The sequence below is a fragment of the Macrobrachium nipponense genome, chromosome 26, assembly GCF_015104395.2.
Source record: "Macrobrachium nipponense isolate FS-2020 chromosome 26, ASM1510439v2, whole genome shotgun sequence".
NCBI classification, from domain to species: Eukaryota; Metazoa; Arthropoda; class Malacostraca; order Decapoda; family Palaemonidae; genus Macrobrachium; species Macrobrachium nipponense.
Window position 1 is genome coordinate 60,018,349 of NC_087215.1, and position 72,089 is coordinate 60,090,437.

Consider the following 72,089-nt stretch of genomic DNA (forward strand, 5'->3'; position numbering starts at 1 on the left):
TTTCTTACCATGTGCTGTTTTCAGTTTCTCTCTCTCTCTCTCTCTCTCTCTCTCTCTCTCTCTCTCTCTCTCTCTCGTTGCCTTGTGCAGGTCTTTTTTTTATGGAGAGACTACCCTCCTTTTTTGATGTTGCATTTGCTGACACTTATTCTTTACACTGCTTTTGTTTGGCCTCATCAGTTTTTTTTTTTTTTTTTTTTTTTTTTCCCTCAAGCTCTTATCAGTTTGTTTTGATGGACATGCCAAGCCAGATATGTTTCAGCTTTTCCTTAGTTATGAACTTTCTTTGCACCATATAAACCTGATTTTTAACAATTGGAATCTTTTGCTCTGTCATAATGCCAGTTCTGCTTCTCCTTTCTGATTTCTTCACAAAACTTTCCTTTGCCATTACATCGTAAGAACTTCACCTTAATTCTACTCAGTGATCTGGTTAAACTATTCTTTCATCATTGTAAAGAGGCTATTGACTTTATAAAACTTTCAATTGGTTTGTGCTGCCCATGTTGTACCCAGTGCATTGCTCAGTAGATAGAATGTACAGCATACTATTGGGCCAATGACTGCCCTGTTACTTGTCTTTTAGCTTGAACAAAATCTTTCATGCAAGCCACTAGAAGAGTATAGAAATGTAAAGAGTTTGTGTATAAATTTCAGCTATTTGATGAAGACCTTTGTGTGTGTGTGTGTGTGTGTGTGTGTGAGTGTGTAAACATGGCAATTTCTCATTTCAGGGTGTAGTATCAAATAAAGGACAACAAACAGATGTCCTAATTCACCGCATTCCAGATGATACACTCGATGGGACCAGAAAGACAAAAATGCTCCGTGAATTTGATGCACACGTTCGAATTGCCTCGCATCCACACGTCATTTCGTTGATTGGTCTAATGGAGGAGCTTAATGTTATATCAGTGGCCTTTGAATATGAAAAGTCCATGCTTAAGACCCTTCTAGTTGAGAGTAGGGCAGTTCAACATTACCCTGTTTATGCTGAGAAGAACCGAAGATTCTCAACTCTACCTGAAAATCAGGTAAGGCAACCTTTTATTTTCCATTCTGTGCTGTTGTTTGTGTAGCCTCAGCATGTACAAGAGGTTGACATATCATGGGACATGTTTTTTCTGGAACTGACTAGGTTATTAAGAACTTCTACAGGTAGAGTATATGCTGGGTGAAGTTGGGGGATAGTATATGTATTTCTTTGAGCCAAGTTGCCTAGTGACTTGAGTTTTGAGACAGCTGAGAGACAAGTAATGATACATATTGGCAGGGGCTAGTTCCATTGCAACAAGGAGAATTTTTTCAGCTTTAAGAAAATGGAATAGAAAAGCAGAAACTATTTCACTGTCAAATTTATTTGATTGAGTCACTCAGGATTAATTATCACAAATATTACAAAATCACGCTAATGCAGTATACTTCACACGATGATGACATGCTTTGTATAGTGTAGGTGAATACGTTGGCTGTATTAGAAAATGTCAGTAATATGAACAGTTCAATAAGATATTGATGGTTGTATGAGAAGTAACCTGATACTTAAGGTGTTCGAGGGAAGGGAAGTGGACCAACATGTCAATGGTTACTGCCTCCTTTGTATAGGATGCTTTCAGTCCTGTGTGCAGCCTTTGGCAATTTCAAAAACCAAATATGGTGATGTTCTTAATGCAATATACTTATCCTTAGCCTAAATTATTATCAGATGTAACATTTTAAGTATAGTTATTTTGCTAAATGACTGTTACTCTTTTCCAGGCCCTTGATATGTTAGTTGGGATTGCCCGAGGTATGAGTCACCTGTCCTCTCTAGGTGTCGTTCATGGTCAGTTGTGTGCCAGAAACATTGTGCTTGTTGATGGTGCCCGGCCAAAACTGACAGGCTTTGGTCTCCTTCATTACCACAACGATCTCTATGTACCTGATTACAGAAGATGGCATTCGGTTGAAACTCTTCGAACTAAGGTCTCGGCACCAAAGAGTGACGTCTGGTCATTTGGATGTTTGATGTGGGAAGTTGTCACTCTTGGAGGAACCCCGTATGCGGACGTACGGACAGACGAGGTGCCTGGAAGAGTCTTACGGGGGCTAAGACTGCCCCAACCTCAGTATGTTGCAGATGAGCTTTATCAGGTAATGTTAGACTGCTGGCAAATGGACCTTGATGAACGTCCTTCATTCCCCGAGTTGGAGAACACCTTAAGTAACCTAGCCAGTGATGATGTTACTCCTCACCTTCTTTTCTCACTCTACCAGTCATTCCAGTATGAGCAGTATGCTCCCCATTATGAATTTGTAGATTGATAATGTAGGGTCTTCAGTTTTGTGATCATACCAAGTTGTGATCTTGTGCTCAATTGAGAGCTATGTTATTTCTTGAATTGGTGGATGTACAAATATATTTCCAATTAATAGAGCTCAAATTAGTAGGTAGAGAAAGTGAGAGATTTCTTTGGTATATTATGAAGGTCCAGTGGCTGAAAAAGATTTTTCTGTATGAATCCCATGATTCATGATTAGTACTTAGTAGCTCTAAGGATTATTTTGGGATATCTTGCAAGTGCAGCATGTCTGATGTTTAGCCTACATTAATGCAGACCTTTTGTCCTCTCATACTCCTGTATCATATCTTTTTTTATTTTTAGAAATGTTGAGAGATTTTTATTCCACATTATGGGAAAATGTGCACCTAGTTATCCGCAAAATTTCGGCGAATCAGAGTTAGGTACTCTAGTTTACAGTATGTAAGTATTCATAGGCGAGTCAGAATAACTCGTGCAATTTTAACATGCCAATTCATGTTTACATTGTGCCAATAAACAAGTATTAAGGAGCACAAGTTTTACCTTGCACAATTATATTTTGAGCTTATCAGTTATCACTGATAGAAATTGAGTTTTATATAATGACAAAATTGCTTCAGAATGATAAATTTTATTGTGATAATAATGCTTCCAGGTTGTGAAAACTTATCTTTTTACCAATCTTGTCTATGATTTTATATTTATGAGACTTAAGGTCATAGGTGCATTTTATTGATTAATAACAGGTGGCTTTTATTATGTTGTGTAGTCTTTCTTACCTGCAAGAATTGTAGTTTCTTAGCTTATGAAAAGTTACTGAAATAACTGCACTGTGCAATATTTGTTCTGCAAGTTTGGAGCTTAGTAGAAAAGTGGGTAATGAATCTGTAATCTTTCTGAGCTTGGAATGCTGCCTCTCATAATATTATGAGATCAATATCAGTGTTAGCAATGTTACTTTTCTGTGAATAATTGTGTAAATTGTGCATCTGTGTAAGGAAGTAATCTCAAGCAGTCATTAAAAGTAATTTCATTGTCGAGTTGAATTTAAACATGTTAAATACTGAAGTTTGCTGTGTTGTTCCTAAGCAAATGTGAATCTTCATATTTTTTACATTTACATTAGACTGCTGATTTACTGGCGAGTTGACAATTCATTATTTAGCTGCAGAGTAAGTCAAAGTATGATAGTTCAAGCTGAAACCAGACGTGGATGAGACCTATTTACTCATTGGTAACGAGCCATGATTTTGTTGATTTTTTTTTTTTATCCAATGGTAGATTGTTTTTCATATTTGTGGTTTGAAAGTATCATTGAGTGCCTTTTGGTATAATTTTGTTTATAGTTATGTCCATATGTGATAACTGCCCTCTTTAGGAACATTGCTGATTGACATTGTCTTTGAATGCATGTTGAGCAAAAGATAGAGGTAGTGAGTGCATGCTTTCGATAGAGGAACTGTTATATACATTCATTATTAAGTCCCCTTTTAGCTCTCCTGTTAAACCCAGTTGCCTGTGTTGTATTCAAGTCATGCTTGACTCCAGTGCCACAGATTTTCACTTGGTGGTTGTGTGATATTACCAATAAAATCATTAAACTTCCTACAACTTGAAAATTTTATGCCATTTTCTCAATGGTAACAATCTTCATGCTCTAGTATCAAGAATGAACAGGACTACATCTATTCCTTCCCTAATGTGCCATTCAGTTACCTGTGGAGTAAGTGTTTTTATATGGACATGAAAAAAATTTTCATATACAGTGCTGTCTTTCAAGAATTGTTACCATATAAAGCTTACATGAAGTTCCACCTGTTCCCTGCAGATTGGTAGTCATCTAAGAAAATGACTTTTTGAGGAAGTCTGTGCATTGATACTACCTGTGACACACTCTTGTTACCCATTTACCATATATGAGAACTATGGACAGTGTTTACTAACACCACAGCAGTTTAAGTTACTGCCTATGTGAAGTAGGCATTTTTTTTAGAAACGTCATAATTATTTTAAATTTTGTACATCAGTATGTATTATTTAAAAGTGTATGATCTTTTCAAACAACAGTTATGTATAGATTTTAAAACTTTACTATTGATCATATTTTTAAGACTTTTTAGTGTAGACTTTACATTTTATTACTATTCATTCCATAATCATTCTTGTGGTTTCCAGATGTCTAGAAATAATTTTTGGGGTGGTTTGGTTTAAGATTCTGTTTGGCAAGTTGTGTAGTTGCCAGTGAATTCTGGTTTGTTTGAAGATTTGCGTATTAGATAGTGTAGGGAAGTGGTTGAAAATAACTTGCAGTTTATTAAGTAAGGTTGAATTTACCTGTATTTGTTAAACTATACAGTCATCCAGTGTTTACTTAGAATACTGTATAAGTAGTTCTGATGTTATAAACTGTTTATCATTCCTGATTTTCTTGATCATAACCACTTATAAGGTCTTAGCACAGAAAATTCCCAAAGGGCACTTCTCCGATGGTAGTGAAAAAAATTTTTTTTAACTTGTGCATGGCTTAAACATTGTACCTGATGCTGGACACATCTATCAGGTGTAGCAACAAAGGGAGTAGCATAAGCTTTGGTGATGTTTATGAATCTCGAACTCAGTAGTTCACTTTCTGCTTCAGATATAAGAGAATACCAAAGAAATACAAGTTTGATTGACACAGCATATAAAAGTGCTGCTCGCCTGCAGTCACACTTCTCATTAGGCAAAGCTCTTGATTAGTGAAATACTGTATTTAATTTCTATTAAGCTTTCCGCTGTAGTGGCAAGATTCAGTGATATAAATCCTGATGTTTACCCATTGGTGGGAAAAGTATTTTGTCAGATTGTGTTTAGTAAAGTAGTGTACGTAGTTTGCATTCAATCAAAGATGATGATGGAAGCAGAAGTGTATTTCTTCATGCTTTCATAGTGCCTGGCGCTGATAGTAATGCAGTATTACAGTAGTACATATATTATACTGTAGTTAAATTATTTGGAATTTCCATACTTTATTGGTTTTTTAAGTTTCATGGGTTTTGGTGTGGCCATGAAGAAATGGGTGGGAATTGCTTTATAAGAGAATTTGTGATTTTTTTTAGGTACCTAATTTGTGTTGGAAATAAATGTACCGGTACATTGTCTAGTGTTTTGCATGATCTCTGAAACAGTATAGTGCCTGTTCAGTATTTAGTGTATATGTTATGAAAATATATAGGAAATTGAAAGCAGTAAATTGTTTTGTGCATAATGTGTACCCCACTTAGAAATAATTTAGGATAAATACTGTGTTTGTATACTAATTGTTTTTTGGTACATGTTAATTAAACAGCCATCTGGAAAAGCACTCTGATGTAAGTTAAGCTGGCCTGAAGAGTTTGCTCTTAATTTGAAGAATCTGACATAAATTATTTCAGATTTGATTCAAGATTTAATGTAATTAGTTGAATGCCGGACAGTCAAATAAGATATTTTAATTTGCTAGTACATTCTACAATCTGCTAATGGGGCCATGTAGTTTATTCCTGAAATACCTTTGGGTCACTGAGTGTGATGAATTCTAAGACAGGATAATTGACTTAAATAAGATTTTCCTTTTGAAATTAACACCATGCTGAGTTGAATATGATTCTCATTTTATATCTTAGTTGATAATAATGATCGATATGGTTGATTATTAATTACACTTGTGTAATCAGATTCAGTCGTTTTCAGACATAAGACTAGTGTGTAGGATTTTTAGTAAACGAGGTGTAAAGTTACAGGAACTACAGCAAGAAAAAGATTACAGAGTTGAAATTGGACAATTTGGTGGGCAGAAACCAAAGGGACTGGAGTGAAAGTAGAAGACAGATAAAAGTGTCATTGTAGCCAAAGTAGTATATGGATTCTATTGGGTTTTCTATGATATGCCTGTCTTATGTCACATGTCATTGTCTCAAGTTAATCACGTATGTCTGCAGTTCTGAGAAGTATGTATGTTGATACAGTTAACTACTGTTGTCATCTTTCATATTTGATGCAAGTTGTAAGCTGTTGATTACTGACAGTAACATTCAGCTAGATGGTGTTAAAATTTTTTCTTGAGCAGTAGTACTGTACCAGTGTCCATGTTGCTATATTATACTATATGGAAATTGAATGGAACTAGTCATATGCTGTAACTTTTTTGAGTGACTATCATTGGCACAACATTGTTTTAAGTTTTTCTGTGAGTGTTTTTAAGATGAGAGTTTTGCAAAGAGTTTCTGTTGTGGGTTTTGTATAATCATGTTCAACTTCAGGTCACAAAGTGAGAGTAGAAAGAATTTTTTGTGTTCAGAGATTTTATTTAATGTTTTTCAAATAGAATGCATTTGTCTTCTACAGTAAATGTTAGTAAACTATTGACTCCACATTACGTAATGGAAGATTTCATGTGTGAGGCCATGAATATAGTCTGAATTTGTCAGCTACACATTAGTATTTGTAATGGATTTTGTATTAATATAAAAAAATTGTGATGTACTGTACTTAACCAGGTCAAAACCTATTGTCCAGTAGCATAAATAGGGTACTTAATGTCCTAAAGCCCAGAGGATAGAAAATAGTCATAATGAGTTATTTTTAAGCCTGTATAGAATTGTAGATAATTTTTATAACAGTATATATATCATAAATCATTGTACTTCAGTAAACTGTAATGACATTCCATGATATAGTTGTAATGTTATTAAAACGTACCTTGAAATAATGCTGTCAAGACATTTCATGATATACCGGTAGTTGTATTGTTGTCAAACATTCCAAGGTATAGGTCATTCTAAGAGAATGGTTTTGTCAAGGGAATACTAATTTTTATGCATGACACTTACCTGGCAGGTATATATATAGCTGTATTTCTGAAGTCCGACAGAATTTAAAAAACTTCCGACACACGCAGTGGTCGGCCAGGTGTTAGTACCCATTCCCGCCGCTGGGAGGCGGGTATCAGGAACCATTCCCATTTTCTATTCATAAATTTTCTGTCGCCGGTACTGAAAACACCTGTTTTCAGTACCTCCGGCTTAGGATTTTGGAAACTTCATTTGCCGCTAAGTATCTTAATTGTCTTTTAATTTATTTACTTGGATTTGTGGCTAGGCATACGCTATCTTAAATTGATTTGAATTTGATTCATTTTTGCATAAGATATCTGAATCTAGTTAGGCTAGTTTCAGAGGTGTTGTCTGCAAAGATAGGGTGTGGCTACCGAAAGCTTCGGTAGTTCCGCACTTGGGGGGCGCAATTAATCAGTAAACATGTCTATTTCCGTAAGGAAAAAGTATGATTCGTATGTACGCAATTAATCAGTAAACGTGTCTAATTCCGTAAGGAAAAAGTTTGTTTAGTATGTACGCTATTAATCAATTACGAAAGTCAGGGTAGTGATACTGCTAACCTTCCGGTAGACTTTTTTTTTTTTTTTTTTTTTTTTTTTTTTTTTTTTTTTTTTTTTTTTTTTTTTTTTTTTTTTTTTTTTTTTTTTTTTTGCCTAACGCTGTAGTATGGCCTACGGGTTATGACTATGTCTGCGAGAGGTGATCGCTCTCCTTCATTGTTGTGAAGAGTTCTACTTCTGTTTTTGTTACGCCTAACCCTGTAATGTTGCCTTCGGGCCCTAAAACAGTGTCTGTAGAGGTTATTGCCCTTTCTCTTATACTATTTCGATTCGTAACTTAGAATCGAAAGTGTTTGCTTTAGAGAGCAATAGTGAAGTGGCTAAGTGCAGTGACAGTGCCCCTTGTGTAGTGGAGGGTGCGTCAGATCGGCCTTATAACGCCTCTAGGTCTAGACCTCTGTCGAACTCCCAGAACCAAGGGAGAGGGCATGTCGAAAGCCGAAGGAGGGTTACAGGGAACCCCACCGATCTGGCGTGCCCTTCGGCAGTTTCTGATGAAAAATACCCAGACTGCCAGTGCGTGCACATGCACGAATCCTGAAGGATTGCTTCTCGTCCTCCGAGGCGTCCTCCCCGCACAAGGGTTGGAGCTCTCGGAAGGACTCGCGCCCTCTAAGAAGCTTTATAGAAGAGGACGCTTCACGTCCCTTCTCCCTCGTTATGTGTTTCAGTGAGAAGTAAGAAGGCGAAAGTTGCCTGATCACGTGTACTTCTTTCCACCAAGAAATAGGAAAAAGAAGGCAGTTTCTCTCGCTTGTTTTGACGCCTGTCAGGAGCGTGACGCTTTTCTGCACGCTTATTTGGACGTCGGCTTGAACAGGACGCTCGGATGGACGCACTCACCAGTGGACGCCGAGCGTCCTCGCCAGTGGCCGCCGAGCGCGCACCAGGACGCCGAGCGTCCTCGCCAGTGGACGCCGAGCGTCCTCGTCAGTGGACGCCGAGCGTCCTCGCCAGTGGACGCCGAGCGCGCACCAGAACGTTTCTGTTGAACTCTTCAAGCTCTTGTTTAAGATTTGAGCTCAAGAAAGTGAACAGAACTTCGTCTTCGAAAACCCAACAAGACCTCGGGTTTCGTGAATTCAAGAGGTCTCTGTCAATATTATATTGCTTTTCGCAAAGGTGGGATGGAGTTAAGGAAAGCTCAAGGGAAGATCTCGTTTTCTCTACCTCAGTCAAGACTTTGAGATAAGACAGTTACGGGTTATGTAAAGGCTCGACGTCCTGAACGTCAGGATTTTCGGCAACGTTCAGTAGGATTCTTGCAAAGGCACTCATCAAAAGGACGCTCTTCAGGAAAGCGCAAGAAGACTTCCTTTGCCATACTGCCAATAAATTTTAAAGCTTTTAGACCATCTGAAAAGGGGTTTTCAGATGATAGATTTTGTTAGTTTCTAGTCGAGACTTCCATGCCGATTGAGCATCGTCGTTCTACCTACCGTAAGCCCAGTCTTTTAACAGGATTCTTGTCCCTTCCTTGTTTGAGACGGGAATCGAAAATAAAAGGCTCGACTTCCTGGATTACGTTTGTCAATTCGTGGACTTTCCACCATTGACAATATACTATCGTTTTGTCAAGTAAGTGGGTCTCCCCTCATTGACAAAAAATAAATCTCTCTGTACCGTTAATGGGTTAGTTCTCATTGACAAACATCTCATTAACTTGATATTGCGTAAGCGAATAAGGACAAGGTTCGGAAGAGCTCTCCCTTCCTCATTCGCAGACTCGTACAAGAAATAGACTTGTAGACTACGTCAATGAACGCTTATGTCCAGTATCTTAAGAAGCTTGAGATGTCTGCTTCGATTCTCTAAGTTTTGTTCATGAAACTTGCCTGTCAGATATGTATGTAGCTGTATTTCCGAATTCAGCTATATATGTCTGCCAGGTAAGTATGAACAAACTTTATTGTGATATAATAAAATTTTTTGCCTTGCGTTATTTTACTACTGGTTGGTTCAAGTCATACACGCTTGCTGTAGTTACCTCTTCGGATGGCAACCGAGAGGTCTATTGTCTACTATTTTAAGGACATTTAATCGTCACTCCCTGCAGCCTTCCAGGAGTTTCCGATTTATCTTTTACCGTTGTATGGTAGTGTTCTGACGACACAAACGCATCTATATATTTAGCGTTTTCTGTTTCGCTTAAATATACCAGCTTGAGAGTCTCTTTTTGTTCAAAAATAACGGACCTATTTCTTCGTAGAATAGGGTAGCTGGCAACCCAGACATAAAGTTAAGAGACGACGTTCGTAAGCTGCTGGCTGCTGCTGTGTCTGACTGTCCAAGTTCCAACCGAGCCACCAGTAACAGATCGTGCGCTGTCATGCGCTGTAGGTTACGTCTCTCTCTCCTGCGGGATTGACTGACTAACCGTATCTCTGTGCTGGCGGTTACGTCTCTCCTGCGGGATTGACTGACTAACTGTATCTCTGTCCTACAATCACGGACTTTAGCCTAAGATTGAGGGGATTTCTTACGTGAATGAATAAACGTTGCATTAGTTTTGCCTTACTATGTTCAAACAGAGTTATCTCTTAATCCTTTCGGTGCTCGTTACCGCACGGTATAGAACTACGGAGTCTACCGCAACATTGCACTTTTATATGCTCTCCTGCTTAGGCAAAGCGCAGCCTTATAGGGAAGAAAGTAAGCATAACTCAGGGGAGGGAATGGATGAGCTTGCTGGGGACCATTTCCTTCCTGAAGAAGTTTGTTTCCCCGAATAGACTGCAATTCAGACCACAGTTTTTCCTACCGGGAAACTGAAATATTATTCAAGATCTAGGAATTATTCTGAAAACATCTCTCAGTGCGTCATGATAAAAAGAAGGTGCCGGACATCTGGATAGTGTTTCAGATGTCCTGGATCTTAATCTGAAAGAAGTAAATGCAATTCGGTAGTCCCTCCAGTCCTCGAAACGAGTTTTTGGAACAGTGGTCCACATCAACTCTGATATTCCACAGCTCTCTCATATCTTAAGAAGTATCTTCTCTCGGTCCCTGCTCGAGTTTACGAGAAAGAGCCTATTATAACAACAGGCGTAGAATGTAACGATCATCTAGAGGTTCGTTACAGGATTGCAAAAGTCCGTACGAATCGTCTCGATCGACGGCAGCAACGATAGATTACTAACATGCTAGGTATTTTAATTAAGTGGTGTTCTTTTTATGTTGTCTGAGAGGGTTATTTCCTCTTCAGTATGTGAAGTGTAATGTGTTACGTTAGCTTTGTGTGTGGTTCAGGTGGTCTAACTTATCCTAGCATGAATGCCCCTGGTAAGAGAGGGCTAGGGTTTCCTGTCAAACAAATTGGTCCCGTCCAGTTGTCAGACCCTTGTTATTAGCTTTCTCAACAAACAGGTCACATCCTAGTTGAGAGCTACTAAGGTTTAGCAGGCTAAGAGGCAGGACCTACGAAGTCAGCTACCTTAGCAGGTAAGGAAACTTAATAAAATAATTTTAAAAATTAGTTAATTTTTGAATTATGACGATGTTGCTGTCTGTGACCCACCTCCAAATGTGTCAATCAGCTATATATATACCTGCCAGGTAAGTGTTCATGCATAAAAATGATATTGTTATGATACAATAAGTTTTATGCATACTTACCTGGCAGGTTATATATAATTAAATTCCCACCCTCCTCCCCTCAGGAGACAGGGTTCAGAGAAAATCTGAGGAAAACGGGGAATAGTTCCAAGTACCAGCGCCACGGGAACGTGGGGGAGATCACCTGAACTACCAGTGGTCTAGCGGTTGCCGAGAGTTTGAAAATTCTGCCAGTGCGAACAGACAACAGAGAATGTTGTTTGACAGATTTGCATCTGTCAAACAACAAAGACCTTCACGATCATTGAGGTCTGTGGAATCTCGATTCTAGCTCACCATCTACTTTTTGCCTCGCCTGTTTTCTCGGAGGGAGTCAGACACTCCATGCGAGATCAGGTGACATATAGTAGCCCTGAGTTTCTTATTGACGAAGTCGATTGCGGGCGACGTTGGGTTGCGTTGATACACCCCCAAGGTTTGCTTAGATTGAATCGCCCAGGCAGTCCAGACACTCATCCTTCAGCTAAGAATAGTGGCCTTTTGGTCTTCAGGGTACAGCCTTGCTGTCCTTGATTCGTCTGACTGGTCAACTGGTCGTTCACCTGACTTTAGTACAGACTGTGCATTTCCGGATCGAAGCTTTCAATATGGAACTTAGACGTAGTCTGAAGTTCGTGATGTCAAAGCATTCGAACCTCTCCTGCCTGTTAACTTCTTGTATGTGATCAGGAAGGCCTTCTTCTAACCACCCTAGATACGACAAAGAGGGTTAGTGAGATTTTAAGCCATCGTCACAAGTTTTGGCTTTAGAGAACACAAGGAGGTGTGCTCTCTAAGCCTTTCGTTATGGCCTAAGAATGGAAACCCTTTTTGTCCTTGGGCCAGGATCTTGGAAGCAAGGATGGCACAAGTTAGTGGGCAGGAGCCAGAGAGAGTCCTGTGCCCTGTCAGGTCTCTCAAGTTTTATCTACTTAAAATCAAGAAAGTCGAAGTCAGTCGGGCAATCTGCAGTGTTCCGAAAAAAAGACCAGACTTGCCCATATCGAAGTACAACCCTGGTTTTAGGGTTAAGGAGTTCTTTCAAAAAATGCTCCTTCATTGTGTTTGCACAAAGATTTGAAAGCTTTTTTATCTGAATGCTCACGAGGTGAGGGCGCGGCCTCGGAAGCATTTCAACAGAGCATGGCACTCAGCAACATCCTGAGTACCATGTTTTAGCGAAGCAACTCTGGGTTCACTTCACACTCCCTGCGAGATGTGAAGATGGCATATGAGATCTGCTGCTCGCTAGGGCCATACGTGTCTGCAGACACAATCTTGGGGGCAAGAAGTACTACTCATCCTATCCTGTAGAAAATGGTTAGGAAGAGCTCTTAATTTAGTTGTGGAGTCGCTGACAACGGCGACTTCTTAACTCTGAAGCCTTAGTTAACACACATTAACTTTGGCTAGGTTGGTCAGGTGGTGATATATATAATATATATATATATTTATTTTACTTCTTAGCCCTCATGGTATGGTCAATATGGTCTAGTCACATTGTGGTCACGCCCCCGTTGACAGATCATCTGGAGTGCACCAGCTTCATAGGTCTCTACCTCGCTGGCAAACTCTAGTAAAGCAGAAGCAGACTTGGGTGACAGTAATCACGAAGTCGGCTATGCTAAACAGGTGGAACCAAGATGTAAATCATCTGCATGCATTTGTGTCCCAAAATCCTTCTATTCTGTCCCTTCCCACCTCCAACGGTGGGGTTCAACTATATATATATATCTGACAGGTAAGTTCATGAGCAAAATGATATTGTTATGATACAATAAAGTTTGTTCATACTTAACTGGCAGAGAATATATATTCAAGTACCCACCCACCTCCCCTCAGGGGACAGTGGAAATAAAAATTATGAATAGAAAATGGGAATGGTTCCTGATACCCGCCTCCCCAGCGGCGGGGAATGGGTACTAACACCTGGCCGACCACTGCGTGTTTGTCGGGTAAGTTTTTTAAAATTCTGTCGGACTTCAGAAATACAGCTATATATAATACCTGCCAGGTTAAGTATGCATAAAACTTTATTGTATCATAACAATATCATATTTGCAATTTTTACCAGTAGTTATAACTTTTGGGGAATACATACTACTAATATTTGCAATTTTTACCAGGTGTTATAACTTTCCTCTAATGATTAAAGTAAAACATTAATTTTGCCCAAAAAGTTATTGCGCAAAGCATGAGGAATACTGTATGTTTTGTATTGCTGTCAATAAGAAGTCATGTAAAGTTGAAGAGTTTGCAATTTATTAATGTATATACCAAATTAAGATAATTCTTGAGTTTTCAACTGGCATGTGTTAGTGATGTTATATTTTAGCCCTAGTGTTTATGGGATATTTAACATTGCATGAAAATTGAAATTTAAGAATGTACCATATCTCATTACTTCATCCTGCTGTGAGGATATCAGTATGGATAGGTTAATTTTGCAGTGTAGTATCCTCTCAGGAAATCAAATTGTTATTAAGACTATCATTTACATATCCTATCATGGATTTCTGCTGGTTTTTACTGTATTCAGTTCTATATTCACTAAAAACAGTATATACTTCATTTAATTCATTCAAAACTAACCTTTAAAATATGTTGAATACTATATCTGTTACTGTATTCAAGTATTTCAATGTCTTTTACTTTTCCAGGTAATATTTGTGGTTTTTATTAGCCAGGGTAGTGTACGTTATCTTTCTCCAGAATTGAGAGCATTGTGTGATTTTATCATTCTTTTCATATGTTTACTTTCCAGTTGCTGGAGGTGTGAGCAACTATTATCTTGTTCCTCTTAGAAGACCCCAGCATTGGGATGTATGGCTTAATTTTCATATATTCTACCACTCCTCTTAGGCCCATTTCCATCTTTGTCTTATTATCTTTATGAGAATAGGCCTTCCTGGTGATTCATTGATTATTATGTATTTCAGTGGGAAATACCTTCTTTATTCAGTAGCTACTGTTCTCTGTGCATGAGATTTGCCAACTTCTTCCTTAGTCTGTCATTGAATAATATAGAATGTATTTAATTTCTCTATATAGTACTGGTACATTGTATAGACTGCAGTTTTAGTTTGATATTTAATAAACATTTATTGAATAGCTCACAGATTGCACTATACGTACTCTAGTGAAATTGGCTACTCTGTAGATCTTCCTTTTTTATTTTTACATTTTATTATATATACTGTACTTACTTTTTATACCACTGTATATATATGGTACATATTTTTCTTATTTTCATTAAAGTATAAAATTGTCTAACATTGGGTTTGTTTCACCTGTGTATGAATACTACTGAGCATTAGCAGGTAATATACACGGGACATAAGTATATTCTTGTGGAGCCCAAACTGTTGTTATGCCAGTTGTTATTGCACTTATTTTGGTTGATCAGAATATCTTGGTGGTAAGTAGTAAGTAATACAGTCTCACTATGAGTTGTGCCACACATTCCTTAATGATTTTTTAGAGAACTATAGTTACATGTAGTGTATTGGCAGAATTGGAGGAAGAGCTGTTCATATGGGATATCAGCCACCATAAATGTGTCGAAGTCTACAGCACAGAGAAGAAGGTGCTTAGCAATCATCGGAAAGCTACGGCACTTGATTGAATTAAGGCAAGGCATTTAATTTTGGTATTTTAAGTCAAATAAAACTAACCTACTGGTAAATGAATGCGGTTCACTGCAGGCATTACTTAAGGTTCTTTGCTGTGTCCCTTCGGCCGCTAGCTGCAACCCCTTTAATTCCTTTTACTGTACTCCGTTCATATTCTCTTCCTTCCACCTTACTTTCCACCCTCCTAACTGCGAGGTTTTCCTCCTGTTATACACCTTTCAAACCTCTTTACTGTCAATTTCCAATTCAGTGCTGGAAGACCTCCTGGGTCCCAAAAGCTTGGCCTTTGTCCTAAATTCTATATTCAACAAGCAAATGAAAGAGAGGCACCCATTAGCAAGACAGCATAATAATTAATTATATACTGGTAAAGTAATCAGGTTGATTTCTACTATTTTTTTTTTAACCCGTTAAAACCCATTGTGAAGTAAGAATTTGTTCTTAGCATGAATGCAAGTTCCTACTTGTGGTGGCAAGTGATTGTACATGAATTTGGCATTGGCTTAGTATAATGCAGGATTTTAAAATTATCAGGTTTCTTGGGACACAGCCCCCTCATTTTGGGACCACCTTGACGTGGTGAGGGGGCTCTCGAACCTCAGGAATCTCTTCCCAGGTTCGAACCCAAGAGTCCCATATGACATTATATATTTTCGAGTAAACTTATGTGGACCTTTCCATTTTTTGCCAAAATTTTGAAAGCAAATAAATGAGAAAACATATCATGGCTTAACGTGGAGTTAAATCCGAAGCTAAATAGTGAGAACTGTGGTAGATCCATCATCTACCCGACAATGTTCGGACCTGTTTTTCAGGCGGAACTATTCTGTGGAGCTGGACCACGGATTCCAGGGGGGGCCTGGTTCTAGGAATAGAACTCTCGGCATTCTATCCAGTTTGCCCATAATGTGATTAGGATGGGGATAATTGTATTAACATAATACTCTTAGTCCTAGCAAGCGGGTTCTGCTTACACTTGGGCCATACTAATTATGTTATGCCATCCCCTTTTGGGGTAGGGTAGGGATGAGGACATTTGGGAGTCCTTCTCACTTGTGCCTTGGCAGAAAATTAACTTCGCGAAGGGCCAATGATATCTTTTCAAGAAGATTTTTTTTTTTTTTTTTTTTTTTTTTTTTTGTAAAAAACTCAAAATTTATGAACTGTGAAATAAATGATTTGAGTACCCCTGGGCCCCATGATGGAAAAACTACGGCACAGTTGATGACCATTGGCACGTCACTCCCGAATTTCCTAGGTACTGCCACAAGTAGTGAAAGTACATAAAAGATACAAAGGAACACCCTGTTCAAGTAAAGCAGCAGAGCCAGAAAACCAAATAGAGTGCATAAATACAAAAGAAACAAACAAAAATAAATTGGTAAACTCCAATATCGTAACAATGGAACCATATATGATGAACAATAATTCTGAATTAGAGACAAATAATCCTCTCAGCAATACAAAGATATAAAAATAATAATAGACAAGCAACATACATAAAAACAAGGACCAAAAAGAAACAAAAATTACCGACTTAATCCCACATTGGTACATTTTGATGACCTCTTTGGACCAGATAATTGGTCAAGATTTCTAGTCCTCAAAGCTGACAACAAAATCTCAGCAGCGATGCTAGAAAACAAATTACTTAACATATATCCAACACAAGACATGGAATGCAGACACATCAAGGACAATGAATGGCTTATCCAAGTAACCAATAAAAAGCAGTCCACTGCCTTTTTAAGTATAACAGAAATAAATAATATAAAGGTAATAATTACAAGCCACGAAACATTGAATTATGTACAGGGTACAGTCATCCTACCCAATAGCGAGCAGGAGCTTCCTTCAAAACAACTATTGCTAGACTCCTAAAATTGAGATATAACAATATCCACGATTTAGAAATATACTCTATTTCAAGTAGGAAAGATAAAAGTAAAAATATCAACATTGCCAAAATAAAATTTACAGGCCAAGACTTACCATTTAAAATAAAAATTCTTGGACAAAATAGAGAAGTTCGTCCTTTTGTTCCTAAACCATTACAATGTACACAGTGCTCAAGGTATGGACACACATACAAAAGATGCCGTAATAAAGCTATATGTGCAGTCTGTGCATCAGATGACCATACCACTAATTGGAACTGTAAACAATCAAAATGTATTAATTGTGGACTAGCCCATCACGCAAAATCTAAGGAGTGTTCATTTTACCAATATAACACAGAACTTCAGTTGTTAATAAATAGGACAGGAATGTCAGTCATGGAAGCCAGACTTGAGCTAAAAGTAAGAGGCGTTAACAATCCATCCAAAACCCCCACCTTTTCAAATGTGACTAAAAATCAAGACATCAAACAGCACAATGACAAACAAGATAGTATAAAACATGGAAACTGGATTTCATACCAATAATACTGAAACCCAAAATAAAAGTGATATTACAACAACCAATACCACCACCAACATAGATGATTCAGTTATCCATGGAAAAGAACTTCCAATAGGAAGAAGAATTAAATAATGATGATAATCGAACTGGCAAAAAGAAAAGAATTCTAGAAAGAAACCCCACCTAAGGGAAAAAAAAGTAAATATTGAAAATTACAATCAATCCAGAGAGACTCCAAGTACACCAGGAGAACATTTTAAAAAAGATATTAAACTAACCTCATCACAAGTGGAAATACACAATTACCCTCAATCTCAATCAAACAGCCAACATCTGGACAGTAAGATCACTCTTACAATTTCCATCAAATAATACTAATGAAAATCATACCATTAAACCAAACCAAAATATAACTATCACCCCCCAACCATCCACAAGACCGAAATATCCCATTAACAACAACAAAACAAATAACCCCTCAAACCAACAGTCCTTATCACTACAGAAAAGGAACAATAGAATTACAAAACCAGAAATTTCTAAAGCTAGACCAAAAACTTCTGAACCAATAATTAACATTACCAAACATGCTTCATCTTGTGGTTGTAATGAATGCTTTGTAAGTACATATAACCAACTAACTACCAAGACAGAGGACACAGTACGAAATTGTATTGACAATTTTACCAAATTAAGGAGGTGCCCTCCCTTTAACACACCAACATGAGAACGAATTATGTTCTGAATCCTTAAAATACAAAAAGGAAATTATAAAATCAAAAAATAGACTTATTAATATTCAACTATGAAAAACAAACAACTGCAGAATCTAATAAACCAACATACAAATACAACGATTAAAAAACCACAAATAAATTCAAAATGCATATAAACTACGAGATAAAGTAAAATCAGCAATCAATTTACAGAATTTAACACCAATTCCTCCCAATAATGGAATATAAAATCATTCAATGGAATATAAATGGTCTCTTAACCCGACTACGTGGGATGAATTACAAAGAATCATACGAGACCACAACCCAATGTGCATATGTCTACAACATATAGGAAGTAACCCTACAAATATCCAACACTATAAAATTGCCTGTTATTCACCAACTGACGGTGGAAAATTAGGCACAGCCATATACGTTCATAATAGCATTACATATGAACCTGTTGACATACCATCTATGCCATATCAAATAACATCAATTAAACTGTATATGCCTGATAAAAGTAAAATTACTATTTGTAATTTATATAACCAACCAAATTTCAATGCAAATTTCAGTGATTTTTCTGAACTTATTAGCAAAAGTATACAGGAACCACTACTTATAGTAGGAGATTTTAATGCACATAATCCATTATGGGATATTAATAACCCCACCACTGACACATCCGGAATCAACATAGAGAATACTATAATGAAACACAATCTGTATTGTCTCAATGAAAGTGAAGTTCCAACATATTTTCAAATACACACCTAACCTTTTCTTCAATTGACATTTCATTATGTTCAAATGATGTAGCGGAGAAATTTGAATGGAACGTCCTAGACGATTCATACACAAGTGACCATTTCCCAATCATTCTGAACTACTTAAGTAATGTCAAAATATTGCCACCTACAAGATATAATATCCAAAAAGCTAACTGGGATAAATATTTCCTATACACACGAAACATAGGTACCACCATTCCCACATAATGAAGATCACAATACTACATGTGAATCCTTCTCAAACTTCATAATAAATGCTGCAGATAAAAGTATTCCAAAAAAAACCACCAAAACACATTCCACAAAATCCCCTGTCCCATGGTGGAATCCAACATTAACAACATTAAGTAAAATAAAAACATTATATGAGTCGCAACAACGACTCAAAACTCGCCTTAAATCACTCAACAAAATGCCCTATAGTATAAACATATTAAACAAAATAGTTTATAACAAACATAACAATTAACCACATTAAACCACTATATAACAAATATACAGCCAAATTTAGAAAAACGGTAATAGCTGAAAAAATCGCATCATGGAAGGAATATGTCTCAAACATATCTTCAAACACATCCACAAGGGATGTCTGGCAAAAGATAAGGAAAATCAATGGAAAACATATAAGACCTCCAAGAAGTGCAATACATTTAAATGGAAAAATATACCATGATACTTATGAAATATCAAACATAATGGGAAACATTTTGAAAAACATCAGTGCTTACTCCAGACTAGATACACATTTTCAAAGTATCAGAAAACAAAAAGAAAATATAATACTCAATTTTGAAACTCTTGAAGACCTGGAATATAACTATATTTTTAACATGGGATGAACTAGATAATGCCATCAACTCTTGTCATCCCTCTGCACCAGGATATGATAAAATATCATTTGAAATGATAGAAAAATTAGCTCCTATAGCTAAATCATATTTATTAAAATTTTACAATAGTATCTGGCTAAAACGTGTCTTTCCTGATAAATGGAAACATGCCATAATTATTCCAATAAACAAACCAGGAAAGGATGCAAGTAATCCATCCAATTATAGACCGATATCTCTAACAAGTTGCCTATGCAAAATCTTAGAAAAAATGGTTAATGCACGATTAACGTATGTAATAACCAAAGAATCCATTTTAACACCAACACAATCTGGTTCAATAGCTGGCAGATCAACCCTAGATCCCTTAACACATTTAGAAGATCATATCAAAAAAGGCTTTGAACAAAAGAAATTAACAGTAGCTATATTTTTGATATAGAAAAAGCATACGATACAACATGGAAACATAACATCATGCAAAAACTCCACTCCAAGGGACTAAGAGGCCACTTACCAATATTTATTAAGAACTTCTTAACAAACAGAACTTTTCAAGTAAGAGTAGAAAAATCCTACTCAGTAACCTATAAACTGGAAGAAGGAATCCCTCAAGGTAGTGTCTTGAGCTGTACATTGTTTGCTTTAGCAATCAATGACATTACTATAAATTTACCAAGTGGTGTAAAAAACAGTTTATATGTTGATGACTTTGTCATTTACTATACGAGTAGTAATCTGAGACATGCTCAGAGAGTTCTCAGTACTGCCATTTCAAATATATGTAGTTGGGCAAATTCAGTTGGATTTAAATTTTCAACTGATAAAACAAAAGCAATCGTCTTCTACAAAGGACAAAAGGTGCATGAAGAACCAAACAATCAAACTGCATCTTTATAGCACTGAAATACAATTTTGTACAAAAATCAAGTATCTAGGAGTAATATTTGATCAACATTTAAATTGGAAAGAGCACATCAAATACAATAAAGCCAAGGGCATCAAAGCCCTTGCCATATTAAAAAAGTTATCACACACTAATTGGGGAGCAAAGCGAGACATTTTATTTATGATATATAAGGCAACAGTCTTATCCATAATAGATTACTGCTGTCCAATATATTCATCCGCCTCAGAATCTGCATTAAAATCTCTCGATGCAGTGCACCATGAAGGCGTGCGATTGTGCACAGGAGCTTTCCGATCGTCCCCAACAAACTCACTTTTGGTGGAGGCAGGTGTTTTGCCCTTAAAACATCACCGTAATTTAATAACAATACAAAGAGGTCTTTCAATGCAAGCAGGATCGTCTCCTGCAACTTACTGCTTCCAAAACTGTAATCAAGTAACAGCAGTTAATAGTACTAGCTCTTTCCCAAAAAGAGCTAGATACATAATGAACATACATAATATGAATCAATTTTTCACCCACCAATGGAATTGCCACCACCATGGATTTTAAATAGAGTAAAGATATGTACCTCCCTGTCTTACCTACTCAAAAAACAAATGACAAGTACGGAAATGTACCGCCAACATGCTTTGGAGACATTAGAAGAAAAAAGGCGACAAATTTATGATATATACAGACGGCTCCAAAAATAATGTTGGAGTAGGAGCATCTGCATATTCGAAAAATAGTGAAGTAAAAAAAAGCCTACCTTCAATATCATCAGTATTTACTGCTGAAGTCACAGCCATACAGATGGCTCTAGATATGATATCTGAGGCAAAAGCAAGTTCTCTGTTATTTTTTCACAGGACCTCCAACGTAGCGCTATAGGATGCAAGAAAGACAGTATAAACCAGGAAACCAAATAGTACAGGAAATTCAAATAAAAATTCATCAACTCCTCCAATCAGGAATATCAATGGAAATATGTTGGATCCCAGCACACGTGGGAATAAAAGGAAATGAATATGCAGACTCTGCTGCCAAATTAGCCTGCACTATCCCTCCAACAATTTCATATGCCCCAGTGTCAGACTGGGTAAAATCAGTTAAAACATTAATTTACCAGGATTGGAAAGAAGAATGGGCCTCGGTGCCAACAACAAATAAACTTAAAAATATAAAAACTGAAGTCTATGCATGGAGGACATCCTCACAGGAGGAAAGAACAAAAGAGGTGATCCTAGCAAGGCTACGTATAGGACACACAAGATTCTCACATGGTCACTTGATGTCAACACCACATGCTGACCTAGTGAAATGTAACAGATGTCAAACACCCATGACAGTACAGCATTTGCTTGTTGAGTGCCCAAATTGGACCCAGCAAAGATCTATTTATCTGCGGAGTTCGGAAATGAAAAATATTCTTGCGGAAAGCAGGGATTTTTCAATTAATAAAATCATAAATTTTTTAAATAAGACGGGTTTCTCAAATAAAGTCTAATTTTTTTTTTTTTTTTTTCTCAGGATTGATCCCTGAGAACCAGCCCGAGAAGAGTCTACTTGAGACTCAGAGGTCTGGAAAAACTAACACCTATTAATAATAATAATCTTGGGACACAGGTGGTTGTCAGCTTTCAACTTTATTATGTGTAATATTTGATTCAACAATTGAGTTGATCCATAAATTATTGGTAGTCTTAATATGAATACATATTGCATTTCTTTAATTATTAAAGTTAAGGTTAGGCTGCCATGCTGCTTTTTTCTTGGATTTCCTGTAAGCTGTGTAAACACCAAATATGAAGTTGCTCTGAAGCATGCTTGAAACTTGGCTTTGGATTTGTTGAAAAAATTGTTCCAAACACCCTGTTTGGGCATTCAAGCTTGAACGTTTTACCGACATCCTGGGGTGGACATTTCCTGTGAAGAAACTTGTGGGAATAGGCACTTTCCTAGAAATAATTTTTCTATGGAGGGCACTTATGTTTGGGACATAAACCCAGCAGTTTGTACAGTAAGGTTACTTTACAAACGCTTTTAGATGCTTGTTCAGTATAGTGTATTCCAGTTATTCTCACTGTATTGCACAATGTTTTAGGCTGTGTACACATTACCCAAGACTTTCGCACATTCAATTTTTATCTTAGATGGTGGGTTAAGTACTTTTTTCATTCACTGTTTTGTTTTAGGGGACTTGGCACACAATAGTATTAGCTGGTGGTGGTTTCATTTAGCATAAAACTAGTGTTAAGTAGCCAACAGTAGTGTTTTGGAGTGTTTGAGGAAAAGGAAAGCCCAGAAAAGTTGGTTAGGCTGGTCGAGATATATTCAAGAACGAGCACTAAAGTAATACAGCAGTTGGGGAAACAGAAAACTTTGAAGCTAGTGTTGAATTACAACAAGGGTCAGTATTAAGCCCATTTATGTTTGTGCTGATCATGGATGTGTTGAATAAAAAGATCAGGAATGAAGAGCCGTGGGAGATGTTGTATATTGATGATCTGGTGGGAGGAGTCTTTAGAGAGGGGTGGCTTAAAGGTGTATGTGAATAAAACAGGTTTTGGTGAGTAGTAGGGAAGATAGAGACAGAATAGTGATACAAGAAGAGGCTTGATTATATTATTACTATAAAGGATTAGAATAATAATATAATCAAGGCTCGGTTATAAAACAGGTAGAAAAGTTTAAATACTTATGATCTACTTTAAGCCAAGAGGATGTCAGGCTGAAGTTGACTGTAGGATAAAAGCTGTGTGGGGGGAAGTGGAGAGAAGTAGCTGGAAGTATGTGATAAGAATGCCAATCAAGCTGAAAGTCGAGATCTATAGCACAGTGATAAGACCAGTGTTAATGTATGGATTAGAATATGGGCTTTAAGAAGAAAAGAGGAAGTAAAGTTTGAAAGAACAGAGATGAGAATGCTGAGGTGGATTATGGGAACAGTATGTATTGCTGCTTGAGAGACTGGAAAATGATGAAATAAGAAGGGCAGGCTTAGTAAAGATTACAGAGGTGACAAGATAGCACAATTGAGATAGTACGTATGGGCATGTGTTGAGGACGGACGATGAAGAGGGCTTGGGAGGAACCTGTTAGAGGAAGCAGATCGAGATGGAGACAGAATTAGATGGTGAGATGGTGAAGAAAGAAATAGAGAAGAGATTTGGCGGAGGTGGATGGCAGTGAAGGTGCATCAGGCAACAGACCCCTTAATGTAGGGATAACAGTGGGAAAGAAGCGTAGTGTTTTGGGACCCTGGCTATTTTTAGTCTTGTGATGTTTTTTCTTACTGACAATAAAACTTGTGAAATAGAATTATTGGAAATTTTCATTTGAATATCTTCCAGAAGTTCTATTTCAAATACCTGCACTCTTAAGGATATTGTGCTACTATCTACTTCCTGTCAAGATTGCTTGTTACCAAACTTTACCCTAGAAGCCACTCTCTTTTTTTCTGTTAACTGCTGGAGGTCCATTTGGCCACTGTGTTGACCCCATTCCTGGTGAGTGTAAAAGGAGCAGAGTGCAAAAGTATTGAGTAGTACTGTTTTTTCAGAATTGCTTTGCAGTTTTGTAAGCAAATATTTCCTTTAATTTACATTATAGAAATTACTCTGAGGTAAAGAAAGACACAATACATGGATTTATTATGTTGGTTCACAGAAGCATCTGAACAAGAGCCTCTCCAGCAAAAGGTCTTGGAAGTTCTTAGGTGATAAAAACTTATTTAAATGTAAAATAAATAAAATAGTGATGACCTGACAGATAATATACAGCAATATATCAGATGAGGTCTTTATCCCATTTTTTTTTTTTTTTTTTTTTTTACAAATGATGCTTTCTACATGTCATAGTGAGGCAACTCATTCATAGGTAGAAAGTTCTTGATGACATGACATAATGTACATCACTATCAGCTGAGTTCTTTATCTTAGATTTTGAGACATCATATGATGGTTTCTTCTTCTTGTAATCATTATATTAATACTACCGGTATTTTTTTTAGTGTATTACATACAGGGTGTTTTGAAATTAGAGGCCCCCCCTCTACAGCATAAACTAAAATCAATAAGGACAAAAACAAAAGTAATTCAGAACAGGTATTTATTCAAGTTTCTTTCTGAGTATTTAACATTTTGTGTGGCCTCCATCTGCCTGTACCACAGCCTGCATTCTTGAGGGGTATGATTTCAGCAAATTGCAAAAAAAGCTGAGACTCAAACTCCTTTTCTGTGTGCACTTCAACACGATCCTTTAAGATACTACCAATGTTTTCACTCACGTTAAGGTCAGGGGAAATTCACTCAAGAAGAAATTGATACCACTGTTTCAAAGCAGCTTCTGTGTCTGAAGAGCCTTGAAGCATGGTGCCTTATCATGCAAATATGACTTCTTCAACAGATAACACATTTTCAGGATCTTTGAGGAAAAGAAATACTCCACCAGTAAGCACAGTTTCTCCAAAGTATTTGCCATTCCATGCATGTCCTTTTTCTTTGATGATCCACATTAACTGTTTGGCTGTGAAACAGAAAAATTCCTAAACATTCAGGAAATTTCACAACTTGGTGATAGTGCACGTCATTGCTGATATCATCCAACTTTGCAGCCAAATGATGTTATTTTTATGATTTGGCTTCCTGTCTGTGTAAATAAAGAATTCATCTGATGTGGCAACAGAATGTCAGCTTCATCCCAATCTTTAAGAAATGAACCACAAAACCATGCACGGTCTCTCTGTTGCCGAGTGATGTTGGGCTTGCTGATAACATGAAATGGCTTGATATCAGATTTTTTTCCCCTTTTTGTTTCTAGTTCAAGCGCCAATTTATGTAAAGACACTTTTGGTCTACCCAATGCCTCAGCTATGTCTTTGGACTCCTGAGAAAGGACTTAGGCCTTCCAAGATTCTCACTCTTTTTGCGATGACAGTTACATGGATTTTTGTTCCATTTTCTTTTAACAAAGGATTCATCTCTCTTAATGTATTTAGTTGTCCAGGAACATGAAATAAAGGATGCCCCAGCATCCCTGGCTTCTCTGAAGGTTATAGCCCAGATTCAGTCAATCCATCCGATTTCCTCCGAGTCGTTAGCCATGGCTATATCTAACTCAAGTCACTCAGTTTGAGAATACAAGAAATGTAAAATGAAAAATAGCCTAATAGAAACTTAGGATAATGTACTTGGACATAGGCTATAGCAGAAAACTTCATAACTTTCCATTTGTTCTGTGGAGGGGGGCTCTCATCTCAAAACACCTGGCACTATGTAGGGCGGTTTCCTCTGGTCATTATGTTTGCAGTAAGTTTTCCAGTTCAAGCAGGGACAGCCTATCATTATGCATTCCAGTTGGCCTTATATTTTTTACAGCCAGGTGCTAAATGTATCACTGCTAAAATTAGTTAAAAGTATTGTTGTTTGACTTTTTGAACAGTCTTGGAATTGACATGAGAGTAAAATTAGTACTGTATAAAAACACACCCCATAAAATATGAGAAATATTTTAAGGGTTGCATTGCTGCCTTTAGATCCTCTCCAATTTGATCAGGATTGCTACAAAGAAAACAATTTATTTATAAAAGAATTTATTCTTTATATCAGATACAAACATATAAAACTTAACAGTATGGAAAACCATTTTCTTAAACATTAATAACACTTTAAGTAACAGCTTGATAGTATTGTATAAATGATGTCCTACAATAAGGCATTACTATTTCCAGTCATAACATTAAAAAACCTTTATAAACTAATAAAGAATGCATTTGAATAGGTACTCTGGTAAGAAATAAGAATGTGAAATATAATGTGGTACTGTAAACATGTTTGAATGGGAACACTGAATCCTCTTAATGAGGAACTCTATTTTGTAACTACTGCAGTATCTTAAAAGCAGTAGAAACATTGCAAAAGCTAAACTGGCTTATTATGTTTCCTTTTTCACTTGCAACCATTTTTTACCTCCTCACAAGTCTGGTAATCACATTCAAATGTATCAATCAATAATAATCCAAACTGTGTCTGTATTATTGAAACTGAGCTCATATTTTTTTAAAAGACAATCAACATGGGACTCGACAATTATTGTGAGAAATTTGGTCTACAAGGAGTTCACTAAATAAAGCAAGCTTAAAAATCCTAGCCAAAATTTAATAGTATGATAATTGTTTGAAAGTGATTACTGTACTTAATTGAAATGGAATATGTATAGATTTTAGGTCTATCGCAGGTATCGTGTTGAGTCATTGGGAAATTTTATCGAGTAGTACCCAATCTTAGGCCTGCCAAATACATTGTTAATAATACAAACACCATCCCTAACACAAAAAGTTACATCTATTTGTTGAAACTTAATCCAAAACTCTGATCAAGGCTCAGCTATGGAATTTTAGTCACATTAATGCTCTAGTTCTGCTGCCGAGGGGCTTTTGAGTTATCACAATTATACTGATAATCTAAGCTATGCCATTATCTTGAGAAGTCATGAAAGGTCAAATAATGGAAAAAAGTAGCTGTGGATGGGAAACAAATACTCAGATTAATTCTGCAAAAGCAACAGTTAAGAACCGTAAAGTTTTCTGTTACATTCCCGAAAGGACCAGAAATCTTGGAGATCCTATTGCATGCAACAAACAGCATGATTGCAGAGCATAAAATGCAGAAGCACCAAAGGATTTCTAAAATGTACAGTCTTAAAAGTAGTTACTTTACAATATTGCTTTATGCACAGCAGCTGACATCTCTTGAATTCCCTCATGTCTCAAGTGCAGTAAATACAATAAACCATGAACATGTAAATGAGGGACATTCAAAATTACAACTTCAAAAGCACCATTCACAAAAATAATTCCCTTGCAATAAAGGAAACTTCAGTTTTCATCTGAGAATCCACATGCTTAACACTAAATTAGTATGTAGTGCTGACCTTCCATTTTAAGAATGTACATGAATTTAATGTGATTAGTTTTTAAAAGTTATGTGGAATGATTCAAATCAATGACTAAAACAAATTTTATGACTTGGCATTATAATGTACAGGGGAGACATTAGATTTTGCAAAACAGAATTTCATCACTTCAATCAAAAGAATCGGCTATGTCCACTGGCCCTTCTTTACTAAACTGTCTTTCCTTCTGTACTAACATACATACAATGAACATGTAGATATAAAAATATATTATTTACATCATGTGTAAATAAGGATGTTACCACAAACTAAATAGGACCATTAAAAATAGGCTAAATGTTGTCCTCATTAATAGTTACATCTAGAAGGCATTAAACTGATCAATCAGTTTGTTCTATTCTTAAAAATACTAAAATATTCTTCTTCACATTTAAATTTTGATACAGTAAAGCCTATCTTTAAAAAAAAAAAAAAAAGGCAGACTGGTCCTGCGCACTGAAATCTACGATGGCTGAAATAACTGGTTAACCCTTAAAATGGAATGAGAAAGTCGACGTAAAATGTAATACACAGCACAAATAACAAAAAGTAGCAATCATCGACTTGGAAAAATTGTAACTTAAAATTTTTGAGATATCAAGCGTACAGTATTTAAACGATCTAAATTACTTTTTTTCAACCAATACAAAAGTTAGTAACTTGTCTTCAACAGTCTCCAACCCATATAAAAGTTGAGTAACTTGTCTTCAACAGTCTCCTCTGTACCCTAACATCTAATACTACACACAAATAAAAAGATTATATAAATAACAGTGTCAGATTCAGATTATTTGTGAAATAAAGTAATAATATAGTTCACAATCATTTATCACTGGTAACAAAAAGTACTTATTGAGTTATTCCATTACCACTTTTGTACTCCAAAAGACTTCAGCCTGAAACAATGAAGGAACTGGTAGTAAAGGAATGTAACAGATGTTAATCCAATCGTATCCTTCTGCTAAAACTGATTTTTAAAAGATTTTTTTACAATAACCATTAATTTTTATACCACTTAATAAACCATACCTGACAAAAATCTCTCAAAAATAAAAGCCAAATGCATCACCAGAAAAAATTAAATCTCTGGCAAACAGTATTGAAATCACTAGGGAATGTACTAATATAAATTACAAAAATTTGTGGAAATTACTATCATATTTTTTTGCCGCTTTTTGACACAACAATTTATTCTGTTCAATTGCTATTTCTAACAATATATTTTACAATTCATTACTTAAATATAACTATGTATATAAAACTACTAGTTGACTGATAAGGGACAACCACTCTTGAGATTTGTCTAACTAATAGGTCTTCAACATGAAGAGCACATATTCAACACAACAAACAGTTTCTCAAAAGGAAGATGTTAGTCTCCAAAGGTAAACTCCACTGATCACATGCAATGCTTTGTTTATAAAGTAACTGATATGTCATTAATATACTACAGTACACTTGCCAACTAATAAAATTTCAGTACTAGGACAAGTTCATTAACACCTGCAGGTTGCTGCCTAACAATAGTATAAACTGTTCTTTACAAATAGGGCACTAGTGCACTTGCCTCTATATATATACTATAGTATATTCAATTCTTTTGTTCCAAATTGTGATAATGGTAAAATTAATAAAAAAAATATTCTTCTACAGTATTTCAATATTTGAGGCAATATACATGTCTCAACTAGTTTTAAAAATGTTTTATTTTTTCTTATGTTTTCAAATTCATCATATGCCACAGATAAAGGTAAATACGTATTGCACCAATATTACCGCAAGAATTTTTCAGATGACTAGACAACCTTCATCTCCTAAATTTTCATTACCATTACAAACTGTTATAACAATATTATTAAAAAAACAAGAGAAAAGATAACGAAACAATAATGGTAAGAAACTTACAACTGGAAGACACAATGACTAAGTTGCATTTCTATCTGCATAACTTATATGCAAATGTACAGAGTTGAATCAACTAACAAAATTAAACGCAAAATTTTCAGTAATCATTGACAAAATTTCAGTATTCATCTATAACAGTAATACTACTACAGTGGGAAAATCATGAAGCAGTATCACCACCTTCATAAAACACGAACATCGACAACATTAGGTTTCAGGATTACTTCACCATCAGTACAACTTACAGATCTGACAAAAAGGTTTTGGATCATCATCAAATTAACTGCTCAAGTAAGCTAGCCAGAAAGCACACATTTTCTTTTTTCTATTCTCAAGCAGCATATTTAGTACTATAAGCAATATAGAAATTAAGAGGAACTAAAGCCTACTATTAATAAAAAAAAAAAAAAAAAAAAAAAAAAAAAAAAAGGCATTTCTTATGGTATTTCAACTAAAAGCATTTTGCTGATAGCTAAAAATTCTCGTACAGTGCACTTAGACAGGCTAGCAGTAACTAATGTACACTTTAATTTAAAATAATCATAAACTTCAAATGTGAATTATGACAATAAAAAAATAAAAATCAATAACAATACTTAAGAAAACAATATAAATTTTTTGTGTAATTTCTTTTCAACACCTTCATCAAAACTGTGAGCTTCTAGTTTCACTTAAACATCATACATACCATCAATTAGAAAATCCATGCGTGCATAGTGTCTTCGCATCCAAACATCTTGAAGCCTTCGGTATCCAACTACAATAACAGTTACAAAAATGACAACAAGCAAAACTACACCTACTACTGCTGGAGTGTAAGAGATGTTTTCCTCATCCTCGGAGCCTCCCTTACCTTTTGTGTCTGTAGCAGCAGTTGGCTTAAAATTTGTGGTAGAATACCCTTCTGTGGTAGTGGTATCGTCAGTTGGAGGTTCCAATTCTTCGGATTTGACTGAAGACGTGTCACTCCCAAAAGAGGTTGCATTAGTGGGCATTGTTACAAAGGGTTTTGTAGAAGACTCTCCAAAATCCATGGAAGCTTCATTTACTGAAGGCGTAAATTTTTTCTTTGTACTTGGGGTAGGCATATTAGGACCTGTCCTGTTTTTGTTAAAAGTTTCTCCCGTTTTGCCAGGGGAAACCGATTTGGGAACATCAGCCCCTAAGTAACCCACAGTACTGCTGGATTCACTCAAGACAGAAGGATCAGCACCTTTTCTTGGTACTGATTTTCTTTCATCTTCTGGGTCAACTCCCTTCTTTGGGACAGTTGATGTCACATGAACATCTCCATTTCTCATCACACCTTTTCCTAGTAGTGACTCCACATTATCTTTAGGATCTACCTCCTTCTTAGGAACACTTGGTTTTTCATCTTTGGGATCAGCTCCTTTCTTAGGAACACTTTGTTTTTCATCTTTGGGATCTGCTCCCTTTTTAGGAACACTTTGTTTTTCATCTTTGGGATCAGCTCCCTTCTTTGGGACACTCAATTTTTCATCCTTGGGGTCTGCCCCCTTCTTTGGGACACTTGGTTTTGAGTCAAATACTCCACTTTCCAAAGTCTCTGTAACACCAACTGTTGAAAATAAAAAGGAATATCTCTTATTATATTTGTTCTTGTCCTGCATTACAGTGAAATTTAATATGCTGTTTCTTTATATTCCTATTGTATGCAACTAATTACTATAAGTATTTAATATACATTATTTTTCCATTGAACCTTGAAGTGTGTACTATACAGTTCAGATCAAGGGTTAAAAGGAAAACAACAGAGTGAGACAAGACTATTTGTTTTAGCGCATCTCCTATGCATTCAGCTTGTAGATTAATTTTTCTATTCATCAATTGCTATTCTTTTTCATTTGTTCAGTGCAGACTACCCTAATGTTTATACAAAGAAGTATACCTGTAATCTAGTGTGCCTATAAATGTTACTCACTGTTAACCAACAATTACAGCACAGTAAGAGAACTTGTTCCTTTCACATACCTTGGGAAATAACCCTACATAAGGTCCATAAATAATCTAAGTTAATCCTTGTGGATAAACTCGCAATACTCCAATTAAAAATTCACTCACATGAAAGAAAATGTATGTATGAGGTTAATTCACATGAACAGCTGAGGCTAGTGTCTTGCATTGAGAAACTGCAGCCAAAATTGTAGATGGTTTATTATGCTATAAAATACAGTGGTACCTCAGGATACGAACTTAATCCCTTCCGAGTTGGCATTTGTAACCTGAGCTTTTCATATCTTGAACCACATTTTACATGTAAATTGCCTAATTCATTCCAGCCCGTACAAAACCACCCCAGTAAATTTTACAATAAAGCTAAATTGACCAATAAACAATGAAATACAACAATTTGGACCATTCAATACCTAACTTATTACGTACTACATAGTACCTGTAAATAAAGTGTATTAGTGTACTGTCGGCCAAAAAACTCGTGGCAGAGTTTCATAATTTTTCGTTCACCTGCCTGACGCACGATTCATGCCTTATTTATCTATTTTTCTTTTCAAAGATGGAAGAAATCATGTGTAATGACGTTAAAAACAGTCACTGATATCTTTAGAACATTATGTTATGTTATTGTGTAAAACTATTTTCCATATAGCAAAATTGACGTGAACGAAACGAAGTGATAAAAAACGTCATATCACAACCATAGATATACATTACCAAATAGATAGGAGACACCTATCACTAGTAGTATCACATAAACATAGTCCTTAAATTATCATTTCGATATTAAGTTGAAGGTAGTTGAACTATTTCATTTGTTAAATTTTACAGAAAACATTGGAATCTCATAAAACGCTATCAAATTTAAAAACAAAAAGAAAAAAAACGATATCGTAACATTGTGAACCAGGCGACCTCACTCTATTGCTTTTGATTTCATGTGCACGGGAATCTAATGTCAATGTGTCGTTTATCGGTCTAAGAAACATCCCTCGATGAGCGAGAGAATCATTGCACTGCATTCGGTGCAAGTTCCTGTTGGAGAGATATCAAGAAAGCTTAATAAACCGGAGAGAATCATACATAGATGAATAAAATTATTTAAAGAACGGCAAAATTTAGATTATGGGCTTAGAGGTGGAACACCTCGGAGCACCACAAGAGAGCAAGACAACATTCACTTGTGAACTTTGAATTCTAATGCCTCGTCACGACATTGCTGAACCAGGAATCATAACTAGCTCTACGCTTATGACTGGTGTCTGATGAATACTTTAGATGGAGAGGAAGAGATTTTTAAATCTACACTCGAAATCTTTGATAGTTGTCTAATAAATAAGTCTAATGAATAAGCAAACTTATCTTTGATGGATGAGAGATTCAGTTAGGCTTACTCTTTTTGTTTTGTTTTTATCGGTGGCCAGTGAATACCACGGATAGGGAGGGAAACAGTTTCAACGATGCATGCATTTTTTTCTTCAAAACCTGAAGAATACATTTTATTGGGAGATACTTTATTAACATCGGCCTAATCCTTCCATCACTCCTATACTCCACCTCCGTTCTCTTCTACATCTCAGGCGACTTGATCCGACTTCTCGCTACGAACTCCATCGTGCGAAAGCATCACAAATGATAACGGTAATTTAAAAATTCTCCGTGCCGACAATTAATTTCTATTTAGAAGAAATGAATAGCTACAGATAGATCAACCTTAGAAATGTTTAGTGAAAGTAAGCGCTCGTCAGTTTTGACTCCACAGCTTTCCAACGTGTCCAAATGAAACAGGATGATATGCAAGGAATTCGATAAAAAATAAGACGGAATTATATACGTTTGATTTTTTTATGATTGCTTTTTGACTTTGAATAGCTAGGTCTGAGTTAATTATGTTAAGCAATTATGAAAAGGATAAGAAGAAAAACGGGAATAATCAAATAAAGCAGAATTAATATATAAATATATATATATATATATATATATATATATATATATAGATATAAATATATATATATATATATATATATATAGTCGATTTAAATATTCATTAATATTACGTATCCGAGAGAGTATAATGCTGAAAATAAGACCTAGGCTAATCTTGTGGGAAAATCAGAAGTCCAATTAAGGCCCACTAAATGTGTCATGCAAATTATTTTATTGATCAAAGGACAAAAAATTAGTTAATTAAACATCGTTTTCAAAGAATGTTAACGCCTTGATGTATTATTTATCGGCTGTAGGAGACGAAATGACAACACCCCAGTGCAGTACGATACGTTGAGTCAAGACTCGAGCGGCAGCAAAGCCAACTTCAAAATCTTTGGTATACTGTCACGAAGCTAGAGTTGAGAATAAAATTAGAAATCGTGGACCCATCGGTATATATTTTCCTCACTTTGCAAAATGATTATCTTTAATACGTGAATAAGTCTACTCAATTCTAATGTAATTTATTTCAAGTATAGCACCTTTGAAAGGATATTTTATTTATTGTTAAGTAAATAATCTGGCACCTGCATATGGCAATATTTCCATAACGAACAATGAATTAAGAAACTACGCCAATTCTTCGTTGGCCGTCTGTACATGGTATGCAAAAAATACTGTACGTACATATGTACGTATGTAGTAAAATGTGGAACCTTACCTTTCGAGTGAGGCTATCTCCGAAAGTGGCGACAGAGGAGGACAAACGGCAGAAAACTTGTACGTACGTACACTTAACTTTACGAAACACATTAAAAAATGTCAGGAAACAGACTAAACTTTACGAAACGCATTAACAAATGGCACAAAACCGTAACACTTAACTTTACTAAAAACTTAAAATTAATTATTTTTTTTTTTACATTTTTTTTACTTTTTTATACTTTTTTTTTTTTAATATAAAATTTCAATTTCCTCACCGCTTTCAACTTTCTGTTTTTTCGTAGTATCACTTGGGTCTTCCTGTTTGCTTACTCCTACTAAAAGCCTCTTTAAAAAATAATTATCCAAGGGTCGTTGTCATAGGGTCGTCGTCCTCCTCCTCGCCGCTGCTAGAGAACTCTTCTTGAGCGACGTTATGTTGCATGGCCTCCAACTCCTTCAGGTCATCCGTCGTAAGCTCTCTTGGTGCTCCTCGAGAAGGTCATTGATGTCGTCCTCGTCGACGACCAGCCCCATGGACTTGCCGAGTGCAACGATCTCGTCAAGATCTGGTTGCGAAACAGTTTCAGGATCATCAACTGTTTCTGAATCTGCACCAGCTTCACCCATGTCGAATCCCTCGAAGTCTCGGCAGATACGGGATCAGGCCAGAGTTTCCTGCATGAAGAATTCAAGGTTTGCCTCGAAACCTCCTGCCAAGCTTGATGGATGAGTCGGATGCATATCACGATATCGGAATGGTCCTTCCAAAATTCATGCAAGGTGAGGTTTGTGGTATCGGTGATGTCGAAACATCTCTTGAAAAGATGTTTTGTATACAGCTTCTTGAAGTTCGATATCACTTGCTGGTCCATGGGCTGGAGGAGAGGGGTGGTGTTAGGCGGAAGATAAAGAACCTTGATGAAAGAATATTCTGCTAGGATATCTTCCTCGAGGCCAGGAGGGTGAGCAGGGGCATTGTCCAACAACAGCACACATTTCAGAGAGAGGCGCTTCTCTTCCAAGAATTTCTTCACTGTCGGGCCAAAACAGAGATTTACCCACTCGGTGAACAAAGTCTCGTTACCCAGGCTTTCGCATTAGCCCTCCACATCACTGGAAGCTTCTCCTTTAGCACTTTGTGGGGCTTGAAGGCTCAAGGAGTCTCTGAGTGATACACAAGTAGGGACTTCACCTTGCAATCCCCACTGGCATTCGAACAAAGTGCGTACATCCTCCGTGATGTACGTCCAACAAGGCATTTTTTTCCGAAAAAGGCCAGTCTCATCACAGTTGAAGACTTGCTGAGAACTGTAGCCTTCATTGATCGTCATCTCGTCGAATGTCTTAATAAAGGCTTCGGCCGCTTTCGTGTCCGAGCTGGCCGCCTCCCCATGCCACACCACCGAATGGATGCCAGTCCGTTTCCGGAATTTTTCAAACCAGCCATGAGAAGTCTTGAAGTCTGGGGTTGGCGTCGATGTCCCTTCACCTCTGTCGTCTTCGGCCTGGGCAATCCAATCGCCGAAAATAGCGCTGGCCTTGTGGGAGATTGCCGTCTCGGTTATCGTATCGCCAGCGATTTCTTTGTCTTTTATCCAGACAAGAAGCAGCCTCTCCATCTCGTCATGCACCTGGCTCCTCTTGTTAGACAAAATAGTCATGCCCTTGGAAGGTTTTAGCTGCTTTGATGGCTTCCTTCTGCTTAAGGATGGTGCCTATCGTCGACAGATTTCAGCCGTATTCCTTGGCAATCACACTCAACCGCATGCCAGCTTCATATTTTTTAATGATCTCCATCTTCGTCTCCATAGAAAGCATCCTCTTCTTTCTGTGAACTTCAGCAACTTTCTTGGGACCCATGACTACATATATACTGTACGTAATTAAGTTATGTAGTATATGTACTAAAGTTCTCACACAACACGATAAAGTAGTACAACGAAATCACTAACGAATTTACGTTAACAAACGAAATCGTATAGAACAGACGAATTCTGCGTGCGTACGATAACGCTGGTGCGAAGCAATGGCTGAAGAAGAACGCCTTTACGTATATGCATGATGGGAGAGATGCTGACCAATAGGAGAGCAGGATCTTATGGCGGTGACTAGCATCAGGAACCAATGGGAGAGCGGGAGGGTGGTGGCGAGTCTACTCAGTTGGCGGCGCGCAAGTTTTAAAATTGTTATCGGTAGTCCAGGCGAATCTCGGGACTTTACAGCAACAACCTTTCGTAACCTGAACTATTTTCGTATGTAGAGCCAAAAAAATCTTCGTATTTGCTTTCGTAACTTCAATTTTTCGTAAACTGGGACTTTCATATGTCGAGGTACCACTGTATATGAAACAAAATGGTAACTATAACTGCTATATCTTCACAATTACAGTTTAATATACAAAACAATATGGTATCTACAACTGCTATATCTTTACAATTTTAGTTTATTCTCATTATATATAGTATATGTCTGCAACAAATGAATGCAGTCCCAGTTTCCCATACAATACTGTAAATCCAATTTCACTTTAAATACCATGTCTTTAAAGTCACTCCTGAATTCAAATTACCTCTTTAATGATATGGTTGCAGATGAAGCTGCTCTACTGGAGAAGATTGTTTATCTTACCCTATGGTAATCAACATAATTTGCTTCTACATATCAAATAATGTTTCATTAGTGAAGAATGAAATGAAACATTGCAAAAGAAGGATTTGTATACACAAGAATTACATCTGACATGTCTAAGCAAAGTATAGACTACTGATCTACATGTAATTAGTAAGTTTTTAAATATTACATGTAATTAGTAAGTATTTAAATAAATTACTACAGGCTGCCAAATAATTGTATTTATGTGTCTCCTATGGGCCAAGTCAGGAAAAGTTCAGCTTGATCCTACACTCAATCCTTCATGAGAACTACTGCATGAGGAGGGAGCTCTTAGTAACTTGAAGACTAATGAGGAGGAAATCCTTGATAATTTGAAGACCAAATAAAAAGAGAATATGCAACTGAGGCTGAAGGATCAGTAAGTGAAGACCTGCTACAAAACCAAGCTGAAACCATAGAGGCCATTGCTTGCAACCAGAGGAAAATGGCATCCTGGTAAATTAAAATAAAAGCATTTATACAAATCTACCATAATATGTCATTGAGAAGATAATGTTGGGCCCTGCAGTTATAATTTGCACTAAAAGCATTCAGTAAACCCCAAAGCAAAAGACAAATCCATAAACATCAAACTAAGAATGATTTAAAATGATATTGTTAGAATACAATAAAGTTTTGTACATACTTACCCGGCAGATATATACTTAGCTTATGTCTCTGACGTCCGACAGAAATTCGAATTTCGCGGCACACGCTGCAGGTAGGTCAGGTGATCTACCCCCCTGCCGCTGGGTGGCAGGAATAGGAACCGTTCCCGTTCTAGAACCAGATTTTCTCTTCCACCTGTCTCCTGAGGGGAGGCGGGTGGGCCATTTCATCATATATATCTGCCGCGGGTAAGTATGTACAAAACTTTATTGTATTCTAACAATATCATTTTTGTACATGCAACTTCCCCGGCAGATATATACTTAGCTGATTGACACCCTTGGTGGTGGGTAAGAGACAACTATTTACTGAATAGACAGGTAAACAACATACGTTGTAGGTAATAAATAAATAAAACCTTGGTTCCTACTTGTTCAGGCGGAAGATTCCATGGCTAATGCCTAGGAATCTGCTTCGCCTCAAGAGCCTCAGCGAGGATGTGACCTATGGCTAAGAGTTCTTGTGGGTCTGTCGATGGGGTCTTATCCATTTACTCGACAGAGCCTCTTACATGACAATATGCCTATGCCTAGTGGCATAATTAAGGAGCACAACACCGATCCCGATCACCTGATCCTAACACGAGGGTTAGTGCTTAAGTTGAAAAGAGTTATCCCCAAACTCCTTTCAAACAACCCAAAGAAAAAACACGATGTTAACTAAAATTTAACTCACTAGTTAAGGAAGACAGTAACTCGGCTCCCTATCCCAGCAATGTATCCGCAGACACGTATCAACCAAGAGAGAAGGATCTCTCGTAGGTTATCTTGACATCCTTCGGATATGGGAAGTCAACACAGAGTGCATCTCCCGTTATGTGACAGCTAATATGTCCTTATGACATATTGTTAAGGAAAGAACAAGAATACAGAAAAGCTCGCACTTCATGCGCTTTTAATTCTCAGCTGTTTGAAGGAATCATCAATGCACTTGTCAAGTGCTTAGATCACATTGTCTCAAAGAAGGCCAGGGCATTCTTTGATATAGATCTCTTCTGGGTGAAGCCTGGAGCCTGGCTAGCGCCTCGCGCCTGGCTGGAGCCTTGCGCCTGAATGGCGCCTAGAGCCTGGCTGGAGCCTTGCGCCTGGCTGGCGCCTGATTGGCTCCTCCCTCCTGGCTAGCGCCTCGCGCCTGGCTGGAGCCTTGCGTCTGGCTGGCGCCTTGCGCCTGGAGCTTGGCAGAAGACTTCATGATTACTGTCTATGAGTCTGCATGCCTCAAGAGTTTCAGCGAGGTAGGGACCTATGACTGACAAACCCTTCTGGATCATGTCAATGGGGGCTAGCCCGCTTACACGACAGAGCCTTCTCGGATCGTGCCAATGGGGGCTGACCCACTTACATGGCAGAGCCTTACCTGTATCATATCAATGGGGACTAGCCCTCTTACATGACAGAGCTTTAGGTTTCTCTTTACTGGAAGGAGCCTTGCGCCTGGATGGATCCTCAATCCTGACTGGAGCCTAGCCTTGAAGGAGCCTGGCACCTGGATGGCGCCTGGCTGGCTCCTAGAGCCTGGCTGGCTCCTAGAGCCTGGCTGGCTCCTAGAGCTGGCTGGCGTCTTGCGCCTGGCTTGGCTCCTCCACACTTGCTGGAGCTTCGAGCTTGGAAGAGTCTCTAGGCTGTCTGGCGATGTCCACATCGGACACTCTTATATCTGTCCGATTTGTTCGCCTCTGGCGCATTTGCGCCAGGTTGGAGGCCCGCTCCTTCTCAGTATCCGGCCATGACAGAGTTCCTTGGAACTGTCCGCCTCTGGCGTTTTTTCGCCTGTATTGGCATTTGGCGCTTGGCTGGCGCTACATTGTCCGAGAGTCCTGAACAACCACATAGTTTATCAGGAGACTGGAGAAGGGTGGAAGAAATTCTTCCCCTTTGAGCTTTTGGCCCCTGGCAAGGGGAGGTGATTTTAGTCAGCTACACCCAGTAGACGACAGGATATCTAACAATACGAGAGAGAAGAGTCTTCCTCCGAGGAGGATCCTTCGTGAACACTTCTTTTGCTAACGAGATCTCTTCTTACATGTTGATGAGGTTCCTCGTTGCAGAATCTTCCCTATCCTTGCCCGAAGGAAGGGAAGGAGTCTGGAAGTCAAAGGAGAGACTGAGCTGAAATTGGGCGGAACCCTGATTTCTAGCTCTTATTGTATTCTTCTGAATACCTTCTGGGAAGCATTTTGAGCCCTCATCGCACCCCGAAGACTCTGTAGGCAAACTTTTAAACCATCTCTTCTTCTGTAGATGAAAATGTAAGTACCCTGCCTGGGCAGGAATAGAGGGATTTAGTTCTTTTGCCAGACATACTATGCTGGCAGAACCCATTGCCGAGTCTCCATTGAATCTGATGCGAGATTCCAATGCACAAAAAATTCACTTGTCTTCTTGGTCGTTTAGGGCTAAGAGAAACAAAAAATTCCTTCATAAACTTCCTCAAAGAAGTTTGATGAGGAGCAGTTCCATTTTGTCGGAACACGGAATCTGTGGCCACAAAAAAAAATTCCATTCGAAGTACATGATATCCTACTCTTGTCGTATTGCGGTATCGTATAGATCCCGAAGATCTTAATCCTCTGTTATCTCTAATTCCCCTTGTAGAGACAGAGTATAGCCTTTTACTGCGTTCTTTGATAGCAGATATATACATAGGTGATTCTTCCCTCTGAAAGTGAAGAAAAAACCTCGCTATGTGGTTCACAGAGGTATCGGAAGAGGACAGTTTCCTCATTCCATCTAGCACGATCTGCAGCAATTCTATGTCTTAGCCATGACTATTGTCATTTACCTTGAAAATCCTCTCATTCATGTCCACTTCTGGTCAGTCTGCACGTGGAAAGACTCAGAGTGGAGAGGTTTTTCAGGTCTATTTATATAGATTCTGATAGAATATCCAGATACTCTTGGAAAAGCCTTACGAAACATGCTGTGAGAAGAACGTGACTTCTGTGAATCCAACCTCCCTAAGGCCAAAATGAGGCATTCATCCTCTCTTCCTTTGACGCCCATTTATCTTAATATCTGTTAAGAATTTATAACTAGGGGAAAAAGACTAAAGTTTATTCCCCTTCTTTAAATTAAAGATGTCGTATATTGCTACCTCTCTTGGTTCGAGGAAAGGAAGCAGTCTATAGGAAGCCTGTTCGTCTTCTACCTTGCGAAGAGATCTATGAAGACTTTCCGCAGGTTCTCAAAACTCTTTTCAATAAATGTTAGACATACGTTAACAGTTATTATCTTCGATCGAGAAGGTTCTCACGGACATGCAAAATCTTGCATCGAAACTTTAAGGATCGTTAAGTTCCGTGTCTGTTCCCAAATAGGTTCTCTTTTGTTAACGCGAACAGGGGCGAAAAAAGAGATTCTCGATGCTCTTTGCGATATGAGAGAGTCGTGGAATTGGCCCAAGTGATAAAAAAAAATCATTCCATCATTCCTTGTAAGCGACCCCTTCCGATTAAATGGGTAACGAAATCAGGAACGAATCTTGCCGTTACCGAGCCTCCGAGAGGCTACTGGTTTGTTTGTTTGTATGGTGTTTTTACGTGACTTCCGAACCACGTCGAGAGTGAACTTCTATCACCAGAAATCCACATCTCTCCACTCCTCAATGGAATGGCCGAGAATCGAACCCGCGACCACCGAGGTGAGAAGCAAACACCAAACCAACCACTACTGGACTCTTAGGTTAACAACTCGCTAAAACGAGAAAATATCTTGGATGGTACTTCTGGCGCATTGCGCCAGGCTGGCGCTTCTGGCGCAATTTGCGCCAGGCTGGCGCTTCCTTCTAGTTCTTTTAAGGTTATGTGCCAGAACATCTGTGCCCTTATGGTACCCGACATCCTTCACGTGTTAATTCCGTTCTTAGTAGGAAAAAACTTTTATATACGTAGTATAGTCCATTCAGGGAAACACTTCTGCCACTAAGAGAATGTTTCCCATCCGACTCACCCATCTTCTCTTGAGCAATATCCGATTCTAAAAAGGTTGTGTGCGTTTCTCGAAAGGATGAGAGAATTATATTATTTCGTGCTCTGCCGTATTAGACTCCTTTATAATACTGTCACATTGTGGTAAACAGCATTAATCTAGGAAACCTTTGTAAGGATACTAGGAATTCTGTAGTTAACCTCGGTATGCGCATAAGACTTGACCATACCGTAGTCTTAAAGTGAATTCTCTTCTACTACATTCATCTTCTCACTAAGCATGTACTCTAATAAGCCATGCTTTCGTAAGAATCCTTTAATAATGTTACCTACGGTAAACAGCATTGAAAGGTTGTAATATCTTTCTTATTGAAAGCTTCTTAGCAAAGGCAGACAATATTTTATTTATGTTTGCTTAACTATCCCCTCAATCCGAGGCTAAAACCGCGATTGTAGGGGAGAGACACGGTTAGGTTATTCCATCCCGCAGGAGAGAGACAATTGTAACCAACCACTCATGACCGACACCTACATGTTACATGCGTTGGTCTCTAAGGCGCGATAGCAGTCTCCGTTAGCCGTCTGGCCTTACTCTTCCAGAGTGCCAGCTACTCCATTAAATAAAGGAATCTTATAAAATTATCGAACTTCAGGAAGTTCTTATTAATGCATATTTAAGCGAAACAAGACTTCGATAAATCTAGAAGCTAAGTAGGTGTTGTCTTAACAATCCCTTTAAGCGTAGTCCTTCCTAGGAAATTCCTGGAAGGATACTGATAATCGAGTTGCTCTACAAAGAAGTAACTACGGTATGTGTGATTTGCCGTATCGTATTCTCATACAGCAGATACTCAACTACCTTCTTTCCCTGCCGAGGCAGATAAAGGAAAAATTTTTACGGTCTTCGTTCTTTTCGTTAATATATATCTCCTTAAGGAAGGAAGTTAATCCAGGAACTCTTTAAATCTTCGTGATTTCCTCATAAATCGCGGAAGAGACAGAATTCCTGTTCGTCTGTAGGGTTTACGGAAGGAAGTAGATATTTCCTATCCGCCATCATACCCAAACGTCGATGAGATTCTTATAAGAAAAACTCCCAAAGCGCTTGCCTCTTCATAACGAGGGAAGAGCATGAATGAAGGAGTGTGTCCGCATTACTCAAAGAGGAGCCTCGCGACTGACCTCTCTCTCTTAAGAAGATTTGGAATATTCTGGCGCCTGGCTCCTTGCGCCTAGCGCCTGGATAGTTCCGCGCGCCTGGAATGTTCCGCACGCTAGAAAGGAGACTCGCTCCTGGAACGTTCGCTTGTGTGGAAGGTCCCGTGCGCCCTGATAGTTCCGAGCGCCTACTAGACCCCTTTTAGAAAGAGCCTCTTGACCCGAACGTTCAATGGAAGGATCGTTCTGATTGCCACTGTACTATAATGGCTCCTTGCTCTAGCCGTCTGTTTTTCTGTTGCAATTTGCGCCAGGCTGGCGCTTCGTCTCTTTGAAGGCGCCTTGCGCCAAGAAAAAATTTTCTAGAACGCGGCTCGCGCTCAGTTGCTAGAACGCGGCTCACGTTTGGTTGTAGGAACGCGGCTCGCGCTAGTCTGTTTTCTGGAACGCGGCTCGCTGCTGGCTGTTGGAACGTGGGCTCACGCTAGCTTGCTGGAATGCGGCTTCCTAAGTTCCTGGCTGGCTCTTGCTCAGTGTTCTCTTAGTTTTCAGAGAACGCGCTAGATCATCAAAACATATACATTCTTCGTCTTTTCGGATGTAAGATGAAGAGATGCACTTTTTTAAGGATGCCTTTTCAATGGCTATCCTTGGCAGTCTGGGACGCTCTACAGAACCTGCCGAGGGGACGCCTGACCGGTGGGGATTCTCTGAAACCCCCTTACGGCTTTCGACATTCCTTCTCCCCTGGGCTTGGGAGCTTGAAAGAGGTCTAGGCCTGGGAGCGAGACAGAGCCGATCAGACGCACCCTCCACTGCAATGGGGAACACTAGTAATCACTTCTTACCTTTCAATAGCTCGCATTTTGAGCCACAATCCTTGTCTTCAAATTGCAATTATGAATTTGAAGTTTCTGCGAAGTAAGAAGGTGATGAGGATGCAACACTACTAGTACTGTTAATACTCTAATTGCTCGTCAGTACAAGTTTCTAAAAAACTTTTAAAAGAAACGTATCTAGTTACATGCTTTACTGACTCCCTAAAGTAGGAAGTCAGTATATTTCCTCAATCAATTCTAACACTTATTACACATATTAATGAATAAATATTAATATTTCCTTTTCTTGCAAACTATGTGAGTGTCTACCGAAAATTTCGGTAGTTACACGTCATATATTCTTCGAAATTTTCGAAGCCAAATTCTTATTAAAAAGTTAATAAAAGCGTATGCCGAACCAAAGACCCAGTACTTCCCTGCAAAAGACAGCCCAGAAGATCGATGGCGATGAAAAACGAAAATCAAGTCAGGAGGTAGCAACAACATATGTTGACACTACCGCGACAGAGAAAATCTGGTTCTAGAACGGGAACGGTTCCTATTCCTGCCACCCAGCGGCAGGGGGGTAGATCACCTGACCTACCTGCAGCGTGTGCCGCGAAATTCGAATTTCTGTCGGACGTCAGAGACATAAGCTAAGTATATATCTGCCGGGGAAGTTGCATGTACAAAACTATAGCTTTATAAACTCAGGTGACACACTTCTTCAATTTGCAGCTTCCCTTGGGTTCCTAGTCTTTGGCCTAAATTATATACATTGCGTATTTGGTTCCTGGTTACATTATTTTCTGCCATGTATTTTCCCCTGTTCCCTTCGACTTATTTCCAGTTAACCCTCCCACCCCATTTCAATCTGACACAGAAGAATATATCCTTAAAGAAAGCTCAACTTGAGTCTAGGAATGTAATTTAGTGGTTTCATTAAACTACTTCTATAATACTAACATCAAGGCTTGGAACTTGCATGAATTTATAAACACATCGTCCATCTATTTTCAATACAGATGAACTAGAATGATAGTTACCAGGATCTAGCTGTAAAGGAACTGGTTGTGATGAGGACTCTGGTTGTGTAGTTGTGGTCTGAGCCTGGCCTTCATTCGTTGCAGTGACGTCCTCTGTACTCGCAGGCTTTAGAACAGGAGTGATTAGAGTAGATGACTCTTCTGGTTTTTCAGTCTGCATATACATAGAATTATGAGAATATTTTGGGACAGAACTATAAAAAAAAAAAAAAAAAACACAAGAATAATATATAGCATATTCAAATTATTTCCATTCAAATTATTTCCATTATGTCAAATTAAGAAAAACCAAAATGTAAAGAAAATAGTGTAATTCATGTTAAACATTTTGAAACTTGATTAACAAATAAGTGATTTGCAACAACAGCTGAGAGATGTCAAACTGGTAAGTTTTAAAAAATTATCACATATCTAATAAAGTGCACACTGACCAGTACTTTCAGTTCTGCATGATCTTCAAATTCCTTCAATTTCACCTTAGTTCCGTTTTTCTTATCGCTGTCAGGCACAGTGACAGCTTCAACATTAGCATTTTGGAGATCATGAATTTGCCCAGCTAAGATCAAAGTTTGTTTATCCTCATCAACATGCTGCGTCTGCACCAGCGCAGCTACGAGGAGTGTGATTAAAATGCCTTTCATGATTTATGGCTACTGATCTCTGTAGCCTGCAACACTGCAAAAACAATAAAATGCAACTAAAATATAGACAAAAATATCTAACATCTACCCAATAGAGGATAGAGGACAATAAAATGCTTAACCTTAAACTGCAAAACCACACAGCTATCTTTATTACTAAGATCTACAAAGCAATTATGTGGCTGGGAAGATTGTAGTACACCCTATACAACAAGCTTAAATACTGTGGCAAAATATGGGGAATGAAGACTGTTATCCTCTCCACTGAACATTTATATTACAAAAGACCTACACGATTGGCAAGTACAGCATATGTCAAAACTGGGGTTAAACAAATTCCACAGGAAGCAAAGAATAACCATAGGGCAATGTCCCAATAAAACAGTGTTGTCTTTTACATGTGTGCAAAACATTGGCTGTAAACATGCACATCACACACCTTGCATGACAATACAGTTCTGCAGATGTAGCAAATGTACACAGCCATCTTCCTTACTGGCATCTAACACCTGACAAGTCACCTTTTCCCACACTTTCTCTGTAGAAATCTGTAATCCTCTCAAGATTACACAATTCATTGACTGCTACTATCCTAATATTATCACGTTTGTATGTGCTCTTTCTACTGACACATAACCTTTCTTCCTTTCAATGGCAGGACTATTACTTCTTTAGTGGCTATGCCTCATCCTTTTTTTTTTTATCTCAATTTCTTCAGGTCTTGGCAAGAAAAGGGGATTAAGCTGCCTGTTTTACTGACTTTTGCTCTAAGCAGAGCTTATAATCAAGACACTGGAGTTAATAAGGCATTGACAAAATGGTAACAGGAATTGGAGAGGTTATAATAATAATATAAATGAGCAACATAAAGCTTTGATGTGAAAAACACATGAGAGACTTGAAAAGTTAACCACAACAGCTTTCATCCCCATCTATTCTTGTTAATATCGGAAACCAACATCATCTTCACCCTTGTGGGTTAATAAGACCCAGTTTAGGATCCCAGAACTATATGCATGAAAAGGATTGTTGAGTGTGGGCTGACTAACCAAACAGAAAGCCCCGACCTTTTTATTTAATGGCGCTTCTATAATATGACAAATTTTATAAGACAATTTATATTTTTCATAGCTACAAACCTTCGGTCTTAACAATAGGATAATTTCTAGCACCTAGCTGGATCCGGTTAAAATGCAGATGAAAACAAGGACCAAGATGGCATCATACTTCTTGAAATTACACATCTGGCTTTAAAGGTGGTTTCAGTTTCTCCTACAGTCCAACTTAAATCTTAGGAAAATAATCTAGTCTACACAGCCACATTTAACACTGGTGAGGAGTTAATAGCAATGCTGCTGCATTATGTTCTGGAATGAAGTCCAGACCAGAAATATATAAACTGAGAGTATGAATTATTTTCACCATGGCTCAATCCTTCATTCTTGATTTTCCAACAATTCTTGTGGTTCAGCTTCACTGTCTCACCATGAACACTTTCCACATCTGCATGATTTATGAACAATCCACAGTATGGACTGAAAATATAATACAAACTAGAGGAGAAAAGGGGACTATCACCAACAAATTGTATCAAAAGCAAGTGAACAAATCATCAACACAACACTATTATTGCATCAGCCGTTAGATTACTTACTTACACTCTTTCTTTCAAAATAAAATTAAAAACTTTCAGTGAATACCATCACCATCATAAATGCCTTACATAAGCTTTTCCAAACAATTGGTTAAACATTCTCCGGAAAAGCTTACGTATGGCATATATGGTAGTGATGGTATGCACTGAAAGTTTTCAATTCTAATTGAAAAAAAGAATGTAAATAGGTAATTTAATGGATGGTTAGTAATGTTGTGCTAATTATTTATACTTAATGATAAATAAACTTTAGTTAACTTGCTTTTGATGCATTTAACCGATGATATAGTAGGTGTTTTCCACTTTCTTCTCTTCTACTGTACATGATGAGCACAAGAAATACCTAGTATCTGTTGTACAGTACACATAATGCTATTCTACAAATGCCCATGAACATCTCAAAGAACATTCTTCAGTCTCTAAAATTAAAGCAAGGCTGAAATACACACCAAGGTAGCGGACACCAATGTCTGTAGTTTCAAGGCAAATGCCTAGCTAGTTATGGAAAGTGTTTATGTTGTATTACAAGCTACATAAAGATGAGGAAAAGTTTGGTTGGTATTTAACATGAAATTACCCATAATAACTAATGCCTTTTTCCCCTCACACTAATTGCATAATCTGCACATTCAACTGTTACAAATAAAAGCTAGTTTAAACTTATCTGGAGAAATGGTGAAATCCCAAGAAATGTGGAAACTGCTGACTAAAGATATTTCTGACAATTATACTAAAGCTGTATGATATTTTATCTTAGTGATAAAATAAAGAACGATGGCAAAAATGGGTTAAAGACATTTAAAAGGCTTAGTATTATTCTTTAAATAAGGTGGCCTGTAAGCTGGGCTATTGAGCTAACTAGCTATCAACTTATTCTGGCTACCCCTGGGCATTTTTACTGGTACGCCTGTTAAGCCAGAGTGCTCAAGAATCATCAAAGCTGCACAGGATATGGAGAGAATTGGCTCCAATATCATAACTTCACAAAAGCCCCTATAAACAAAAAGGAAAAAATAAAACCTCGCCTGCGTTTAGTGACACCGTCCGATGTTCGCATCTACAAGAATTTTGCGTACTAAGTTTGTTAGCTGATGCATGATGACTGTAACCTAACAATATCAGCAAGGCAAATATAACTAAAGGAACAAATAAATTATCACTCAATTCAAAAATAAGATCTTCATTATTTACGTTTTTACGCAACACAAAAAGTGGAAAACCCGACGAAAACATAAGCCATAAGGAGAAAGTTCAATAACAACACAAGTGCACAACCCACAACCGATGGTAGTTACTTAACTGACATTGCTCCCCGTCTTCAGTTATCACTTGATATTCAAAAACAACCGTGCATGCTTACAAAATACCTATGACAACGCAGTCCACGGCAGTTAATTCGAGTTATCTGGTGGAAGGATCATCTGTCACAACCGAGAAGGACGTCTTCAACGTCAAACTGTCGAAGGATTTTTGCGGACAAAAAGGAGAGAAAAGTTTGAGCCGTCGCATTGTTTTAGCGAACAAAAGAATGACTAAGGCGTTAAAATTAATACTTTTTTGTAATTTTTCATTATTCAGGATTAAATTGACCCTTTTTCATGTGTTTATTGATGATTCCTATATAATTTCAGACTTTTAGTGGGTGTTAGTATGTGGTTTACCGAATTTCATCCCAAGCAACAGTGGTGCACGGCAAGGTAATGTTTTATATCCCCTTCTTTTTTGCAGTACTTGAGATTTTGCAATGCCGAGGCCAGTTGGAAAGGCGGGGAAGGGGAAATTAAATTTCATCAGATATATGAGTGACAGTCTGTAGAAGACATGCTTGTCGTAACGAAACTATTTCTAGACTTTTTTGGGTCTTTAAAAATTAAGTCTTACTGAGAATTTCAAATGGTAAGCTAATATTTCAAATAAGAAAAGAGGTGAGATCACAAATTCGCCCAGTATAAAGTGAATGAAGACTGACGACTCATTGGTGGCGCTGCTGGCAAGGACATTACAGCCTGCGATGATCTGGAAGTTTGCTACATAGACGCCTCACGCATGAATCAAGTAAAGGAAAACCCATGATCGCAATGGATCAGAACTTCAGAGCTCTGGAGTTTGATATATCGTGAGAGACTTCGGATAGTTCGATCTGTTACCTCTAAATGAAATATTAGAATAGCTTAATGCATATGTAAATCCAATCGCTCAGAATTTATATCCATCTGATAGTGCAAAATGTGTAACTATAGGAACATCCACTTTTCATTAATGCACTTGCAGACGAAACTGCCAAACGTACTCAGTGACTGTATTTAGTCAGAAACAGATGCGGTCTGTCTTAAGTGGAATTCATAGGGCTAACGAGCTTAAAGACACGAGAGCTACAAGCTCTATCGTTGAATCAAGTTCTCTCTCTCTCTCTCTCTCTCTCTCTCTCTCTCTCTCTCTCTCTCTCTCTCTCTCTCTCTCTCTCTCTCTCTCTCTCTCTCTCTCAGAAAGAGGAATTGCAGCTGGTCTTCTGCAGTTTCAGATATATTAAACAATTAAATTAAAAGAAAGTGATTAACTCTGAAGGTTCGCTAGTCATTAATGGAAAATCCAAAATCATCTAATAAGTTTCTACCGGGGAAATCAAGAAGAGATGAGTCTTGAGAACCTTCACTTGGCGTTATCAAGGCGTGAAGGTTATCACAACAATTGCATCAAGCCGATTTACAGTTCGTTAAAGCTGGCCTTCGCCTTTTCATTTTGCCGTATCAGTTTTTTTTTTTTTCACGATGGAATTATTTAAGTTCAAGATGTTCTTTTCACTTATATATTTACATGAGCCCACTAAATAAATGTAAAGGAATAAAAGAAAAGCAATACGTTTTTCCTGATCAGTTACACTGGTGCGCATCATCTGCCTGCCCAATTATGTTTGCTTGTTTGAATGGTGTTTTTACGTTACATGGAACCAGTGGTTATTCAGCAACGGGATTAACGGCTTTACGTGACTTCCGAACCTCGTCGAGAGTGAACTACTATCACCAGAAATACGCATCTCTAACCCCTCAGTGGAATGCCCGAGAATCGAAGTCTCAGCCACCGATGTGGCCATGCCCTATGCGAATCAGTTGTGATTCGAATTACAGAAAGGTTTCAGTCTTCGAGAATTCTGGTATGGTTAGTGACGGATCATGGAAAGAGGAAAATTAGTCATTGCTTTCTCTCTCTCTCTTTGTGTGTGTGTGTGTGTGTGTATATACACACACACACACACATATATATATATATATATATATATATATATATATATATTATATATATATATATGTGTGTGTGTGTGTATATATATATATATATATATATATATATATATATATATATATATATATATATAAGAACAGCTTAATTTATCTATAGTATGGTTTTGCTGTAAACGTATTACTAAACATGCACATTTCAAGATGGTGACTTTGCTGAGTACTACATGTGAAATTCAACAATTTAATACGAGATGAGAATTCCGGTAATTCCTTATATCTTCTTTCTAATGTTCTCTCACGGGACAGAGACCCGGAGTTTAATTGTTACTCATCACGAGACTGTCGGGTGGGTAGGGGGCCCGTGGAAAGGAGAGGAACGGGAGGTTTGAGAATAGAGCCCTAGAGCCTAGACCAATACGCAGTGTTGCGAATTTCCTCCTTGCAGATTTTCGATTGGGTCTGCAGCTTTCGGCCTTAAGAAATATCTGATAACGTAAGGTCTATATATGTGATTTCTTATTTTGCACGACGAAATGTAGCCTATCGGTTTGTTTTAACGTATAAAGAAGATGGAGAGAGAGAGAGAAGGCACATGCCATTACAGAGGGAACTGATAAAAAGGACAAACTTACCAACCAGATTTCGAAAATGTTTCTCTACGTATAGGAAATCATTGCAGCCAAACCAAAATGTAACGGTCTAGATCCAAAACACGTAAAAATGAGAGAGCAATATTACACCACTCATTCTACAAAGTAAAGAACCTAATTACTAAATGGTAAAAGAGCGACTGAAACTGAAAAACAATCATGATTTTCTCTCTTTGTGAAGATAACGACGCCGAACAATAGATAACAATTTTCACAAGTAACAAAGATAACATTGCAGATAACACTTTCCCATATGATGAGGATTACATTTCCTCGTCACATACGCACAAAGGTTTTCTAAAAAACTGTGATAGATATGCAAAACAATTATGATATAAAACGAGGTGTTAACTCGAAACTAACCTAATATTAAAACGGGTTCCATCTGATGAACTGAGATATGGCCTATTAAAAACCACACTGTGATCATGAAATTTTTAAATTGCTAAGACAGCATTTTCTCCAAAGCTTACAGATAGTTAGTTTTCGAAAGCAGATATTTCGTGCGCTAGCGAATGTTGATGGTCACGATCTCTTAAAATGATAACAGATAGCGTAAATAATAATAATAACAAATTCCCTCGATGCTCGATTTTGGGAAACAATTTTTTCTAGAGTTGTTGAAAATGCAATTTCCTTTTATTTCATATAGATAATTATTTAAAGCAGATGAGCAAATTAAGTTCCATTCATTTAATTATCGACATTGCGGCTACTGCGTCCATTCAATTCACCTTACTACACCTATACGTTCTCCTTGGTCCGTCTAAATAGTACTCTCTCAGACACGAATTCTCCAAAACAACCATGTCTTACTATACATTGCAAAAAGTGAAGTGCTTGAAAATTTCCCCTTTGGTATATCTAAAATTCTTTCATTTGTGAATCTCCGTCCACATATCTGCGCTTTCCTTTCCACCAAAGTCTACACCCCTATTTGATGTCCCAAGTCACAAGGCAAATTTCATTTGATCCAAGTAAACTGGTTGGAAAATTGGTCTGCTCGTTTATTTTGCCACCTAAAATTAACCCTTTGTTATTCATTACCATACACTGCAGGCACACTGACACTGAAGACCTCCTTCTTTGCTAATCCCATTCATCTTTTGTAATCTTATTTGAAGCTTCCCAAAGTGTTGTTAGCATAACAACGGTAGCATTTTGGAATAACCGTTATATACAGAGTAGGCTTCTTAAAGTTTTCTTTTCATTCCAAAAATTATCTCAGAAAATAAAGACACCTATCGTAATTACACTAATTTCACAAATTTTGACTCTAGGACGAATCTTGGAGGAAAAATATCCTATTGACATATTCAATTAAGAGCACCCACACAAAAGGGATGCAGGCTTATTTGGACCTTGGCTGATTCAGACCAGATTCGGACCTTAATCTTGGCTGATTCGGACCATTTGCTAGGCTGATTCGGACCCATACTAATAATTTTATATTATAGCAATGGGCATTTCTATATAAGCATTCCGCATCGTTCGTCCCCGCGAATACGAAAGCCACCAGGAATTGGGGCGTCAAATTATTTCGCCGTGTTTAGTACGAGCCCCTGGGGGTTAATTACATTCGTCCGAATAAATATTACTTAAAATTCTTGTTCAGGAGGTAAAACTGCATAAGAAAATCGGCCAATCATATGAAGGTCCGAATAAGCCTGGATAAAGGTCCGAACGAGCCAGCACATGGTCCGAATCAGCCAAGGTCCGAATAAGCCTCCACAAAAGCCGCATCAAACACAACGGACGTCGCATCACGCCTTAGCCTTTAGTCTAATAACATATAATTTTCTGAAAGTGACAATTTTGATGGGAGATATTTCATATAAAATGAACAACAAAATAAATATCTGTTTTCCCTACTGAATGTTACGAAAAGCAAAATAAATCCGATGTTCTAACGGATGTAACCACCAGCTTAAAAACAAATTTACAGGTTCCCATGGGAAATGAATGCGCTCGAACGATATGCATTTCTTTTTAATTCAACATTGACTATCCTGAGAAATGATAATACAATACGATACTCCCACTTTAGACGCGATAAAGCCGGTAAATCTTATCAGTAACATCTGTTTTGCACAAGGGCCTACTGAAGTTTTCCCACCATTTTCACAACACCAAATTTTCGTCTCGTCAATTAACACTATTACAAATGTCAACTTTTTAACCCGAAATAACAGGGTCGAAAATGATAGGACTATTTGTTACATTTAAAACCCATGAAACTTATGGTGGCATGGTTGTATTTAGATGTTCTTGCACTACGGTCGTATGGCTATATAAAGTACATGCGTCTGAAATATAATGCACTCGGAACTGAATTGATTATGGTAGAATGGGAATTTATTTTCAATTTAGCCTTGGCCTAGTACTCTGTAGTAACACTTCTGTTAGCGTTGTAATGCATAAAACATTTTGACACTTTTACCTGTGAAGTAAATGATGAAGTCTGCTGTATCTCGGGCCCAGGATCCAGATAGCACAACAGGCTTGAGTTTCACTTGTATCTTACATCGGTAACGCGAACGTTACAACTGTACCAGCCTTCGACTGAATATAAACAATCCTCGATAGAGTGGTACGTGGTAACAGTCTCCCGGGTCCCCATCAGAGGACGGGAACTGAATAATGTTCTTACTCATCCTTGTTCCACCTAATCAGTGTGGACCAAACAATTGGAAGATTATAAAGTCAATTGTTTCTATAAATGAGCAATAATTTTATATCTAATGATCTAAACGACAAAAGACTTACATTTACTGGTGGGTAAGATGGAGACGACAGTGACGATGTCTGTCGAAATATTAATGGCTGTTTAATATTGCTCAATGGTATGCTTATGCTGCGTCACATCGTTACATTCATGAGAAGAGGGGCTGGGGGAGTGAAGGGGAACAGGGAAGGTTTATTCATATACAGTGATCGAATTCTGAAGCTGTATCCTCTGTTTAAAGTTTGGCGTCAGTAACCCACGTAGTTATTTAGCCAGTTGACGTTTTCAGTGTTTTGTCTGACGACTCCACATGGAAATGCAAATGAGTCTATAAATATTACCCATTAAACAAATCGTATGCGTTGCAGGACCCATGGTGTGTCAAGTCCGTTGCTTTGAGAATAACGAAGAAGAAAATAAGACAATGCTAAAGATTCTACGACTGGTTTCTACTGCATCGACGAAGATTAACTCGAGTGCACTACTCTGAATAATCGTCCATAATTGACGCACTGCTGCTTATTGGGCGAACCCTCACACTTTGACATGTGGCTTTTGCGTCTTTGCACTCGTGATTGTAGAAAAGGCTAAAGAATATATATATATATATATATATATATATATATATATATATATATATATATTATATATATATATTATGTATATATATATATATATATATATATATATATATATATATGTGTGTGTGTGTGTGTGTGTGTGTGTGTGTGTGGTTTTTAAGGAGTAAAAAAAAAAAAAAAACACCTTTTCAAGCTTTACGACACAACTACTTACGCAACACTATCTGAAATTTCAGGCCAGATGGAATACATTTTATCATGTCTTGATCACTGTCGACATTGTTAAACGTCAAGTTCATCTTTCATTGAAATATATTTCCGCAACAAACTTTATATGAAGTCAAAATCTTATACACAGAATATAGAATTTATGCCAAAGGTCAAGCCCTGGGACCTATGAGGTCATTCAGCGCTGAAACTGAAATAAGCAGTACTAAGGCTTGAAAGGTGTAAAGGAAGAAAACCTCACAGTTGCACTTTGAATCAATTGTTAAGAGAGGGTGGAAAGTAAGGTGGAAGAGAATATAAACGGAAGTACATTAAAATGAATGAAAGGTCTTGCAGCTTTTGGCTGAAGGGATACTGCAGAGAACCTTGAGTAATGTCTCCAGTGCACCGCATGAGATGCACTGAAGGCACCACCCCACTATACAGTCAAATGTTATTAAATTTCGAACACAGCGCTAAATGGAAAAAGGAAAATAATTGTAATCATAAAAATACCACTCACCTTATGGGTAATAATATCCGCTTCCTCTTCGGTTTTTCACGCAGTGACTCTGCAATACCAAATAAAGATAATCAACATGAAAATGAAACAAATATGATGATGGTTTTTTGCCATAAATGGATTACACTTACACATGAACAAACACATGCGTAATTCGAGTCCAAATAGCTCTTTCGATGATAAGTCAACAGTATACGTATGAAGTTTCCACATTTGCATTACATTTTCGTTGGTAAGTATGATCTTCCATAATCTCAACAATTCTCTCTCTTTAGAATGTCAAGTGTACTGGGTCTAAAATGTCGTGTTAGGGGTAAAAAGACCATGGCATTATTAGCTCCTTCAGTTCTTTAAACAGTGGATGCCGGGATGCATATTTGTGATCTGTGTTAGGACCAATCAGCGTTCAGAATTCGCTTGAGGCAATGACGTCATTATCCTAGCATTCATTCTTACTGTGTACGATAATTATCCGCTAGTGACCTGTATTTTCTCTATTGATAAATTATAACCTAATGTGTATACTATCCGTTTATTCGTTCGGGTTACTAACTAATTACTTTTATCGTCTAAATAGCTCTTAACTTCTAACAAAATTAAAGTTTAATTAATAATGAAACCGAGGAAGTAGAAAACTTTTATATATTAGTATGATTCATTAAAATGCACTTCTTGAACATGATTCTCAATTTTAGATAAACGGTCAAGAACCGCTTATTTAAGAGCAGTCTATCATTGGTATTATTAAAGAATGCTGATTTGGCCTTTTGTGATACCTTGATGGTGACAACATGAACTCTATTAGATTAATGTTGTATAACCATGTGAATTATACTAAGTCCGATATCGCTGTCTTCGTGGACGGCGATATCAGTGAGGGTGTGAAACAAGTTATTGAAGTCAAACCAACTGTTTAAATATCTACAAGAAGAAATCATCAGTCGTATTTTCATTTTTATGAAAGTAAACTCCACGAAGATCATTCGCAGGATAGTAACGTATGAGATCATGAAATACTTCTCAACACTGGACATTCCATTGATCTCAGCCAATTCGCCAACGCCATGCAGGTATATCCACTCCCCAAACGTTACAGGTGATATGGCCGCTTCTGGCCACTTGATAAATATTCTGGCTGTCGTATCTAGTATTATCACATCTCCAGCAATGCAGACAACCATGCGCATTAGAAGCGAAGGTCTTTACGTCACTGAAAATTAATCTGACTGACAAACATGGGTGTTAGAAGGGAAGGTCTTTTCATCACTGAAAATTACACTGGCGGACTGACAACCTTGGGTGTTAGGAGCGAAGGTCTTTTCATCACTGAAAATTACTCTGGCTGACAACCATGCGTGTTCGAAGCGAAGGTCTTTTCGTGACTGAAAATTACTCTGCCCCAGAAGTCTAATTCCTCTTGCAAATAACGTCGAGCTAATTCCAACCGTGCCGCTTCATGCCGATCCTCAATCTTTTGTTCACTGGCAGATTTATAGTTCCAGGTGAAGCTCGCAAGTTCAGTGTGTCCCTTATGACGACTGCATTTTGTAAGTGGGCTGTGCGTCGCTACTTCTGTAGTCACCCTATATTCTTCTGGGGTCGTTTTTCTTGGCCCACCAGCTCTTGGCCTGTGGTTGTGGTTTCCAGACTCGTCTTGTCTTTGAAACCAAAGTCAAACTGTTGGCAAGGAAATTCCCAATTCTCTTCCAATACGTTTGTAAGACGTGCCAGTCTCTCTCATGCCTAAAATTCTACTCCAAATGCTGTTTCTTTGTTGAATTATGATCCGTTGTCAATTCCAGTCACTAAACCGCTACACAAAGAGAATGACTTGATGGAATAACAGTGGTCATGCCATTACTTACTAGCCCTGCCTCTCTCTCTCTCTTTAAGTTTATACAACTTTAATTGAGTCTCTGTTGTCATTCCCCAGGTATTATAAAAGGTCTACGTATATAGTTTTGTCTAATAATACCAACGAAATTGACAGAAAATAGTTTAGTCTCTCGCTCATCATATCTAAGTACTGAATTTATCGGAATGCAACCATATCTACCACTGATATAAAGACCATCAAGGTGGTTAAGGTGTGTTGTTACTCGGATGACTCGAGAAATTTCCATCTACGGTAGGCTACCCTAGTGAGACGTGGCTCGAATAAAAAAGAATATGAGTGCTACATCGGATACATTGGTTCCTTTATACATTTGGTTGTCTGCTCATTTTCCCCAAAGCCTTCCTTCCGTCTCACAGCCTATCAATGGCTATCACAATTGCCTTTTTGAAATTATATTTGTAAGTCTTGAAAAAATGCAGTTTATAATCTCATTACTTTATAATAAATGGATTGTGTAAATGCAAAGAGTATTTCCATTCAAATAACTATTTTCTGATGTTGAAACCAAATAATGATCTACCATGAACAAAAGTTGGATTCCAGCAAACGCCTCCAGCAGCCACACCTGAATGGAACAAAGATTGACGATTATGGTTTTACCATTACTATTTTTCTTACTCTGTTGCTATACTATTTTTCTATTTATTTAACAACTTATTTCACTAGTAATATTGTCTACAGTAGTGATTAGAAAATATGAGCATTGGCATCCAATAGCTCAAGCATTCAAGACTGTCATTACAGGACAAACAGGCTTCATTGCAGTGTTACCAAACCATTTTCGTAAAACATAAGTTATAAATGAATATAGGTAACTACTTACTGGAGAGCAGCACTGAAGTCTCTATGAGTATAGATAACTACTTACTAGGGAGCAGCATTGAAGTCTCTTTGAATATAGACCACTACTTACTGGAGAGCAGCATTGAAGTCTCCAGGAATATAGATAACTACCTACTGGAAAACAGCATTGAAGTCTCTTTGAATATAGATAACTACTTACTTGAGAGCATCATTGAAGTCTCTTTGAATATAGATAATTACTTACTGGAGAGCAGCATTGAAGTCTCCAAATGCTACTCTCCAGTAAGTAGTTATCTATATTCATGGAGACTTCAATGATACTCTCTAGTAAGAAGTAATCTATATTCCTGGAGACTTCAATGCTAATCTCCAGTAAGTAGTTATCCCTATTCCTGGAGAATTCAAGCTAATCTCCAGTAAGTAGCAATCTATATTCATGGAGATTCAATGCTACTCCCCAGTAAGTAATTATCTATATTCCTGGAGACTTCAATGCTACTCTCCAGTAAGCAGTTACCTATATACCTAGAGACTTCAATGATACTCACTAGTAAGAAGTAATCTATATTCTTGGAGACTTCAATGCTACTCTCCAGTAAGTAGTTATCCCTATTCCTGGAGAATTCAATGCTAATCTCCAGTAAGTAGTAGTATTCTATTAATTCATGAGTAATTCAATGGCTTACTACCCCACTAATTAAGTAATCTATATTCCTGGAGACTTCAATGCTACTCCTCCAGTAAGTAGTTATTCCCTATTCCTGGGAGAATGTTCAAGGCCTAATCTCCATAAGTAGATAATCAATTCCATGAAGGATTCAATGCTACTCCCCAGTAAGTAGTTAATTTTCTAATGATCCCTGGAACTTCAATGCTAAACTCTCCAGTAAGTAGTAATCTATATACCGGTGAGACTTCAATGCTAACTCCAGTAAGTAGTTTAATCTATATACCTTGGGAGACATTCCAATGCTACTCTCCAGTTAAGCAGTTTATCTCATATACTAGAGACTTTCCAATGGCTACTCTTCCAAGTAAGAGTAATCTATATTCCTGGAGACTTCAATGCTACTCTCTTGTAAGTAGTTATCTATATTCCTGGAGATTTCAATGCTAATCTCCAGTAAGTAATAATTTATATGCATGGAGACTTCAATGAGACTCTACAGTAAGTAGTAATCCCTGTTCCTGGAGACTTCAATGCTACTCTCCAGTAAGTAGTTGTCCTATTACGCATAATAGTTCGTTCCCTCTGCTGATCCAGAGAGTGAACACGAATCTGCGACTACGAAACCCCGAAGCAGTTGAACAAGTAACTAATGGAGCGCCCAATAGATGTCGTGCCATCAGGCCAAGGAAGGAGGAGTGGGCATCAGGTATTTTTCTTGAGCATAGAGTAACATAGAGTAAAGTATCCATAATCTATTATCGTTGTTGACAGATGCTTTGATTGTAGCAGCTGCTGAAATGCATCCTATGAGGACATCTGCATAACATACTGAACATCTGGGGTTAAACTGCAGTCCCATGACCTTGAGACGCAGACTCCGTGAAGCCGGGATTCACTGTCATATCCCAGTATGCAAAGGATGGCTCACTCCTGCACACAAGGAATGTCCCTTGTGTTTCCTCTGGAACATCTTCCGCTTGCTGAAAATTACTGGAGAAATGTCATCTTTACTGATGAGAAGGTGTTTCAGTCTGTGGTAGCACGAGTTAGGCATTGCTGGTGGCGGCCTAACACACGCTATCGGGAGAATCACATACATCACCGAGCAATGATTGGCAGAGTGGCAGTATCTTTCTGGGGATGGATGTGGGCATATAGTCCTGGTGAGCTTGTCAAGATCAATGGCCGCTTCACAGGAGAGAAATACATCAAAATCCTCAAGCAAGTGTTCCTTCCACCAGTTCGGGCTATGGCAGTTCCTGCTCCTGGTGTAATAAAGTTGGTCCATCACCAGAGTCCCATCCACAACAGCCACGTGGTGAGGGACTGGCTACAGGACCACCCTGAAATTGAAGTTATGGATTGGCCGTCGAAAGGATGGGACTTGAACCCAATCGAAAACCTTTGGGCTATGATGGTTCGGGAATGGGATGTTGGGGAGCAGCATACCCGTCAGGGAGAGTGTCCGTCGGACGTCCCCACCTGTGTATGAATCATGTAGATTCCATACCAGGGTCGTCTGCGTGAAGTCACTGACGCACATGTAGGTTGGACATCCTACTAATATTGTATATTGTTAATACTAAATATAACAATAATAAAAAAATATTAACACTATAATAATAATAATAAAATAATAACACTAGTTCCTTTCACTTGAGTACCAATTAATGCAAATATTTTGGAAGATCATGCATAATACAAAGGTTTAAAGTGAAAGGCAATTTATGATATTTAGTGAAACTGACTGTTAAAATTAAATGAATAAAAAAAAATGCAATATTGCGTCAAAGTTATCTGACAGATTGTCGGAAAAATTTGAAAATTTTTTCGTTTTACTTTTAGTCTAACTAAAATAAACCTCATATATTTTAATACAAAAAACCTTAAATTTTAATACAAAAGGCTTTGTAAGTATTACTATTTTAGTTGTTGCTGTGAAATAAGAAAGGGAATGACACAAAATGCACGTCATTCCCAGCAAGGAAGAAAAAGACTAAGATAATAAAGTCGAGACATGACAAGAGTACAGAAATAAGACACTAAGGCTGGAATATTAAAAGATCCATAAAGTAGAAGAAATTGACCCTGATGAAAGTAGCAAGCTGATAGTTCATAACCCTCCCTAAGACAGGAACTAGCAGGGAAGTGGGAGGGCCACTACAGTTGACTTTCCGGGAGAGAGAAGTTAAATTCCTACGATAGCATATTCGCTGGTAATTGATTTTAAAACGTTAATCAAAATTGTCAATGATAATTAACTCGTTTATACATTAGCATTAGCTATATCTACATCGACACTGGAAAACTACTTTGCCCCTGCGAACACTAAATCTGATTTGTTATTTTCTATTACAATGTATCGTGTAAACTGTGATGAATATACCCATAAGAAAGAAATATAGCAGAATTGATATCTGATATCTTGCAAAAATCCTGGTGATAAGACGAAACTAATAGCATGAGGCTTGTTCATTATGTTGTTAATCTAGAAAAGAACTTGAAAGGATATCTCTCTCTCTCTTTCGTATTCATATTTTTTCTCTGCTTCTGTCTTTCTACTAAATATGAACATCTTTCATCGGTGAAAGAATATTTCATATTGGTATTGGTATTAGGTGTTTTCAACCACATCGCCCACCTTTCCTATGGATATTGGCCCAATAACGCTATCTGTCTATTTAGCTATATCTATACACACACACACACACACACACACACACACACACACACATATATATATATATATATATATATATATATATATATATATATATATATATAATGTTTGTGGTTGAACCTCAATAACGTAAGTGCACCGAAAATTTTGCTAATTAGCTGCTATAAATTTTAATTTTCTTATTTAATAAGAGGTGGGGCTTGCAGATTACAGAACACCACTGTTAACACTGTTGGTAAAAATTTTGTATCGATCTTGTGGACAGTCATCTCTGTTGATAAGATACGATGATCTAAAGGAAATACCAATTCACGAATACTGACTTCCTTTTCTTCTCATATTTATTTCGCGTATTTCCTTAAATGCACATTTTACACTCATACCCAGTATCGTCAACAACGATAATAGATTATGGACATCTATTGGGTGCTCCATTAGTAACTTGTTCAACTGCTTTGGGGTTTCATAGTCGCGGATTCGTGTTCACTCTCTGGATCAGCAGAGGAAACGAACTATTGTGCGTGATAGTCCCTATTCCTGGAGACTTCAATGCTATTCTGCAGTAAGTAGTTATCTATATTCCTTGAGACTTCAATGCTACTCTCCAGTAAGTAGTTATCCCTATTCCTGGAGACTTCAATGCTACTCTCCAGTAAGTAGTTATCCCTATTCCTGGAGACTTCAACGCTACTCTCCAGTAAGTAGTAATCTATATTCCTGGAGACTTCAATGCTGCTCTCCAGTAAGTAGTTATCTATATTCATGGAGACTTCAATGCTACTCTCTAATAAGAAGTTATCCCTATTCCTGGAGACTTTAATGCTACAAGTACTAATCTATATTCCTGGAGACTTCAGTGTTGCTCTCCAGTAAGTAGTAATCTATATTCCTGGAGACTTCAATGCTACTCTCTAGTAAGTAGTTTTCTATATTCATGGAGACTTCAATGCTACTCTTCAGTAAGTAATTATCCCTATTTCTTGAGACTTCAACGCTATTTTCCAGTAAGTAGTAATCAATATTCCTGGGGACTTGATTGCTCCTCTCCACTAAGTAGTTATTTATATTCCTGGAGACTACAATGCTCTCCAGTAAGTAGTTTATATATATAGATATATATATATATATATATATATATATATATATATATATATATATATAGAGAGAGAGAGAGAGAGAGAGAGAGAGAGAGAGAGAGAGACTTCAATGCTGCTCTCCAGTTAGTAGTTATCTATATTCATAGAAACTTCAATGCTGCTCTTCAGTAAGTAGTTATCCATATTTCTGGAGACTTCAATGCTGCTCTTCATTAACCCCTAATTGATGGATTGATCCTCGGTAGTAGTAATAATAGGCTTGGGGTGGTATACGGATTGATCCTGTGGATAAACAATATTAAGCGCCATCGATTTGGAAAGAAGTGGGCAGGAAAGAGTTGCTTATACTTCTATAGCCCATAAATTCACTAATGGCAACTTTTACGCTGGTTTACACCATAATCAGGCATCTCAGGACTTCAGTTCTGCTTGTAACATCAAGGGAGAATGTATTATGGCTCTGTCTTGCACGATGTCTTTTTGTAAACTGACTTGTAAATATGCTAAGGGGTTGCTATTGTTTTTTGTCCTTGTCTTTTTCGATAGTATGTCGGTTATAAATGTTATTTTATTAATAAAAGTGTAAATAAATATTAGAAAAAAACATGCAAAAGTAAAAAAAAGTTACTGAATCTTCATTCTCGGTAAATTTACGTAAATATTTTTCAACTAATTTGCTCAGAATTTGTTACTGATTTTATTTCTTATCTGATTTAATATTGTGCGAGCTGTAATTATAATTCTACAAAATAAAATAACAATATTTATTAAAAAAAACATATAAGTTCGTAAATAGTCATTTTAAACTTCTTGTGGAAGGTAGGGAAATTTTTTAGAATTTTTTTTTTTTCACCATGTACATTTACATATCTTCCTCTTTCCAATTCATTTATTTATTTCTATATATATTATATATATATATATATTATATATATATATATATATATATATATATATATATATATATTTTGTAAATTAGCCGACCACAAAGTTTACCCGGCCTGGGGAGCTGCATATCGATATATTTACCCATCCAGTAAGGTTAGGTAGTTGTCCCTATTTCTGGAGACTTCATTGCTGCTTGCTTTTCAGTAAGTAGTTATGCTGCTCTCCTGTAAGTAGTTATCCTTATACCTGGAAACTTCAAAATTGCAGAACAGTGTTTAGGCTCTATTTAAACACATCAAATATATTGCGGCCTCGGATTAAAACATCAAGGACATAGGTCCCGAGACCAAGTTAATGAGTCAATTGACATATGTCGAGCTCAAAACGTAAGCCTTGCCCGAGGTCAGAAGAATCTGTCCTCTTAGTCTCGAGACCGATGATATACATTATGTATAATGCGTCCTCGGCCTAAATTTTCGAGGGAAGAAGACAAAGAGACTATGTTAGCGTCAGTCATTGGAGTCCATGTTAGACATAAGCCTGGGCTAAGGTCAGAAGAATCCAGCCTCACGGTCTCTAGACCACCTTCAGTGTAGTGCGTGTATCAAAACATCTTTCATTTCACATATGTAGGTTTGATTGGCGTTGACCTGCTTAGGGTGTTCATGATTGACAGGAAAAGCACCAAAAGAAGGAAAAAAATTTGCGCATCCTGTGCTTCACTTTCAAAAGCACTTTCATCTCATAATTATATCCTGAGATGTCAGGAAGCTTTATCTGCATCTTATAAACATATTGAATAGGTTGTAACAGATTTCTTTGCTTCGAAAAGAAAACTAAGCTTGGTGAAATGCCAGTCGAATCAAATTTACTCAAAAAATTAAATAACAGGTAATCATTCGTAGGAGCCTTTTGGCTACCACGTCATGGGCAACGCTAACAGGACTGCTGCTTTCTAATCATGAGGAGAATGAGGTGCTATGAATGGCCTACCTTGACCAAACCAAAGCTGCAATTACTGGAATAAGGAGCAATGCTGGTTAAACCTGAAAAAGAATGAATGACAATTATAGTGGATGTAGCCAACTGAACTACGTGTTCCCTTCAAGAGAAGTTTGGTGCTAATTTTCACGCACAAAAAACTAATCAAATTCAGTTTCAATTCAATTATTATTTTTTAAAAAATTAATGGACAACGACGCAAAAATAGCAAAAATGGATCTTGGAGTCACTGTACCGACAAATCCACGGGATCGTAAATAGTCGATAAATTCAAGACTAAAGCAACAAGAGAGCCAGTCACGAATCCCACGAGACGAAAGGCCGAGATGAAAACTCATATCGACTGCAAACTAATTTCTTTTATACACTCCTGGGTTGATATATAAGGACCATTAGGGTGGTTACAGTGTGTTACTCGGATGACTCGAGTTTAATACCGCCCAGAGAAATTTCCATCTAGGCTACTCTGGTGATAAGTGGCTCGAATAAAAAACAAATATGAGTGACACAACATTAGTTCCTTTATACATCTGGTGGTCTATAATGTTCCCCCAAATTACCCCAAAGCCTTCCAGGCTTCCATATCGTAACCTTTCAAAGGCTATCACAGTTGACTTTATGAGATTTTATTTATAGGTCTTGGTATTTGTGGTTTATATAATCTCATTACTTTATAAATAGATTGATTGTGTAAATTCAAAGGTATTTCCACTCAAATTATTATATTCTGAAATTCACACCTAATAATGATCTACCATGAACAAAAGTTGGATTACCGCAAACGCCTGCAGCAGCAGCCACACCTGAATGGAACCTTCGAAGGTTGACGATTATGGTCAGTAAGGACTGAATATGATTTTCATCATTGCTCTCTTATTACTCTGTTACTATACTATTTTTCTATTTGTTTTACAGGAACTCATTTCATTTGTCATGTGAACTATTATTCGTGTATCATTAACATATTGTCTACAGTAGTGATTAGAAAATATGGGCATTGGCATCAATACATCGACCATTCACATCTGTCATTACAAGACAAACAGGCTTCAGCCTTCATTGCTGTTACCAGACTATTATCATTACACAGAAGGCATGGATGGGGTAAAGGAATACGTTGAGGTAACAGTATATGTATCATGAGACCTAGCCCAGGGGCTGCTGCAGTTGTACGTGTTAATGAAGTATTATAATGTTATTTACAATGTAACTATTCTTATACAATGACATTAATTATAATACTACTACCTCTTATTCGTATACTGCATACATATACAGTATTGATGTGTCAATTGTCCTGACTTGAACATTCAGAGGCTACCATACATTTTAGGGCAATTACTCAGACTAGCCTATACATAGGCTAGTACAAGGGTACATCAAAGGCCTAGGGTTATATTCTAGGCCTTTCTTAATTGAACAGGTACTTAGATGTCAGGGACGTATGAATCTTCATTTTTGTAGTTAGGGTTGAGGCAAAGGCTGGCTCCCGCCGGTTTTTTTTTAATATTTCTTCTTAGCAGTAGGTGGATACATTGTGAAAGCAACTTATTCCTAGTTGTATTCCTTCCATTACAGTAAGAACCATCACCGATTCTGATACTGATTCTTACACTGGACCCTTCTGGGTCCCTGCAATACAAACAGTTCATTTAGGAGGGCAATCTTGTCCCCAAGAGCACAGCCCTTACCCTAGGCTATGCTCTACTCAAACCTAACGTAACAGTTACACCACACAGTTAGCCTGACTTTATATGCATAACTTGGGGGGAATTTAAGTCAAGCATTGACATTTTCATAAATATATATGTAAGACTAATTCACATCTTAGCCTACATTTGGTGGTACGATTGCAACCACATACAAACGCAACATGGTGCAACTTATGTAACAGTACCATAACAATTCTTGGTAATTGGCAGTTATATCAAACTCAAAATATAAACGAACACGATCAAGTGTTTTGGCAACATGTACATTATAAACTAAGACAACTGCATACCTTTTACAAGGGACAATTTGAACTTTGAGTGACTAACTCTACAGCTTGATAAGATGAAAACCAATTCGGTTTCCCAGTCCACCAATTTTCATGGGTACTGTCATAAATTTTAAATGAATGATTTTCAACATTACATCATCAGTAAGTTCTCAAGCCTCCTGTATGCAGAGGAAACGGCTGAATTTGATCTGCCATAACACTTAAAGGTAGTAGGCTATTCTTCAATTTTACCATTATCATTTTTCCCTATAGGATACTTCAAAGTCATACTACAACATTATAGCTTTATAGGTTAACATTACTGACTAATTAGCCTACAAATAAAGTTTACCAACTAGCCAGTCTACCAGGGTTTATCATCAAATAACAAAAGGTAGCCTACCATAACCTAACCTTAGTTTAGCAGAGGTAGCCTAATTTGGCATAACCTTCAGGAATGCTTATTTTTCTATCTGTTCCCCTCCACAAACTATAAAATACAGCTCAAGTCTTTGCTAGCTATGAAAACCTAAGTTATTCTTACAGGCTAGCCTAGCTTAGACTCTACAGTGTGAGTAAATTTGTTGAATTACAGGTCAATATGATCGTGACATAATGTCTGCAGACTGCAGCACTAAGTAATTATTAGTAAATGAATACTTTGCCATGTTATTTCTCTAACAAATTACAATATTCATGTGCCTTTCTATTAGATTCCATATTAACTTGTGCTCTATTTTTGATAAATCTTTTGATGGAGCCCCTCTGTTAATAATAGGTGCCTTTTCAGGATTATTTTATTTTTATTTTTCTTTGTTTGAACATACTTTTATACACAGTATTGTTTAGTTGTTTGCTCATGAAATAATTACATTTCTCGTTATCAAGAAAAAATATACTTGAAATTTTTAAAAACTGGATTTTTCATACTTTAGCTTTTTCTGTATAATTGTAATTCTTGAACAATCGTAATACTTAAACAATACTGTGCATAAAAGTATTTTTCTGAGAAAGAAAAATAAAAATAAAAGAATTCTGAAAAGGCTTCCATTATGAATAGAGGGCCTCCAGTAAAAAGATTTATAGAAAATTGAAACAAATTACAGAATCTAACAGAAAGGCACATGAATATTGTTAGAGAAATAACATGGCAAAGTAGTCATTTACTAATAATTACTATGTGCTGCAGTCTGCAGACATAATAGTATGTCATAATTATACTGACCTGTATTTCAGCTAGGCAATCCTGTGAGAATAACTAAGGTTTTCATTGCTAGTCAAGATTTGAGCTGTTATAGAAACTGTAAATTAGTTTTGTTAAGTGTAGTCTATGTTCTTATTCATTTTCTCAATAGCAATCAAGTTGATGTTTTTTTTAGTGTTCAAATTTCCCTCCATAAGTTTTCCCTCCAATATTAACACGGGAAGTTAGTTACTGCTTGCGAGAGGCGGGAGAACCAGAGACGCTTCTTGGACATGGAGAGCAGCATACGATAAAGAAGGTTTTTGCTCCAGAAAAAGTTCTTTTGGAGAGAGAGGATGTATTGAGAACTCCCTCTGATGAAATGCAAGAAAAGGAGTTACGAGCCTAATAAAGTTAAGCGAATCTTCATAAGGATTCTTCAAACAACACCAAAATCTTGAAATACACCCAAGAGGAGTGCATGCTGCATGTTAAGGTAAGAGGGTAGCGTATGCTTCACATGTTTTTCCAGGGATTGGGTGTTGCTGAATTCAATCAGGACAGTCCCCGATACCCTAAGATTTTATTCTGGTGGGGGGGGACGATAGAAGATCCGATACTTTTAGATATTCTGTGGAGGGGGACAGATAGAAGAATCCCGATACTAGATTTTATATTCTGTGGAGGGAGACAGATAGAAGAATCCCGGTACTATATTTTATATTCTGTGGAGGGGGACAGATAGAAGAATCCCAATACTATATTTTATATTCTGTGGAGGGAGACAGATAGAAGAATCCCGGTACTATATTTTATATTCTGTGGAGGGGGACAGATAGAAGAATCCCGATACTATATTTTATATTCTGTGGAGGGAGACAGATAGAAGAATCCCGATACTATATTTTATATTCTGTGGAGGGAGGGGACAGATAGAAGAATCCCGATACTATATTTTATATTCTGTGGAGGGAGACAGATAGAAGAATCCCGATACTATATTTTATATTCTGTGGAGGGGGACCAGATAGGAGGGAATCACGATACTAGATTTTATTTGTGGAGGGAGACAGATGAAGAATACCGGTTACTAATTTTATTTTATTCCGGTGGAGGGGGACAGATGAAGGAACCCGTACTATTTATATTCTGTGGAGGGAGACGATAGAAGAATCCCGATACTAATATTTATATGGGAGGGAGACAGATAGAAGAATCCCGATACTATATTTTTATAATTCTGTGATTGGGAGACAGATAGGAGAATCTCGATCCTATAATTTTATAATTCTGTGGAGGGGGACGATAAGAATCGATACTATATTTTTATATTCTGGTTGGGGGGGACAGATAGAAGAATCCCATACTAATTATTTTATATCTTTGGAGGGGGACAGATAGGGAGAATCGACTATTTTTATATTCGTGGAAGAACGATAGAAGAATCCCGGTACTTTTTAATTTTTTATTCTGCGGAGGGGGACAGATAGAAGAATTCCAATACTATATTTTCTATTCTGTGGAGGGAGACAGATAGAAGAATCCAGGTACTATATTTTATATTCTGTGGAGGGGGTCAGATAGAAGAATCCCGGTACTATTTTTTACATTCTGTGGAGGGACAGATAGAAGAATCCCGGTACTATATTTTATTTCTGTGGGAGGTGGACAGATAGAAGAATTTGGTACTTATACTTTAATATTCTGTGGAGGGTGACAGATAGAAAGAATCCAAGTACTATTTTTATAATTCTGGGGAGGGAGGCCCAAGATAGAAGAATCCCATACTATAATTTTATATTCTGTGGAGGGTGGACAGATAGAAGGGAATCCCGTACTAAATTTTATATTCTGGGGGAGACCAGTGAAGAATCCCGATACTATATTTTGTATTCTTGTGGAAGGGATGACAGATAAAAGAATCCCGATATAATATTTTATATTCTGGTGGGAGACAGTAGAAGAATCCCGGTAACAATTTTATTTAATTTCTGGGGGGGAGACAAGAATCCCGAAGAACCCGGTACTATATTTTATATTCTGTGGAGGGGGACAGATAGAAGAATCCCAATACTATATTTTATATTCTGTGGAGGGAGACAGATAGAAGAATCCCGATACTATATTTTATATTCTGTGGAGGGAGACAGATAGAAGAATCCCGATACTATATTTTATATTCTGGAGGGGGACAGGATAGGAGAATCCCCAATACTTAGTTTTATATTCTGTGGAAAGGAGGACAGAGAAGAATCCCGATACTATATTTTATATTCTGTGGAGGGGGACAGATAGAAGAATCCCGATACTATATTTTATATTCTGTGGAAGGAGACAGATAGAAGAATCCCGATACTATATTTTATATTCTGTGGAGGGAGACAGATAGAAGAATCCCAATACTATATTTTATATTCTGTGGAGGGAGACAGATAGAAGAATCCCGGATAACTATATTTTTATACTTTGTGGAGGGTAACAGATGAAAATCCCCAATACTTATATTTTATATTCCTGTGGGGGTGCAATAAGACGGATCCCCGGGGGTACTATAATTTTTATTTTTAATTTGTGGAGGGAGACAGATAGAAGAATCCCAATAACTATATTTTTAATACTGTGGGAGGGGTGGACAGATAGAAGAACCCGATACTAATTTTATTTTATATTCTTGAGGGGGAAGAACAGATAGAAGAATCCCGGATAAAACCCCTTATTAATTTTTATATTCTGTGGAGGGTGACAGATAGAAGAATCCCGATACTATATTTTATATTCTGGGGAGGGAGACAGATAGAAGAATCCCGATACTATATTTTATATTCTGTGGAGGGAGACAGATAGAAGAATCCCGGTACTATATTTTATATTCTGTGGAGGGGGACAGATAGAAGAATCCCAATACTATATTTTATATTCTGTGGAGGGAGACAGATAGAAGAATCCCGGTACTATATTTTATATTCTGTGGAGGGGGACAGATAGAATAATCCCGGTACTATATGTTCTATTCTGTGGAGGGGGACAGATAGAAGAATCCCGATACATATTTTATATTCTGTGGAGGGGCAGATAGAGAAATCCCAGGTACTTATTTTATATTCTGAGGAGGGGGACAGATAGAAGAATCCGATACTATATTTTATATTATGTGGAGGGGGACAGATAGAAGAATCCCGATACTATTTTATATTCTGTGGAGGGGGAAAGATAGAAGGACAGATAGAAGAATCCCGATACTTATTTTATATTATGTGAGGGGGGACAGATAGAAGAATACCGATATTATATTTTATATCTGTGGAGGGGGACAGATAGAAGAAGCCCGATTACTATATTTTTATATTCGGTGGAGGGGGACCGATAGAAGAATCCGGATTACTATATTTTTATATTCTTGTGGAGGGGACAGATAGAAAGGGCCAGATAGAGAATCCCGATACTATATTTTTCTAATTCCCTGTGGAGGGGGAAGGATAGAAGAATCCCGATTACTATTTTATTTTAGATTCTGTGGAGGGGGACAGGATCGAAGAATTAGGGGGTACTATAATTTTATATTCTCGTGGAGGGGGACCTAGAAGAATCCCGGTCATATTTTATATTCTGTGGAGGGAGACAGATGAAGAATTTCCCGGTACTATATTTTATATTTCTGTGGAGGGGGAAAGATAAGGAAGGGAATTCCGGTACTATATTTTTATTTATTCTGTGGAGGGGAGATAGAAGAATCCCGTACTTTATTTTATATTCTGGGATGGGACAGATTTTAGAAGAATCCCGATTACTATATTTGATATTTCTGGAGGAGACAGATAGAAGAATCCCGATAACTATAGATATTCTGTGGAGGGGGGACAGATAGAATCCCGATACTCCCGTCTTTTATTTTTATTCTGGAGGAGACAGATAGAAGAATCCGATACTATATTTTATATTCTGTGGGAGGGCGGGGGACAGATAGAAGAATCCCGATAACTATATTTTAGATTTCTGTGGAGGGAGACAGATAGAAGCATCCCCGATAACTATATTTTATATTCTGTGGAAGGAGACAGATAGAGAATGCGATAACCCACTATTTAGTTTTATTCTGTGGAAGGAGACAGATAGAAGAATCGATACTATATTTTATAATTCTGTGGAGGGGGACAGATAGAGAATTCCCGGTACGATTTTTATTTTTATTAATGGGAGGGGGTAACAGATAGAAGAATTCATACTATATTTTATTCTGTGGAGGGGAAAGACAGATAGAAAGACTTTCTCGGTATACTATATTTTATATTCTGTGGGGAAGACAGATAGAAGAATCCCGATACTTATATATTTTATTGTGAATAGATAGATAGGAGGGACAGATAGAAAGAATTCGCGATACTATATTTTTATATTCTGTGGAGGAGGGGGACAGATAGAAGGAATTCTGATAACTATATTTTATATTCTGTGGGAGGGTGACAGATAGAAGAATCCCGGTACTTATTTTATTATATCTGGGGAGCAGGTATGATCGTGGTTACTTTATTTTATATTCTGTGGAGGGACAGATAGAAGAATCCCATACTATATTTTATATTCTGAGGAGGGGTGGGACAGATTAGAAGAATCCGATACTAATTTTATAATTCTGGGGAAAAAGGGAGAGGAGATAGAATCCCGATCTATATTTTATATTTTGGTGGGGGGGGACGTAAGAAGTCCCGATACTTATTTTATATTCTGTGGAGGGGGACAGATAGAAGAATCCCGATACTATATTTTATATTCTGTGGAGGGTGGGGGGACAGATAGAAGAATCCCTGTATATATTTTATTATTCTGTGTGGGAGAGGGGAGATAGAAGAATCCCCGATACTATATTGGATATTCTGTGGAGGGACAGATAGAAGAATCCCGAAATACTATATTTTATATTCTGTGTAAAGGAGTACAGATAGGAGAGGGCATCGGTACTATATTTTATATTCGTGGAGGGGGAGGAAGACAGAGAATTCTGGTAGATAGAAGAATCCCGATTTTCTATAGTTTTTTATATTCTGTGGAAGGGGGAGATGGAGAGAGAATATCCCGATACTATATTTTATATTCTGGGGGGGAACAGAATAGAAGGAATCCCGGGGGTACTTTTTAATATTTGAAAAGATTATGTGGAGAACCCAAGATAGAAGAATCTGTACTCTAATTTTATATTCTGTGGAGGGAAGACGATAGAAGAATCCCAGATACTATAATTTTAATATTCTGTGGAGGGGGAGATGAGATCCATACTATATTTTATATTCTGTGGAGGGGACAGATAGAAGAATCCCGATACTATATTTTATATTCTGTGGAGGGGGACAG

At 37.4% G+C, this 72,089-nt stretch overlaps 2 protein-coding genes across 7 annotated transcripts in view; one reads left to right on the top strand and one right to left on the bottom strand.

Moving 5' to 3' along the window:
* Positions 1–7,190, top strand: part of LOC135200311 (putative inactive tyrosine-protein kinase Wsck) — a 75,968-nt gene extending 68,778 nt beyond the window's left edge. The window contains exons 3-4 of the mRNA XM_064228858.1: positions 735–1,034; positions 1,759–7,190. Coding sequence (XP_064084928.1) covers positions 735–1,034; positions 1,759–2,304 — 846 coding nt within the window. The 3' untranslated portion in view covers positions 2,305–7,190. The remainder of the gene's footprint in view (positions 1–734; positions 1,035–1,758) is intronic.
* A 20,776-nt stretch (positions 7,191–27,966) lies between these two features.
* LOC135200313 (uncharacterized protein C11orf24-like) lies at positions 27,967–53,402 on the bottom strand. Of its 6 annotated transcripts, none has more exons than XM_064228864.1 (4): positions 53,272–53,402; positions 44,753–44,996; positions 44,322–44,475; positions 27,967–31,024 (listed from the first exon to the last, which is right to left on the bottom strand). In XM_064228864.1, exons 2-4 carry the CDS (start codon positions 44,960–44,962, stop codon positions 30,117–30,119), a joined length of 1,272 nt encoding a protein of 423 aa, XP_064084934.1. In that variant the 5' UTR covers positions 44,963–44,996; positions 53,272–53,402; the 3' UTR covers positions 27,967–30,116. The 6 variants fall into 6 exon arrangements, with proteins under 6 accessions (XP_064084934.1, XP_064084932.1, XP_064084931.1 ...); XM_064228862.1 differs by lacking the exon at positions 53,272–53,402 and adding an exon at positions 52,946–53,103; XM_064228861.1 differs by lacking the exon at positions 53,272–53,402 and adding an exon at positions 50,488–50,643.
* Positions 53,403–72,089: the final 18,687 nt, after the last annotated feature.

Bases quoted from the DNA above. Each gene is read 5' to 3' on its own strand.
- LOC135200313 (XM_064228864.1), bottom strand. From the start codon at position 44,962: ATGAAAGGCATTTTAATCACACTCCTCGTAGCTGCGCTGGTGCAGACG. The intron at 44,476-44,752 runs GTCAGTGTGCAC...ATGTATATGCAG, and splicing joins ATGCAGAACTGAAAGTACTG to ACTGAAAAACCAGAAGAGTC. The intron at 31,025-44,321 runs GTAACTATCATT...TATTTTCAACAG, and splicing joins TCCTTTACAGCTAGATCCTG to TTGGTGTTACAGAGACTTTG.